The 72,089-nt window shown below is 44.6% G+C and overlaps 1 protein-coding gene and 1 long non-coding RNA gene across 2 annotated transcripts; both read left to right on the forward strand.

Moving 5' to 3' along the window:
* Positions 1-10,915: 10,915 nt before the first annotated feature.
* dyrk3 (dual specificity tyrosine phosphorylation regulated kinase 3) lies at positions 10,916-52,660 on the forward strand. Its single transcript, XM_065004725.1, has 6 exons — positions 10,916-12,008; positions 20,056-20,165; positions 37,374-37,778; positions 43,143-43,307; positions 50,139-50,528; positions 51,768-52,660. The coding sequence occupies exons 1-6, from the start codon at positions 11,966-11,968 to the stop codon at positions 52,479-52,481; spliced, it is 1,827 nt and encodes a 608-aa protein (XP_064860797.1). The 5' UTR covers positions 10,916-11,965; the 3' UTR covers positions 52,482-52,660.
* Positions 52,661-57,170: 4,510 nt separating this feature from the next.
* LOC115126593 (uncharacterized) lies at positions 57,171-58,868 on the forward strand. Its single transcript, XR_010464512.1, has 2 exons — positions 57,171-57,336; positions 57,388-58,868. It is a non-coding gene; the product is annotated as an uncharacterized LOC115126593 (long non-coding RNA).
* The last annotated feature ends 13,221 nt before the right edge of the window (positions 58,869-72,089 follow it).

A 72,089-nucleotide genomic window follows, 5' to 3' on the forward strand; every position in this document is an offset into this window, starting at 1 on the left:
ATTAAAATAGAGATAGTAGATCTAGCTGGTCTGTCATATTATAATAGAGATAGTAGATCTAGCTGGTCTGTCATAATATAATAGAGACAGTAGATCTAGCTGGTCTGTCATAATATAATAGAGACAGTAGATCTAGCTGGTCTGTCATATTATAATAGAGACAGTAGATCTAGCTGGTCTGTCATAATATAATAGAGACAGTAGATCTAGCTGGTCTGTCATAATATAATAGAGACAGTAGATCTAGCTGGTCTTTCATATTATAATAGAGACAGTAGATCTAGCTGCTCTGTCATAATATAATAGAGACAGTAGATCTACCTGGTCTGTCATATTATAATAGAGACAGTAGATCTAGCTGACCTGTCATAATATAGTAGAGACAGTAGATCTAGCTGGTCTTTCATATTATAATAGAAACAGTAGATCTAGCTGGTCTGTCATAATATGAGACAGTAGATCTAGCTGGTCTTTCATATTATAATAGAGACAGTAGATCTAGCTGGTCTGTCATTTCATAATATAGACAGTAGATCTAGCTGGTCTGTGATATTATAATAGAGCCAGTAGATCTAGCTGGTCTGTCATAATATAATAGAGACAGTAGATCTAGCTGGTCTGTCATGTAATAATAGAGACATAGAGACAGTAGATCTAGCTGGTCTGTCATAATATAATAGAGACAGTAGATCTAGCTGTTCTGTCATAATAATGAGACAGTAGATCTAGCTGGTCTGTCATATTATAATAGAGACAGTAGATCTAGCTGGTCTGTCATTTTATAATAGAGATAGTACATCTAGCTGTTATGTCATAATATGAGACAGTAGATCTAGCTGGTCTGTCATAATATAGTAGAGACAGTAGATCTAGCTGGTCTTTCATATTATAATAGAAACAGTAGATCTAGCTGGTCTGTCATAATATGAGACAGTAGATCTAGCTGGTCTTTCATATTAAAATAGAGACAGTAGATCTAGCTGGTCTGTCATTTTCTAATAGAGATAGTACATCTAGCTGGTCTGTCATAATATAATAGAGACAGTAGATCTACCTGGTCTGTCATAATATAATAGAGACAGTAGATCTAGCTGGTCTGTCATATTATAATAGTAGATCTGTGGTCTGTCATAATATAATAGAGACAGTAGATCTAGCTGGTCTGTCATAATATAATAGAGACAGTAGATCTAGCTGGTCTGTCATATTATAATAGAGACAGTAGATCTAGCTGCTCTGTCATAATATAATAGAGACAGTAGATCTAGCTGGTCTGTCATATTATAATAGAGACAGTAGATCTAGCTGACCTGTCATAATATAGTAGAGACAGTAGATCTAGCTGGTCTTTCATATTATAATAGAGACAGTAGATCTAGCTGGTCTGTCATAATATAATAGAGACAGTAGATCTAGCTGGTCTGTCATAATATAATAGAGACAGTAGATCTAGCTGGCCTGTCATTTCATAATAGAGACAGTAGATCTAGCTGGTCTGTCATATTATAATAGAGACAGTAGATCTAGCTGGTCTGTCATAATATAATAGAGACAGTTGATCTAGCTGGTCTGTCATAATAATAGAGACATAGAGACAGTAGATCTAGCTGGTCTGTCATAATATAATAGAGACAGTAGATCTAGCTGGTTCTGTCATAATATGAGACAGTAGATCTAGCTGGTCTTTCATATTATAATAGAGACAGTAGATCTAGCTGGTCTGTCATTTTATAATAGAGACAGTAGATCTAGCTGGTCTGTCATAATATAATAGAGACAGTAGATCTAGCTGGTCTGTCATAATATAATAGAGACAGTAGACTAGCTGGTCTTTCATCTAGATCTAGCTGGTCTGTCATAATATAATAGAGACAGTAGATCTAGCTGGTCTGTCATATTATAATAGAGACAGTAGATCTAGCTGGTCTGTCATTTTATAATAGAGACAGTAGATCTAGCTGGTCTGTCTAATATAATAGTATAAATATAATAGAGACAGTAGATCTAGCTGGTCTGTCATATTATAATAGAGACAGTAGATCTAGCTGGTCTGTCATATTATAATAGAGACAGTAGATCTAGCTGGTCTGTCATAATATAATAGAGACAGTAGATCTAGCTGGTCTGTCATATATAATAGAGACAGTAGATCTAGCTGGTCTGTCATAATATAATAGAGACAGTAGATCTAGCTGGTCTGTCATAATATAATAGAGACAGTAGATCTAGCTGGTCTGTCATAATATAATAGAGACAGTAGATCTAGCTGGTCTGTCATATTATAATAGAGACAGTAGATCTAGCTGGTCTGTCATAAAATAATAGAGACAGTAGATCTAGCTGGTCTGTCATAATATAATAGAGACAGTAGATCTAGCTGGTCTGTCATAATATAATAGAGACAGTAGATCTAGCTGGTCTGTCATATTATAATAGAGACAGTAGATCTAGCTGGTCTGTCATAAAATAATAGAGACAGTAGATCTAGCTGGTCTGTCATAATTTAATAGAGACAGTAGATCTAGCTGGTCTGTCATATTATAATAGAGACAGTAGATCTAGCTGGTCTGTCATATTATAATAGAGACAGTAGATCTAGCTGGTCTGTCATAATATAATAGAGACAGTAGATCTAGCTGGTCTGTCATAATATAATAGAGACAGTAGATCTAGCTGGTCTGTCAAATATAATAGAGACAGTAGATCTAGCTGGTCTGTCATAAAATAATAGAGACAGTAGATCTAGCTGGTCTGTCATAATATAATAGAGACAGTAGATCTAGCTGGTCTGTCATAATATAATAGAGACAGTAGATCTAGCTGGTCTGTCATAATATAATAGAGACAGTAGATCTAGCTGGTCTGTCATATTATAATAGAGACAGTAGATCTAGCTGGTCTGTCATAATATAATAGAGACAGTAGATCTAGCTGGTCTGTCATAATAATAGAGACAGTAGATCTAGCTGGTCTGTCATAATATAATAGAGACAGTAGATCTAGCTGGTCTGTCATAATATAATAGAGACAGTAGATCTAGCTGGTCTGTCATAATATAATAGAGACAGTAGATCTAGCTGGTCTGTCATAATATAATAGAGACAGTAGATCTAGCTGGTCTGTCATATTTTAATAGAGACAGTAGATCTAGCTGATCTGTCATAAAATAATAGAGACAGTAGATCTACCTGGTCTGTCATAATATAATAGAGACAGTAGATCTAGCTGGTCTGTCAAATTATAGAGACAGTAGATCTAGCTGGTCTGTCATAATATGATAGAGACAGTAGATCTAGCTGATCTGTCATAAAATAATAGAGACAGTAGATCTAGCTGGTCTTTCATATTATAATAGAAACAGTAGATCTAGCTGGTCTGTCATAATATAATAGAGACAGTAGATCTGGCTGGTCTGTCATAATCTAATAGAGACAGTAGATCTAGCTGGTCTGTCATAATATAATAGAGACAGTAGATCTGGCTGGTCTGTCATAATCTAATAGAGACAGTAGATCTGGCTGGTCTGTCATTTTATAATAGAGACAGTAGATCTGGCTGGTCTGTCATTTTATAATAGAGACAGTACATCTAGCTGGTCTGTCATAATATATTAGAGACAGTAGATCTACCTGGTCTGTCATAATATAATAGAGACAGTAGATCTAGCTGGTCTGTCATATTATAATAGAGACAGTAGATCTAGCTGGTCTGTCATAATATAATAGAGACAGTATATCTAGCTGGTCTGTCAAATTATAGAGACAGTAGATCTAGCTGGTCTGTCATAATATGATAGAGACAGTAGATCTAGCTGATCTGTCATAAAATAATAGAGACAGTAGATCTAGCTGGTCTTTCATATTATAATAGAAACAGTAGATCTAGCTGGTCTGTCATAATATGAGACAGTAGATCTAGCTGGTCTTTCATATTATAATAGAGACAGTAGATCTAGCTGGTCTGTCATAATATAATAGAGACAGTATATCTAGCTGTTCTGTCATAATATGAGACAGTAGATCTAGCTGGTCTTCCATATTATAATAGAGACAGTAGATCTACCTGGTCTGTCATAAAATAATAGAGACAGTAGATCTAGCTGGTCTGTCATAATATGATAGAGACAGTAGATCTAGCTGATCTGTCATAAAAGAGAGACAGTAGATCTAGCTGGTCTTTCATATTATAATAGAGACAGTAGATCTAGCTGGTCCGTCATATTATAATAGAGACAGTAGATCTGGCTGGTCTGTCATAATTTATTAGAGACAGTAGATCTACCTGGTCTATCATATTATAATAGAGACAGTAGATCTAGCTGGTCTGTCAAATTATAATAGAGACAGTAGATCTAGCTGGTCTGTCATAATATAATAGAGACAGTAGATCTGGCTGGTCTGTCATAATCTAATAGAGACAGTAGATCTAGCTGGTCTGTCAAAATATAATAGAGACAGTAGATCTGGCTGGTCTGTCATTTTATAATAGAGACAGTAGATCTTACTGGTCTGTCATAATATAATAGAGACAGTAGATCTAGCTGGTCTGTCATAATATGATAGAGACAGTAGAGCTAGCTGATCTGTCATAAAAGAGAGACAGTAGATCTAGCTGGTCTTTCATATTATAATAGAGACAGTAGATCTAGCTGGTCTGTCATATTATAATAGAGACAGTACATCTAGCTGGTCTGTCATAATTTATTAGAGAAAGTAGATCTACCTGGTCTATCATATTATAATAGAGACAGTAGATCTAGCTGGTCCGTCATATTATAATAGAGACAGTACATCTAGCTGGTCTGTCATAATTTATTAGAGACAGTAGATCTACCTGGTCTATCATATTATAATAGAGACAGTAGATCTAGCTGGTCTGTCAAATTATAATAGAGACAGTAGATCTAGCTGGTCTGTCATAATATAATAGAGACAGGTAGATCTGGCTGGTCTGTCATAATCTAATAGAGACAGTAGATCTAGCTGGTCTGTCAAAATATAATAGAGACAGTAGATCTGGCTGGTCTGTCATTTTATAATAGAGACAGTAGATCTTACTGGTCTGTCATAATATAATAGAGACAGTAGATCTAGCTGGTCTGTCATAATATGATAGAGACAGTAGAGCTAGCTGATCTGTCATAAAAGAGAGACAGTAGATCTAGCTGGTCTTTCATATTATAATAGAGACAGTAGATCTAGCTGGTCTGTCATAATATAATAGAGACAGTAGATCTGGCTGGTCTGTCATAATCTAATAGAGACAGTAGATCTAGCTGGTCTGTCATAATATAATAGAGACAGTAGATCTGGCTGGTCTGTCATAATCTAATAGAGACAGTAGATCTGGCTGGTCTGTCATTTTATAATAGAGACAGTAGATCTGGCTGGTCTGTCATTTTATAATAGAGACAGTAGATCTTGCTTGTCTGTCATATTTTAATAGAGACAGTAGATCTAGCTGATCTGTCATAAAATAATAGAGACAGTAGATCTAGCTGGTCTGTCATATTATAATAGAGACAGTAGATCTAGCTGGTCTGTCATAATTAAGAGAGACAGTAGATCTAGCTGGTCTGTCATAATATATAGAGACAGTAGATCTAGCTGATCTGTCATAAAAGAATAGAGACAGTAGATCTAGCTGGTCTGTCAAATTATAATAGAGACAGTAGATCTAGCTGGTCTGTCATAATATAATAGAGACAGTAGATCTGGCTGGTCTGTCATAATCTAATAGAGACAGTAGATCTAGCTGGTCTGTCATAATATAATAGAGACAGTAGATCTGGCTGGTCTGTCATAATCTAATAGAGACAGTAGATCTGGCTGGTCTGTCATTTTATAATAGAGACAGTAGATCTGGCTGGTCTGTCATTTTATAATAGAGACAGTACATCTAGCTGGTCTGTCATAATATATTAGAGACAGTAGATCTACCTGGTCTGTCATAATATAATAGAGACAGTAGATCTAGCTGGTCTGTCATATTATAATAGAGACAGTAGATCTAGCTGGTCTGTCATAATATAATAGAGACAGTAGATCTAGCTGGTCTGTCATAATATGAGACAGTAGATCTAGCTGGTCTGTCATAATATGATAGAGACAGTAGATCTAGCTGATCTGTCATAAAATAATAGAGACAGTAGATCTAGCTGGTCTTTCATATTATAATAGAAACAGTAGATCTAGCTGGTCTGTCATAATATGAGACAGTAGATCTAGCTGGTCTTTCATATTATAATAGAGACAGTAGATCTAGCTGGTCTGTCATAATATAATAGAGACAGTATATCTAGCTGTTCTGTCATAATATGAGACAGTAGATCTAGCTGGTCTTCCATATTATAATAGAGACAGTAGATCTACCTGGTCTGTCATAAAATAATAGAGACAGTAGATCTAGCTGGTCTGTCATAATATGATAGAGACAGTAGATCTAGCTGATCTGTCATAAAAGAGAGACAGTAGATCTAGCTGGTCTTTCATATTATAATAGAGACAGTAGATCTAGCTGGTCTGTCATAATTATAATAGAGACAGTAGATCTGGCTGGTCTGTCATAATTATTAGAGACAGTAGATCTAGCTGGTCTGTCATATTATAATAGAGACAGTAGATCTAGCTGGTCTGTCATAATTATAATAGAGACAGTAGATCTAGCTGGTCTGTCATAATATAATAGAGACAGTAGATCTAGCTGGTCTGTCATAATATAATAGAGACAGTAGATCTAGCTGGTCTGTCATAATATAATAGAGACAGTAGATCTGGCTGGTCTGTCATTTTATAATAGAGACAGTAGATCTTACTGGTCTGTCATAATATAATAGAGACAGTAGATCTAGCTGGTCTGTCATAATATGATAGAGACAGTAGATCTAGCTGATCTGTCATAATATAATAGAGACAGTAGATCTAGCTGGTCTGTCATATTATAATAGAGACAGTAGATCTAGCTGGTCTGTCATAATATAATAGAGACAGTAGATCTAGCTGGTCTGTCATAATTTATTAGAGACAGTAGATCTAGCTGGTCTGTCATATTATAATAGAGACAGTAGATCTAGCTGGTCTGTCATAATATAATAGAGACAGTAGATCTAGCTGGTCTGTCATAATATAATAGAGACAGTAGATCTGGCTGGTCTGTCATAATCTAATAGAGACAGTAGATCTAGCTGGTCTGTCATAATATAATAGAGACAGTAGATCTGGCTGGTCTGTCATTTTATAATAGAGACAGTAGATCTGGCTGGTCTGTCATTTTATAATAGAGACAGTACATCTAGCTGGTCTGTCATAATATATTAGAGACAGTAGATCTACCTGGTCTGTCATAATATAATAGAGACAGTAGATCTAGCTGGTCTGTCATATTATAATAGAGACAGTAGATCTAGCTGGTCTGTCATAATATAATAGAGACAGTATATCTAGCTGGTCTGTCAAATTATAGAGACAGTAGATCTAGCTGGTCTGTCATAATATAATAGAGACAGTAGATCTAGCTGGTCTTTCATATTATAATAGAAACAGTAGATCTAGCTGGTGTGTCATAATATGATAGAGACAGTAGATCTAGCTGATCTGTCATAAAATAATAGAGACAGTAGATCTAGCTGGTCTTTCATATTATAATAGAAACAGTAGATCTAGCTGGTCTGTCATAATATGAGACAGTAGATCTAGCTGGTCTTCCATATTATAATAGAGACAGTAGATCTACCTGGTCTGTCATAAAATAATAGAGACAGTAGATCTAGCTGGTCTGTCATAATATGATAGAGACAGTAGATCTAGCTGATCTGTCATAAAAGAGAGACAGTAGATCTAGCTGGTCTTTCATATTATAATAGAGACAGTAGATCTAGCTGGTCTGTCAAATTATAATAGAGACAGTAGATCTAGCTGGTCTGTCATAATATAATAGAGACAGTAGATCTGGCTGGTCTGTCATAATCTAATAGAGACAGTAGATCTAGCTGGTCTGTCAAAATATAATAGAGACAGTAGATCTGGCTGGTCTGTCATTTTATAATAGAGACAGTAGATCTTACTGGTCTGTCATAATATAATAGAGACAGTAGATCTGGCTGGTCTGTCATAATCTAATAGAGACAGTAGATCTAGCTGGTCTGTCAAAATATAATAGAGACAGTAGATCTGGCTGGTCTGTCATTTTATAATAGAGACAGTAGATCTTACTGGTCTGTCATAATATAATAGAGACAGTAGATCTAGCTGGTCTGTCATAATATGATAGAGACAGTAGAGCTAGCTGATCTGTCATAAAAGAGAGACAGTAGATCTAGCTGGTCTTTCATATTATAATAGAGACAGTAGATCTAGCTGGTCCGTCATATTATAATAGAGACAGTAGATCTAGCTGGTCTGTCAAATTATAATAGAGACAGTAGATCTAGCTGGTCTGTCATAATATAATAGAGACAGTAGATCTGGCTGGTCTGTCATAATCTAATAGAGACAGTAGATCTAGCTGGTCTGTCATAATATAATAGAGACAGTAGATCTGGCTGGTCTGTCATAATCTAATAGAGACAGTAGATCTGGCTGGTCTGTCATTTTATAATAGAGACAGTAGATCTGGCTGGTCTGTCATTTTATAATAGAGACAGTAGATCTTGCTTGTCTGTCATATTTTAATAGAGACAGTAGATCTAGCTGATCTGTCATAAAATAATAGAGACAGTAGATCTACCTGGTCTGTCATAATATAATAGAGACAGTAGATCTAGCTGGTCTGTCATAATATAATAGAGACAGTAGATCTAGCTGGTCTGTCATATTTTAATAGAGACAGTAGATCTAGCTGGTCTGTCATAATATAACAGAGACAGTAGATCTAGCTGGTCTGTCATATTTTAATAGAGACAGTAGATCTAGCTGGTCTGTCATATTTGAATAGAGACAGTAGATCTAGCTGATCTGTCATAATATAATAGAGACAGTAATATTCCAGACTTCTCAGTTGTCCTTGAACTCACTGTTGTCAAGTTTTTGCAGTTCCGAGTTAACAGTTGTTTTGGGCGCAGAATAAATCAGGGTTCATTGACAGCATGGCCAATGTTGAATGTTTGTCATTTTAAACTTGAAACCTTTTAATCCCAGATCTGGGACCACACAGCCACTCCACTGAATAGCATGCTAGTGATTGATTTGCAATGCTTGCATTTAGCCACTGTCACCGACTCCTTCCAAACCACTCATTGTTGAATTTGCGATTTCCAACTTGTTGTGTAATGTTTATGCCCAATGGCCGATGAGCACCGATACGTTTAATCTATAATTTCTCTTCCTTATTTCTCTTCGTATGACAAGGATTAAAAAGGATTAGCCAGTAGGTTGTCGACTTGATTCCTGATGATGACTACTAGCTAAGATTTTGAAAGTATGATGTTGACATAGGGGCGGCAGAGTAGCCTAGTGGTTAGAGCGTAGAGGTGGCAGGGTAGCCTAGTGGTTAGAGTGTAGAGGTGGCAGGGTAGCCTAGTGGTTAGAGCGTAGAGGTGGCAGAGTAGCCTAGTGGTTAGAGTGTAGAGGTGGCAGTTAGCCTAGTGGTTAGAGTGTAGAGGCGGCAGGGTAGCCTAGTGGTTAGAGTGTAGAGGTGGCAGAGTAGCCTAGTGGTTAGAGTGTAGAGGCGGCAGGTAGCCTAGTGGTTAGAGTGTAGAGGCGGCAGGTAGCCTAGTGGTTAGAGTGTAGAGGCGGCAGGGTAGCCTAGTGGTTAGAGTGTAGGGGCGGCAGGTAGCCTAGTGGTTAGAGTGTAGAGGCGGCAGGGTAGCCTAGTGGTTAGAGCGTAGAGGTGGCAGGGTAGCCTAGTGGTTAGAGTGTAGAGGCGGCAGGGTAGCCTAGTGGTTAGAGCGTTGGACTAGTACCCGGAAGGTTGCAAGTTCAAACCCCCAAGCTGACAAGTTACAAATCTGTCGTTCTGTCCCTGAACAGGCAGTTAACCCACTGTTCCTAGGCCGTCATTGAAAATAAGAATTTGTTCTTAACTGACTTGCCTAGTTAAATAAAGGTAAAAAAAAAAAATGTTGACATTGTCTGTCCAATCAAAGCTACTGTACATATAACGTGATTTGAAGTCATTGTATCTGTGGCCAATGACATTGAGCCTTCTTGGATGGGCACTTCTATCGTAACTCTATGGCAGCACCCAAGGGGCTAGAATTTTCTAGGTGTAACCTTAGATTTAGCTGTGATGTAGTGTCCCCATGAGTGACAGAACACTGAGCCAATCACGGCGCAAAGCTCTGTATTTTCTGCTGGCTTGCCTCATCATCACAGAAAACAAAAAAGAGACCGTGTTTGTATGCAGCTTTATTAACTCAATATTTATTTGTTTTTACATCGTTTGCAAACTGATGTGTGACACGTATTAATATTTTATTTATTTTTGCAAAAATGTGGGGTTCAAATCACCTGCCCTGAATAACGGATCGCCACTGGAAAGCACACATTCTGCATTGTTGTTCGAATAATTCGTCTTTGAAGAATAGTCAACTTGAAGGCAAAAAGGGCAGCACGATATAGAATTCGAGCCTGGTATTCCAACTAATTATGGACTATTAAATCAACAGTTCACCGCTGCGCCACAGAGTTTCGATGAAAATTACGGGGGGAAAACATTAATCTTACAAGCACTTATTGCTGACCAGCAGATGTCACTAATGTGTATTGTGAACCGCTAATGAAGCTGCGAGTAAAATGAACCGTTTTCCCGACACAATTTGATGAAACCTCGGAAGCCTTCAGAAAAACCTCCGTTTCCCCATCACTAAAGTGTACGTTATCCGTCTTCTTTCTTCATGTACCTAGGAACACGGATGGCCACCATATCAATGTAGACACCACCTGATAGTAACAACAATGGGACGATGGGGGGACCGTGTTACTTTGAGCCAAGATGGCGCCGCTGTAACCCCGCGTCACTCTAGCCTTCTACCACCACCTGTTTAATGACGCTACTCGAAACACACGGCGAAGACGCCCTTAGCAACAAACCAGACAAATCACATCAACAAAAAAATGTGGAGCTCCTGCTGCTGACAAGACTGGTTTAAAAAACATTAAGTCGTTTTAACGGTGTTAACGCACTGAAGGACATTATAATATTACCCGAATCAGACGCCAGCGTCTTTGAATTCAACGAGAACTGGGGCTTTTTTGTGTGTGCCCAGAGTTGAGGTAACGTTAGCTAGCTAACCGACGATTACCTCTCTCAAAGCGAAAACAGCTTCACAAGCATTCCGGAAGGAGGACGGGTCATGGGGCCGATCGAAGCAGAAGCTAACTAGTTACATCGCTAACTAATCAGTGACCGCATAGTACACTCGATATTTTGTGTTTCTTATGGGGAATGGTTCTCTGGAGTTGGATATATAGTAATCAACCGAGAGAGAGAAAGGCGAGGAGGGGTCAGACAGCTAAAGCTGTCATTTTGAGATTTCGAAACTATTTCGGACAGCGGGAGTCATTTAGCTTTTGCTCCTCTCGCGGACGTGTGTTTTTGTGTGTGGCTGTGCTAACAACGTTAGCTGACGGAAACGAGAAACGACGACTCCCATCGCTGGGACTTTTTCAGACTGCAGGGCTAACGAGTTGACAAAGCCATGGGTTTTAGGACGAGAGTAAGGTCACATTGTGTAGGTAGAGAGTCCTAGCTATAATATTAAGTTGAGCAAGTGAGGAAAGCTATATTAAACTAATTTATGTAGCTATATTTCATCCGATGAAGTTGGCTAGTAGGGGTTATTTTGGATCCCTTGAGCTAGCTAAACGAGCACGAATTGCAAGTTATACAAGCTGCCCTCGAAGTCTTTTTTATTATAACTAGCCGAAGTCTTGGCTAGTTTTTTAAAAAGTTTTTCAGATACGGTTGTTTTTACTAAAGATTTTTTAAACTCCACCTCGGATGCTGGCTTCAAAGTTAAACTGCAATCATGATGGTATTACAGAGAAAAGCAGAAGGCCCCATAACAGCAGGTAATGAACTGATTATAACTGGCTTCGTACTGTACTCTAATGTACTTAACTGCAACGTTACATGAATGTACTCAAAGCAAATTCTATTTGTCACATGCGCCGAATACAACTGGTGTAGATTTTTACCGTGAAATGTTTACTTACGAGCCCTTCCCAACGACACAGAGTTTAGAAATAATAAGAAAATAAGTTTGTAACACAAGGAATACAATGAAATACACACGAATGTGAGCTATATAAAGGGGGTACCAGAGGTAGGAGGTATTTCAGATACATATGTACATGAATGCAGGGTAAAGTGATTAGGCATCAGGATAGATGTGATTCTAGTATCAGCTATTGCACAAAGTGGCATTTCACCGGTCATCATTTGTTAGCTTGCCATTTTGTTTAACGCAAATGTAACATTTGTCCCTGAATTATTTTGTTTCCATGGTTCAGGACAGTTGATCATCTCAAATAGCTCGGGAGTCAAGGACTGTTGCTTACTTTTGGTCACGTAGTGTATTTTTAAGAATGTGGTCACCTGCTCATCGAACAGCCCCAGACCATTTTTCCTCCTCCACCAAACTTCACAATTGGCACTATTCATTGGGGCAGGTAGCGTTCTCCTGGCATCCGCCAAACCCAGATTGCTTGATTCATCACTCCAGAGAAGGCGTTTCCACTGCTCCAGTCCAATGGCGGCGATCTTACACCGCTCCAGCCGACACTTGGCATTGCGCATGGTGATCTTAGGCTTGTGTGTGGCTGCTCGGCCATGGAAACCCATTTCATGATGCTCCCGATAAAGTTATTGTGCTGATGTTGCTTCCCGAGGCAATTTGGAACTCGGTAGTAAGTGTTGCAACCGAGGGTAAAATATTTTTCCGCACTTCAGCACTCGGCAAAGTGGTCGGTCAGAAAATAAATATGAAACAAGGTTTTGAAGTGTCTGTCCTAAATCTAGGAGATGCTAATACAACAGGAAGGTAATTCAGACTCCTTGCCTTTTTTCATATTTTGTTAAGTTACAGCCTTATTCTAAAATTGATTAAATCTACACACAATACCCAATAATGACAAAGCAAAAACAGGTTTTTGGTGATGTTTGCCAATGTATTAAATCAACTGAAATATGACATTTACATAACTACTCAGTACTTTTTTGAAGCGCCTTTGGCAGCGATTACAGCCTTCTTGGGTATGACGCTACAACCTTGGCACACCTGTATTTGGGGAGTTTCTCCTGTTCTTCTCTGCAGGTTCTGTCAAGTTGGGTGGGGGTGTGTCACTGCACAGCTATTTTCTGGTCTTTCCAGAGATGTTCGATTGGGTTTAAGTCCGGGCTCTGGCTGGGCCCCTCAAGGACATTCAGGACTTGACCCGAAGCCACACCTGCGTTGTCTTGGCTGTGTGCTTAGGGTCGTTGTCCTGTTGGAAGGTGAACCTTCGCCCCAGTCTGAGGTCCTGAGCGCCCTGGCGCAGGTTTTCATCAAGAATCTCTCTGTACTTTGCGCAGTTCATCTTTCCCTCAATCCCGACTAGTCTCCCAGTCCCTGCCGCTGAAGAACATCCCCACAGCATGATGCTACCACCGCCATGCTTCACAGTAGGGGCGCTTGACATTCAGGCCAAAGAGTTCAATCTTGGTTTCATCAGACCAGAGACCATCTTGTTGCTCATGGTCTGAGAGTCTTTAGGTGCCTTTTGACAAACTCCCAGTGGGCTGACATGTGCCTTTTACTGAGGAGTGGCTTCCATCTGGCCACTCTACCATAAACGCCTGATTGGTGGAGTTCTGCAGAGATGGTTGTCCTTCAGGAATGTTCTCCCATCCCCACAGAGGAACTCTGGAGAGTGACCATCGAGTTCTTGGTCACCTTCCTGACCAAGGCCCTTCTCTCCCAATTGCTCAGTTTGGTCGGGCGGCCACCTCTAGGAAGAGTCTTGGTGGTTCCAAACTTCTTCCATTTAAGAATGATGGAGGCCACTGTGTTCTTGGGGACCTTCAATGCTGAAGACATTTTTTTGGTACCTTTCCCCAGATCTGTGCCGCAACACAATTCAGTCTAGGAGCACTACAGCTAATTCCTTCGACCTCATGGCTTGGTTTTTGCTCTGACATGCACTGTCAACTGTGGGACCTTATATAGACAGGTGTGTGCCTTTCCAAATCATGTCCAATCAATTGAATTGACCGCAGGTGGACTCCAATCAAGTTGTGGAAACATCTCAAGGATGATCAATGGAAACAGGATGCACCTGAGCTCAATTTCGAGTCTCATAGGAAAGGGTCTGAATACTTATGTAAATAAGGTATTTCTGTTTTTAATCTTTGCAAACATTTCTAAAAACCTGTTTTTATTTTGTCATTATGGGGTATTGTGGATAGGTTTATTTAAAAAAAAATATATATATATTTTAGGATAAGGCTGTAACGTAACAAAATGTGGGAAAAAGTCAAGGGGTCTGAATAGTTATTAAATTTTTTCCAGTTTCCCCTTTTCCCATTTTGTATCACAAAGTGTAATGTCTCTTTACTATAGTTCGGTTGGAGGCGGTAATGCAACATAATTATATGCCAAACGCCTTTAAACTCCACCGAAGAGGAATTGCATTAGAATTCTACGTCAGGCAGAAATGAGTGTTTTGTGTCAGGAAAGTTTCCTCTCGTGACCTCTACAAGACAGCATGCTGAGTAAAATGATACTTCACTGGTTGTCTGTGCCTGTTGGTCTTTTTGCAGGTAAGAATGTGAGACTAGATATCGACAGGAAAGTATAATTGCATGAACTTTTCAAAGCGCTGGCAGTGCGTTCAGATTTGTCACACGAAGCATTTACACAAGTTGAAAATAGATGCGTGTTTGCAGAGCACATGTTTACATGGTTCCGGTGGTAGAAATATGAACTCAAATACCAGCGCTTCCTACCTGCAAAAAGACCAACCGCACGAAACAACCGATACATAAAAAAATATATATATTTTCTGGAACATTCTGGCTTTATAGCTTGTGAGTGGAAGTTTTTCCAAGCACATTGTATGGCATTAATCTTAGACTGCGAACCAGAGGTATCGCAGTCTGATTGTCAGGCAGATCAGGGCTCTCTGGTGACACAGACATGAAGGCGGCACAGTACATGTTTTGTTGTTGTTGGATGTATTAAAGCCGCAGTACGCAGTTGGGTGATTTCATTTTTCTCTAGAAGGCACTGGTGCTACCACATTTAATATTCTTAAGTTGCACAGCAAAATATTTAGGAGTGTATGCCCTCAGAAGGGTAGCGCTGTAGAGCCCTGTAGACTGTGATGTCATAATAGCGCTGATCAGTTCCACCCAGTGGAGGTAAACAAGCTGTTTTCTGACTTGCAACTTTGTGTCCATTGATCAGACAAACACTAGACTCTCCTGCATGTCTGTAAGTACTCCAGAGCCAGTCAACACTGGAACAAGTGCTGAACTCATGTTTCTTTGCAGGTCTTTGTATCATATATCATCGTATTAAAGTATTTAGCTTACCAGGCAAATCGATAGTCTTATCAAATAAATAGATACATCTCAGTAGTTTTGTATGAACAACAGACAGACCGGCAGTCTAGCTAGTTCTAGTTGAGTCAGCTACAGTCTAGCCAGCAGTCTGTGTCTACGCTGTTGCACCATTGTTATTAGTCTGGTTTCTGACACGTTTCTGGGGTGTTCCCTTCGCTCTACTCTCTGTGGTGTTTGTCCCTCCTGGACCACCATCTCCGCACACAGACCCAGGCGGTGTGTTTGCTAAATAGCTACATTTTTCCATAACAACCGTGCCATTCACATGAAATTGACGCCAACCCTTTTGGTTTGAGTTTTGTTGTGGGGAGGTTTCAGTAGTAATGTTTGGGGCCAGAGTGAATGTGAATATGGGGGTAAAGTGCTGAACCCACAGTCTTAACTCCCCTTTCATGCAGGCCATGTGTATTGTACCCCCACCCCCACACAGAGCCCGTCGGTTGACTGCAACGCAGCTCTAACTAACCCTACATCTCTCTATGGGTTATTACTAGTTAACATGGCTCTCTTAGGGCTAACTCTAACTAAACGGATAGCAATACACTGATGTCTGTTTCACTAACTTAGTGACATAGTTCTCTGTGGGGCTAACTTAGTGACACAGTTCTCTGTGGGGCTAACTTAGTGACACAGTTCTCTGTGGGGCTAACTTAGTGACACAGTTCTCTGTGGGGCTAACGCTAACTTAGTGACACAGTTCTCTGTGGGGCTAACTTAGTGACACAGTTCTCTATGGGGCTAACGCTAACTTAGTGACACAGTTCTCTATGGGGCTAATGCTAACTTAGTGACACAGTTCTCTATGGGGCTAATGCTAACTTAGTGACACAGTTCTCTGTGGGGCTAACTTAGTGACACAGTTCTCTGTGGGGCTAACTTAGTGACACAGTTCTCTGTGGGGCTAACGCTAACTTAGTGACACAGTTCTCTATGGGGCTAATGCTAACTTAGTGACACAGTTCTCTGTGGGGCTAACTTAGTGACACAGTTCTCTGTGGGGCTAACTTAGTGACACAGTTCTCTGTGGGGCTAACTTAGTGACACAGTTCTCTGTGGGGCTAACTTAGTGACACAGTTCTCTGTGGGGCTAACGCTAACTTAGTGACACAGTTCTCTGTGGGGCTAACTTAGTGACACAGTTCTCTGTGGGGCTAACGCTAACTTAGTGACACAGTTCTCTGTGGGGCTAACTTAGTGACACAGTTCTCTATGGGGCTAACGCTAACTTAGTGACACAGTTCTCTGTGGGGCTAACTTAGTGACACAGTTATCTGTGGGGCTAACGCTAACTCCCCTACACAATTATCTGTGGGGCTAACGCTAACTTAGTGACACAATTCTCTATGGGGCTAACGCTAACTTAGTGACACAGTTATCTGTGGGGCTAACGCTAACTTAGTGACACAGTTATCTGTGGGGCTAACGCTAACTTAGTGACACAGTTATCTGTGGGGCTAACGCTAACTTAGTGACATAGTTCTCTATGGGGCTAACACTAACTTAGTGACACAGTTCTCTATGGGGCTAACGCTAACTTAGTGACACAGTTCTCTATGGGGCTAACTTAGTGACACAGTTCTATGGGGCTAACTTAGTGACACAGTTCTCTATGGGGCTAGGGATAACTTAGTGACACAGTTCTCTATGGGGCTAGGGATAACTTAGTGACACAGTTCTCTATGGGGCTAACTTAGTGACACAGTTCTCTATGGGGCTAACATAGTGACACAGTTCTCTATGGTGCTAACGCTAACTTAGTGACACAGTTCTCTATGGGGCTAACTTGGTGACACAGTTCTCTATGGGGCTAACACTGGCTAACGCTAACTAAACTGTTAAAACCAAAGTCAGTTTTATTTTTCTTGGTTTGGGATTTTATCTTTATACTCTCAATATTACAATTATTCCTAGAGAAACAATGAAATTGAATGTTCTGAGTTCATGTCAAGGCTTAAATCACATCAGAAGACCATTTTATTTATTTTTTACTTTAAAGGAGAGAAACTAACATTTAGTTTTGAGTGTAATTCCCTGTAATTGCGCATCTAGGAGGAGAGGAATGTGTGGGTCTAGAGATGTTTCTGCTGGTCTTTTAAGACCTACTGCTGCAGCAAATGTCATGGCAAGAGTTTGCAAAACAATGACCACCCAATTAAAACAAATAATCATTCTATACTTCTGTCAGGTGAGACTACTTCACTTTTAATTAAGAAGGTTTTCTGGGGAAAATGATTAGCATCGCTAACTGGCTACATACGGAGTAAAAGACGAAACACGTGCCACAGACAGATGGGTAATATTGCTGGAAATTAATTGGAAGATATTGTTACCTTTTTTGACTTTTTCTTTTTAAAGCCAATAGTGGCTAACCAGGGGTGGGATCATGTGGTTTTGTTTGGATAATAGCCGGGATCTTTGAGACGGCTTTTGATGTAAAAATGCATGTACTTTCAAAATTGATTGGCGAGCTACTTATAGGTGGACGGCGGACTACTGGTAGTTGGACAACCCCTGGTCTATGGGTTAATGCTAGCAGGTGAATTCCACGGCTCCCTATTACCTAATGCAAACTAGCCCCGTAGCTCTCTATGGGCTAATGCTAGCACTACAGCTCCCTATTGGCAAATGATAACTAACCCCACAGCTCTCTATGGGTTAACGCTGTTACTAGCATGAACCGGCCAACCCCATTCACAGCCCAGACTGGCTTAGCCAGGTGCTTAAGGTTGCCAGAGAGCCAGTGTTGCTGAAAGTGGTAGGCCTATTATTGGCCTATTAATGGGGCTAGCAGATGCTACTGTGACGGCAGTAGGCCTATTATTGGCCTATTATTGGCCTATTAATGGGGCTAGCAGATGCTACTGTGACGGCAGCATATTTCCTCTTGTCTGTCTGTGTCTCCACCATTTTGTTCTGTGCATCCACATTGAAACGATGGAACACAGACACAGGTGTAATCAGAAATAGAGTCATTCATACGGAAAGGGATCTGATAACCGGAATGGGTCTGATTTATGATATGCCACAGTGTGCGTGACTATGTGTGTCACCTTAGACCTGCACACAGAGGAGGTGTTATTGGAGGGGGAACTACAGGCCTGAAATGTTGTTATTATAAGTAGCGCCACGGAAATCAAATTAACATCATGCAAATACCGCCATCTGTTTAAACTACAGATCTTTTCTTTTTTTTTTTGCATGGGTTGTTTCTCAATCCACCACATCCGTCAGCCCTTCCATATCTATGGTGAAAGATGGCAGAGGTAGAGCGGTGTTTGGCAGACTGAGACGTTCTGAAAACGTCTGTAGTCTCCGACTGGTTTGGCCTACAAACTACCACTACTCTGTAGAAAGATGAGACTCTCAGGAACACGATGGTGTTTTCAGTTTTGTCTCGACGACCCCCAAAATCATCACAGGACTCTGCTGAAGTCGGTACAGGCTCTTCTGCCAACTTCTGTCGGTAGCGTCCAAACAGTTTGTTCTACACACTAATGTGACAGCTCTGTGGAAAGGTGAGACTCCCACAGACACTTACATGTCGGTGGTTTTGCTCTAGGTACCAGTTCCCGATCTACCAGGGCACCAGGGCCTTCTGCCAGGGCACCAGGGCCTTCTGTCAGGGCTGCAAGGCCATTAACTAATTTGGCTAAGTAAATTGTTTTTAAAAATGACAAATAGTAGGTATTCTGTGAAGAAAAACAAAAGTGTATGTAAATGTCCATAAGTAATGAGCATTTATGTCGATGTGTAGGTGATAGCCTATTGGCTACAGTCTGTCATGGGAGGAGCCTGAATATGTAGCCAAACTTAATGAGACTGATTCCATGTGTTATTTTATAGTTTTGATGTCTTCACTATTATTCTACAATGTAAAATCATAATAAAGAAATCAGTAGGTGTGGCCAAACTTTCAGTAGGTGTGGCCAAACTTTCAGTAGGTGTGGCCAAACTTTCAGTAGGTGTGGCCAAACTTTCAGTAGGTGTGGCCAAACTTTTGACTGGTTCTGTATATTGTATACATGTGGTTAGCATGTTCAATTAATACGTTATACTTTCTAATAATGTAATGGAGTTTTTTTTTCTTTTTTTCCGTTAAGATGCAAAAAAGTTTTATGTTAACAAATGAAGTTGATGTAATATTGACTGAAATACTTTACTTTAAAAGCATTGTAAATGATCTAGACTCATGTTGGCATATTAACACACAAAAAAACAAAACATGTGTTTTAATTTTGGGATGGTTCAAGTTAAGTTTGGGACAGTTGAAATTGCGGTACCGGGAAGGTGAGGATGTGGCCCTGCCCGTGGAACGCTTTCGACATCTTGTCGAGTCCATCCCTCAACGATTTGAGGCTTTTCTGGGGGCATAAGGTGTACTCTGTGTATGTCTGTTAGGGTGATGTTTCAATATGAGAGCTCCTGTTAGACCAATTTATTTATTACAAATGTGTCTGATTATATTGTCCATGTCAATGAAGTGTGACCTCTGACCTGTGTTGTTGTGTCCACCAGCGCGTCATGGCGACGGCCTCTATAACTCCTACATGAGAACTGACCACCTACTGAAGGAAGAAGCAGACACACACAGTCCCGCTGGCCTGCCCCCGATACCCAAACACACTGTGAGTACACACACACGTACACACACACACCACCCGCAGGCCTGCCCCCAATACACCACACACACACACACACACGCACAGACGCCACCCTGCAGGCCTGCCCCCCAATACACCAAATCACTGTGTATATACACACACACACACACACACAGTAGGGTTGGGAAGGATACCGGATATTTGGAAATGGCCATGGGATGGTTTTTCAATACTGTTGAAATGTACTAATTGAATTTTTTTTGGAATAAATGTTTATATTTGGAGCTACTCTGTAAGTAAATACCTGCAGTCAACCTGTGCAATACGCTACTCTTTAAGTAAATACCTGCAGTCAACCTGTGCAATACGCTACTCTTTAAGTAAATACCTGCAGTCAACCTGTGCAATACGCTACTCTTTAAGTAAATACCTGCAGTCAACCTGTGCAATACGCTACTCTTTAAGTAAATACCTGCAGTCAACCTGTGCAATACGCTACTCTTTAAGTAAATACCTGCAGTCAACCTGTGCAATACGCTACTCTTTAAGTAAATACCTGCAGTCAACCTGTGCAATAAATACGCAACCTACTCTTTAAGTAAATACCTGCAGTCAACCTGTGCAATACGCTACTCTTTAAGTAAATACCTGCAGTCAACCTGTGCAATACGCTACTCTTTAAGTAAATACCTGCAGTCAACCTGTGCAATACGCTACTCTTTAAGTAAATACCTGCAGTCAACCTGTGCAATACGCTACTCTTTAAGTAAATACCTGCAGTCAACCTGTGCAATACGCTACTCTTTAAGTAAATACCTGCAGTCAACCTGTGCAATACGCTACTCTTTAAGTAAATACCTGCAGTCAACCTGTGCAATACGCTACTCTTTAAGTAAATACCTGCAGTCAACCTGTGCAATACGCTACTCTTTAAGTAAATACCTGCAGTCAACCTGTGCAATAAATACCTGCAGTCAACTCTGTAAGTAAATACCTGCAGTCAACCTGTGCAATACGCTACTCTGTAAGTAAATACCTGCAGTCAACCTGTGCAATACGCTACTCTGTAAGTAAATACCTGCAGTCAACCTGTGCAATACGCTACTCTTTAAGTAAATACCTGCAGTCAACCTGTGCAATACGCTACTCTTTAAGTAAATACCTGCAGTCAACCTGTGCAATACGCTACTCTTTAAGTAAATACCTGCAGTCAACCTGTGCAATACGCTACTCTTTAAGTAAATACCTGCAGTCAACCTGTGCAATACGCTACTCTTTAAGTAAATACCTGCAGTCAACCTGTGCAATACGCTACTCTTTAAGTAAATACCTGCAGTCAACCTGTGCAATACGCTACTCTTTAAGTAAATACCTGCAGTCAACCTGTGCAATACGCTACTCTGTAAGTAAATACCTGCAGTCAACCTGTGCAATACGCTACTCTGTAAGTAAATACCTGCAGTCAACCTGTGCAATACGCTACTCTTTAAGTAAATACCTGCAGTCAACCTGTGCAATACGCTACTCTTTAAGTAAATACCTGCAGTCAACCTGTAAATACCTGCAGTCAACGCTACTCTTTAAGTAAATACCTGCAGTCAACCTGTGCAATACGCTACTCTTTAAGTAAATACCTGCAGTCAACCTGTGCAATACGCTACTCTTTAAGTAAATACCTGCAGTCAACCTGTGCAATACGCTACTCTTTAAGTAAATACCTGCAGTCAACCTGTGCAATACGCTACTCTTTAAGTAAATACCTGCAGTCAACCTGTGCAATACGCTACTCTTTAAGTAAATACCTGCAGTCAACCTGTGCAATACGCTACTCTTTAAGTAAATACCTGCAGTCAACCTGTGCAATACGCTACTCTTTAAGTAAATACCTGCAGTCAACCTGTGCAATACGCTACTCTTTAAGTAAATACCTGCAGTCAACCTGTGCAATACGCTACTCTTTAAGTAAATACCTGCAGTCAACCTGTGCAATACGCTACTCTTTAAGTAAATACCTGCAGTCAACCTGTGCAATACGCTACTCTTTAAGTAAATACCTGCAGTCAACCTGTGCAATACGCTACTCTTTAAGTAAATACCTGCAGTCAACCTGTGCAATACGCTACTCTTTAAGTAAATACCTGCAGTCAACCTGTGCAATACGTAAATACTCTTTAAGTAAATACCTGCAGTCAACCTGTGCAATACGCTACTCTTTAAGTAAATACCTGCAGTCAACCTGTGCAATACGCTACTCTTTAAGTAAATACCTGCAGTCAACCTGTGCAATACGCTACTCTTTAAGTAAATACCTGCAGTCAACCTGTGCAATACGCTACTCTTTAAGTAAATACCTGCAGTCAACCTGTGCAATACGCTACTCTTTAAGTAAATACCTGCAGTCAACCTGTGCAATACGCTACTCTTTAAGTAAATACCTGCAGTCAACCTGTGCAATACGCTACTCTTTAAGTAAATACCTGCAGTCAACCTGTGCAATACGCTACTCTTTAAGTAAATACCTGCAGTCAACCTGTGCAATACGCTACTCTTTAAGTAAATACCTGCAGTCAACCTGTGCAATACGCTACTCTTTAAGTAAATACCTGCAGTCAACCTGTGCAATACGGTAGGATATAAAGCAGATCGAGTTCTTCATTTCACCTGTCACGTTCTTTTCTTTAAAATGACGAATGAATGAACGACATCAGCTGTATTCAGTCTGTTCCACACCTTTTAATCAACTGGTCCAGCTGTATTCAGTCTGTTCCACACCTTTTTAATCAACTGGTCCAGCTGTATTCAGTCTGTTCCACACCTTTTAATCATCTGGTCCAGCTGTATTCAGTCTGTTCCACACCTTTTAATCAACTGGTCCAGCTGTATTCAGTCTGTTCCACACCTTTTAATCAACTGGTCCAGCTGTATTCAGTCTGTTCCACACCCTTTAATCAACTGGTCCAGCTGTATTCAGTCTGTTCCACACCTTTTAATCAACTGGTCCAGCTGTATTCAGTCTGTTCCACACCTTTTAATCATCTGGTCCAGCTGTATTCAGTCTGTTCCACACCTTTTAATCAACTGGTCCAGCTGTATTCAGTCTGTTCCACACCCTTTAATCAACTGGTCCAGCTGTATTCAGTCTGTTCCACACCTTTTAATCAACTGGTCCAGCTGTATTCAGTCTGTTCCACACCTTTTAATCAACTGGTCCAGCTGTATTCAGTCTGTTCCACACCTTTTAATCAACTGGTCCAGCTGTATTCAGTCTGTTCCACACCCTTTTAATCAACTGGTCCAGCTGTATTCAGTCTGTTCCACACCTTTTAATCAACTGGTCCAGCTGTATTCAGTCTGTTCCACACCTTTTAATCAGCTGGTCCAGCTGTATTCAGTCTGTTCCACACCTTTTAATCAACTGGTCCAGCTGTATTCAGTCTGTTCCACACCCTTTAATCAACTGGTCCAGCTGTATTCAGTCTGTTCCACACCCTATAATCAACTGGTCCAGCTGTATTCAGTCTGTTCCACACCCTTTAATCAACTGGTCCAGCTGTATTCAGTCTGTTCCACACCCTATAATCAACTGGTCCAGCTGTATTCAGTCTGTTCCACACCTTTTAATCAACTGGTCCAGCTGTATTCAGTCTGTTCCACACCTTTTAATCAACTGGTCCAGCTTTATTCAGTCTGTTCCACACCTTTTAATCAACTGGTCCAGCTGTATTCAGTCTGTTCCACACCTTTTAATCAACTGGTCCAGCTGTATTCAGTCTGTTCCACACCTTTTAATCAGCTGGTCCAGCTGTATTCAGTCTGTTCCACACCTTTTAATCAACTGGTCCAGCTGTATTCAGTCTGTTCCACACCTTTTAATCAACTGGTCCAGCTGTATTCAGTCTGTTCCACACCTTTTAATCAACTGGTCCAGCTGTATTCAGTCTGTTCCACACCTTTTAATCAACTGGCCCAGCTGTATTCAGTCTGTTCCACACCTTTTAATCATCTGGTCCAGCTGTATTCAGTCTGTTCCACACCTTTTAATCAGCTGGTCCAGCTGTATTCAGTCTGTTCCACACCTTTTAATCAACTGGTCCAGCTGTATTCAGTCTGTTCCACACCTTTTAATCAACTGGTCCAGCTGTATTCAGTCTGTTCCACACCTTTTAATCAACTGGTCCAGCTGTATTCAGTCTGTTCCACACCCTTTAATCAACTGGTCCAGCTTTATTCAGTCTGTTCCACACCTTTTCATCAACTGGTCCAGCTGTATTCAGTCTGTTCCACACCCTTTAATCAACTGGTCCAGCTTTATTCAGTCTGTTCCACACCTTTTAATCAACTGGTCTAGCTGTATTCAGTCTGTTCCACACCTTTTAATCAACTGGTCCAGCTGTATTCAGTCTGTTCCACACCTTTTAATCAACTGGTCCAGCTGTATTCAGTCTGTTCCACACCTTTTAATCAACTGGTCCAGCTGTATTCAGTCTGTTCCACACCTTTTAATCAACTGGTCCAGCTGTATTCAGTCTGTTCCACACCTTTTAATCAACTGGTCCAGCTGTATTCAGTCTGTTCCACACCTTTTTAATCAACTGGTCTAGCTGTATTCAGTCTGTTCCACACCTTTTAATCAACTGGTCCAGCTGTATTCAGTCTGTTCCACACCCTTTAATCAACTGGTCCAGCTGTATTCAGTCTGTTCCACACCTTTTAATCAACTGGTCCAGCTGTATTCAGTCTGTTCCACACCTTTTAATCAGCTGGTCCAGCTGTATTCAGTCTGTTCCACACCTTTTAATCAACTGGTCCAGCTGTATTCAGTCTGTTCCACACCCTTTAATCAACTGGTCCAGCTGTATTCAGTCTGTTCCACACCCTATAATCAACTGGTCCAGCTGTATTCAGTCTGTTCCACACCCTTTAATCAACTGGTCCAGCTGTATTCAGTCTGTTCCACACCCTATAATCAACTGGTCCAGCTGTATTCAGTCTGTTCCACACCTTTTAATCAACTGGTCCAGCTGTATTCAGTCTGTTCCACACCTTTTAATCAACTGGTCCAGCTTTATTCAGTCTGTTCCACACCTTTTAATCAACTGGTCCAGCTGTATTCAGTCTGTTCCACACCTTTTAATCAACTGGTCCAGCTGTATTCAGTCTGTTCCACACCTTTTAATCAGCTGGTCCAGCTGTATTCAGTCTGTTCCACACCTTTTAATCAACTGGTCCAGCTGTATTCAGTCTGTTCCACACCTTTAATCAACTGGTCCAGCTGTATTCAGTCTGTTCCACACCTTTTAATCAACTGGTCCAGCTGTATTCAGTCTGTTCCACACCTTTTAATCAACTGGCCCAGCTGTATTCAGTCTGTTCCACACCTTTTAATCATCTGGTCCAGCTGTATTCAGTCTGTTCCACACCTTTTAATCAGCTGGTCCAGCTGTATTCAGTCTGTTCCACACCTTTTAATCAACTGGTCCAGCTGTATTCAGTCTGTTCCACACCTTTTAATCAACTGGTCCAGCTGTATTCAGTCTGTTCCACACCTTTTAATCAACTGGTCCAGCTGTATTCAGTCTGTTCCACACCCTTTAATCAACTGGTCCAGCTTTATTCAGTCTGTTCCACACCTTTTAATCAACTGGTCCAGCTGTATTCAGTCTGTTCCACACCCTTTAATCAACTGGTCCAGCTTTATTCAGTCTGTTCCACACCTTTGAATCAACTGGTCCAGCTGTATTCAGTCTGTTCCACACCTTTTAATCAACTGGTCCAGCTGTATTCAGTCTGTTCCACACCCTTTAATCAACTGGTCCAGCTGTATTCAGTCTGTTCCACACCTTTTAATCATCTGGTCCAGCTGTATTCAGTCTGTTCCACACCTTTTAATCAACTGGTCCAGCTGTATTCAGTCTGTTCCACACCTTTTAATCATCTGGTCCAGCTGTATTCAGTCTGTTCCACACCTTTTAATCAACTGGTCCAGCTGTATTCAGTCTGTTCCACACCTTTTAATCATCTGGTCCAGCTGTATTCAGTCTGTATTCTAGATTTAATTTTGGATTGGAGATACTTAATGTGAGTCTGGAAGGAAAGTTTACAGTCTAACCAGACACTTAGGTATTTGTAGTTGTCCACATATTCTAAGTCAGAACCGTGCAGAGTAGTGATGCTAGATGGACGAGTGGGTGTGGGCAGCGATCGGTTAAAGAGCATGCATTTAGTTTTGCTTGCATTTAAGAGCAGTTGGAGGCCACGGAAGGAGTGTTGTATGGCATTGAAGCTCATCTAGGGGTTTGTCAACACAGTGTCCAAAGATGGGCCAGAAGTATATAGAATGGTGTCGTCTGCGTAGATGTGGGTCAGAGAATCACCAGCAGCAAGAGCAACATCTTTGATGTATACAGAGAAAAGAGTCTGCTCGAGAATTGAACCCTGTGGCACCCCCATAGAGACTGCCAGAGGTCCGGACAACAGGCCCTCTGATTTGACACACTGAACTCTGTCTGATAAGTAGTTGGTAAACCAGGCGAGGCAGTCATTTGAGAAACCAAGACTGTTGAGTCTGTCGATAAGAATGTGGTGATTGACAGAGTCGAAAGCCTTGGCCAGGTTGATAATTACGTCACTCTGACCTTGAGCGTGGCTGAGGTGCACTTATGACCAGCTCACAAACCAGATTACATAGCGGTGAAGGTACAGTGTGATTCAAATAGTTGGTGATCTGTTTGTTAACATGACTTTCAAAGACTTTAGAAAGGCAGGGTAGGATAGATATGGGTCTGTAGCAGTTTGGGTCTAGAGTGTCTCCCTCTTTTGAAGAGGGGGATGACCGTGGCAGCTTGCCAATCTTTAGGGATTTCAGACGATACGAAAGAGAGGTTGAACAGGCTAGTAATAGGGGTTGCAACAATTGCGGCGGATAATTTTAGAACGAGAGTGTCTAGATTGTCTAGCCTGGCTGATTTGTACGGGTCCAGATTTTGTACCTCTTTCAGAACATCTGCTGGAGAAATGGATGAGGCTTGGGCAAGTTGCTGTGCAGAGATGTTGACCGGGGTAGGGGGTTGCCAAGTGGAAAGCATGGCCAGCTGTAAAAATTTTTAAAAAATGCTTCTTGAAATTCATGATTATCATAGATTTATCGGTGGTGACAGTGTTTCCTAGCCTCAGAGCAGTGAGCAGCTGGGAGGAGGTGCTCTTATTCTCCATGGACTTCACAGTGTTTCCTAGCCTCAGTGCAGTGGGCAGCTGGGAGGTGGTGCTCTTATTCTCCATGGACTTTACAGTGTTTCCTATCCTCAGTGCAGTGGGCAGCTGGGAGGTGGTGCTCTTATTCTCAATGGACTTTACAGTGTTTCCTATCCTCAGTGCAGTGGGCAGCTGGGAGGAGGTGCTCTTATTCTCCATGGACTTCACAGTGTTTCCTAGCCTCAGTGCAGTGGGCAGCTGGGAGGTGGTGCTCTTATTCTCCATGGACTTTACAGTGTTTCCTATCCTCAGTGCAGTGGGCAGCTGGGAGGTGGTGCTCTTATTCTCCATGGACTTTACAGTGTTTCCTATCCTCAGTGCAGTGGGCAGCTGGGAGGAGGTGCTCTTTATTCTCCATGGACTTTACAGTGTTTCCTATCCTCAGTGCAGTGGGCAGCTGGGAGGTGGTGCTCTTATTCTCCATGGACTTTACAGTGTTTCCTATCCTCAGTGCAGTGGGCAGCTGGGAGGTGGTGCTCTTATTCTCCATGGACTTTACAGTGTTTCCTATCCTCAGTGCAGTGGGCAGCTGGGAGGTGGTGCTCTTATTCTCCATGGACTTTACAGTGTTTCCTATCCTCAGTGCAGTGGGCAGCTGGGAGGTGGTGCTCTTATTCTCCATGGACTTTACAGTGTTTCCTATCCTCAGTGCAGTGGGCAGCTGGGAGGTGGTGCTCTTATTCTCCATGGACTTTAGTGTCCCCGAACTTTTTGGAGTTTGTTCTAATGTTTTCTGTTAGGAAAGCAAAGGCTATCTTTTTCAAACTGTCTGTGTATATTGGTTCCTAACTTCTCTGAAAAGATGCATATTGCGTGGGCTATTCGATGCTGATGCAATATGCCACAGGATGTTTTTGTCCTGGTCAAGGGCAGTCAGTACTGGAGTGAACAAAGGGCTATATCTGTTCTTAGTTCTACATTTTTTTAAATGGGCATGATTATTTAAGATGGTGAAGAAACCACTTTTAAAGAATAACCAGGCATCCTCTACTGATGGAATGAGGTCAATATCCTTCAAGAATACCCGGGCCAGGTTGATTAGAATGGCCTGCTCGCTGAAGTGTTTTAGGGAGCGTTTGACAGTGATGAGGGTTAGTCGTTTGCCCGCGGACCCATTACGCATGCAGGCAATGAGGCAGTGAACGCTGAGATCCTGGTTGTGTTTAGAGGGCAGGTTGGTCAGGATGATTTCTATGAGGATTTAGGGTAGTACCTGATGGTTTCCTTTTTCATTTGTGTGAGATTGACAGCATCTATCTTAGATTGTGGGACGGCTGGGTGTTCAGCATGTCCCAGTTTAGGTCACCTAACAGTACAAACTGAAGATAGATGGGGGGCAATTAATTCACATATGGTGTCCAGGGCACAGCTGGGGGCCGAGGGGGGTCTATAACAAGCGGCAACAGTGAGAGACTTATTTCTGGAGAGATGGATTTTTAAAAGTAGAAGCTTAAATTGTTTGGGCACAGACCTGGATAGTATGACAGAACTCTGCAGGCTATCTCTGCAGTAGATTGCAACTCCACCCCCTTTGGCAGTTCTATCTTGGCGGAAAATGTTGTAGTTTGCAATGGAAATTTCAGAATTTTTGGTGGCCTTCCTAAGCCAGGATTCAGACACGGCTAGGACATCAGGGTTGGCAGAGTGAGCTAAAACAGTGAATAAAACAAACGTAGGCTTTTGCAGTTACAGAAGTCAACAAATGATAGCGTCTGGGGAATAGGAGTGGAACTGGGGGCTACAGGGCCTGGGTTAACCTCTACATCACCAGAGGAGGAGTAGTATGAGGGTACGGCTAAAGGCTATAAGAACTGGTCGTCTAGTGCGTTGGGGACAGATAGTAAAAGGAGCAGATTTCTGGGCGTGGTAGAATAGATTCAAGGCATAATGTACAGACAGGGATATGGTAGGATGAGAGTACAGTGGAGGTAAACCTTGGCGTTGAGAGACGTTGAGAGAGGTTTCATCTCTGGAGGTACAAGTTAAGCCAGGTGAGGTCTCTGCATGTGTGTGGGGTGGGACAAAAGAGCTGTCTAAGGCATTTTGACTCTACAGTGAAATAAAACAGTAAAAACTAGCCAAGACAGCAGTAGACTAGACATATTGAGAGACATAAAGCAATCACAGGTGTTGATCAGGAGAGCTAAGACAACAACGGGTAAATGGTGATGAATATGCAGAGCGGGTCAGTTCGGTACATACAGGACCTGAGTTCGAGGCTGGGGCCGACAGGTAAATGGTGATGAATGGGCAGAGCGGGTCAGTTAGGTACATACAGGACCTGAGTTAGAGGCTGGGGCCGACAGGGTCAGTTAGGTACATACAGGACCTGAGTTGGAGGCTGGGGCCGACAGGGTCAGTTAGGTACATACAGGACCTGAGTTAGAGGCTGGGGCCGACAGGGTCAGTTAGGTACATACAGGACCTGAGTTCGAAGCTGGGGCCGACAGGTAAATGGTGATGAATGGGCAGAGCGGGTCAGTTAGGTACATACAGGACCTGAGTTCGAAGCTGGGGCCGACAGGGTCAGTTAGGTACATACAGGACCTGAGTTGGAGGCTGGGGCCGACAGGGTCAGTTAGGTACATACAGGACCTGAGTTAGAGGCTGGGGCCGACAGGGTCAGTTAGGTACATACAGGACCTGAGTTCGAAGCTGGGGCCGACAGGTAAATGGTGATGAATGGGCAGAGCGGGTCAGTTAGGTACATACAGGACCTGAGTTCGAAGCTGGGGCCGACAGGTAAATAAAATGAGGTAGCGTGTTATTGAAACAGTCCAGGGGGCATCAGCTGTGTAGCCGAGTGATCATAGGGTCAAAAGAGCAGCAATAGGTGAGTCAGGGTGCTGTTCGGTAGTCATTACTACACTAGGTGAGTCAGGGTGCCGTTCTGTAGTCACTACTACGCTAGGTGAGTCAGGGTGCTGTTCGGTTGTCACTACTACACTAGGTGAGTCGGGGTGCTGTTCGGTTGTCACTACTACACTAGGTGAGTCGGGGTGCTGTTCGGTTGTCACTACTACACTAGGTGAGTCAGGGTGCTGTTCGGTAGTCACTACTACGCTAGGCGAGCAAGGGGACACAGCGTTCAGAAAAGCTAGTGGGCCGTGGCTAGTAGATGGTTCTGTGGCGACATCGTAACAGAATAGCCTGTTGAGACCACATCGGGTAATCACGTTGGCAGTCCAGTCGGCGGTGCTCCATGTTGACAATGAAGGTTCCAGGCAAATTGGCAAAGGAGGTATTGTAGCCCTAGAATTAGCTGGTATATGGGCCGAGCTCGAGGCTAGCTGGTGCTTGCTTCGGGACAGAGGCGTTAGCAAACAGTATCCACTCTTTTGCAGCTAGCTAGCTGCGATGATCCAGAGTAAAGATCCGGTGTAATGATCCAGAGCGTGCAGGAATCTGGTGATGTGGTAGAGAGAAGCAGTACGATATGCTCTGGGTTGATATCACGCTGTGCAGACTGGCAGGTGTTGTCCGAGCTAAGGCTGGCTGATGACTGGGGGGAAAATAGGCGAGGACCGCTAGCCGTGGCTAACAAGACTAGTAGCTCGTTAGCTGGCTAGCTCCTTATGGAATTTCCAGTTATAAGGAATAAAAATTGCAGATCCGTACCACATTGGGTGAGGACGGGTTGCAGGAAAGTATATTTAGTTCGTAGATGGAAAGTGAGATTAAGATACGAATAAGTCCGGCTCTTTACACGGGATAAGATACAGACAGATACACACGTCCTACTGCTGCGCCATCTTAGATATTTTAATGTATTTTTTTTCACCTAAGCCCCTTTATGATCTAGGAAAAACCCTGACATACACACGGTCCACTCTGGCCTGCCTCATGTACCCAAACACACTGTTGGTACGCACACACTCACTGTCCTGTCCTGAAACACTGTTACGGAAACGTTTTGTTGCGATACAGGATGGCTAATTCTCAGGGCCTTGTTACAAAACGATACAAATACATGTTCCTTCCTCTCTCCCTCTTCATCTCTCTCCCCCTTCCTTGCTCTCCTTATCCTCTCTCCTTATCCTCTCTCTCTCCTTATCCTCTCTCCCCTTCATCTCCCTCTCCCTCCTTATCCTGTCTCTCCTCCGTCTCTCTCTCCTTATCCTCTCTCCTCCGCCTCTCTCTCTCCTTATCCTCTCTCCTCCGCCTCTCTCTCTCCTTATCCTCTCTCTCCTTATCCTCTCTCTCCTTATCCTCTCTCCCCTTCCTCTCCCTCCTTATCCCCTCTCCTTCGTCTCTCTCTCTCCTTATCCCCTCTCCTCCGTCCCTCTCTCCTTATCCCCTCTCCTCCGTCCCTCTCTCTCCTTATCCTCTCTCCTCTCGCTCTCCTTATCCTCTCTTCTCCGTCTCTCTCCTTATCCTCTCTCCTCCGCCTCTCTCTCTCCTTATCCTCTCTCCTCCGCCTCTCTCTCTCTCCTTATCCTCTCTCTCCTTATCCTCTCTCCCCTTCCTCTCCCTCCTTATCCCCTCTCCTTTGTCCCTCTCACTCCTTATCCCCTCTCCTCCGTCCCTCTCACTCCTTATCCCCTCTCCTCCGTCCCTCTCACTCCTTATCCCCTCTCCTCCGTCCCTCTCACTCCTTATCCCCTCTCCTCCGTCCCTCTCACTCCTTATCCCCTCTCCTCTGTCTCTCTCCTTATCCTCTCTTCTCCGTCCCTCTCCTCCGTCCCTCTCACTCCTTATCCCCTCTCCTCTGTCTCTCTCCTTATCCCCTCTCCTCCGTCTCTCACTCCTTATCCCCTCTCCTCCGTCCCTCTCACTCCTTATCCCCTCTTCTCCGTCTCTCACTCCTTATCCCCTCTCCTCCGTCCTTCTCACTCCTTATCCCCTCTCCTCCGTCCCTCTCACTCCTTATTCCCTCTCCTCCGTCCCTCTCACTCCTTATCCCCTCTCCTCCGTCCCTCTCACTCCTTATCCCCTCTCCTCCGTCCCTCTCACTCCTTATCCCCTCTCCTCCGTCTCTCACTCCTTATCCCCTCTCCTCCGTCCCTCTCACTCCTTATCCCCTCTCCTCCGTCCCTCTCACTCCTTATCCCCTCTCCTCCGCCCCTCTCACTCCTTATCCCCTCTCCTCCGCCCCTCTCACTCCTTATCCCCTCTCCTCTGTCTCTCTCCTTATCCTCTCTTCTCCGTCCCTCTCCTCCGTCTCTCTCTCCTTATCCTCTCTCTCCCTCCTTATCCCCTATCGCTCCTTATCCCCTATCGCTCCTTATCCCCTATCGCTCCTTATCCCCTATCGCTCCTTATCCCCTATCGCTCCTTATCCCCTATCGCTCCTTATCCCCCTCCTTATCCCTCCCCTATCCCCTCTCCCTCCTCTATCCTCCTCCCCTCTCCCTCCTTATCCCCTCTACCTCCTTATCTCCTCTACCTCCTTATCCCCTCTACCTCCTTATCCTCTCTCCCTCCTTATCCTCACTCCCTCCTTATCCCCTCTCCCTCCTTATCCCCTCTCCCTTCTTATCCCCCCTCTCCCTCCTTATCCTCTCCCCTCACTCGTCTCTCTCTCTCCCTTGAACCGTAAGGAGGGATGTGAAGGAGGGGTGTCGAGGAGGGATGTGTTAGTGTTGGAACCAGGCCCAGTAGGTCCTTTTGAACGGTGCTTTCTGATTGGCTTACTGCCAGAGGGGCTGTTTACATCCAGACCCATTAAGGAGGGCACACACCACAAGCAGGCAGGAAACAAGGTCTGATAGATAGGTCAGATTTTCAAGCCTAGTAAATCTTTACAAACACATTCACCATTACCCCTCACCTCTCTTCTCTCCCGACAAGTTATAATCCACGAGCACAGAGAATAGGGTCCTGCTGTCCTAGTCTTCTGCTATAACATGTTATACTCTCCTCATACACTCTCAGTCTGTGTGTCTGTGTCCGTCCGTCTGTGTCTGTGTTCGTTCAGACAGCTGATGTAGGAGGAAGCTCTGCTCCCACTGGAATGCCTGCTGCTGCACACCCACAGCTATTCAGGGCTCACGCCTGCCACACACACACACACACACACACACGCGCTTGCCACACACACACACACACACACACAAGCCTGCCACACACACACACACACACAAGCCTGCCACACACACACTCACGCCTGCCACACACATGCACGCCTGCTACACACACACACACACACACGCCTGCCACACACACACACACACACTCTCACTTCTCAGCTGGGGGGAAGGATTGCATAGTTCAGGAGTGTTTCCATCTCATAACAAATGTTCCCTCTAAGCTGCGCCTCTCCCCCTGTTCCTCTAAGCTGCGCCTCTCCCCCTGTTCCTCTAAGCTGTGCCCCTCCCCCCTGTTCCTCTAAGCTGTGCCCCTCCCCCTGTTCCTCTAAGCTGTGCCCCTCCCCCTGTTCCTCTAAGCTGTGCCCCTCCCCTGTTTCTCTAAGCTGCGCCCCTCCCCTGTTTCTCTAAGCTGCGCCCCTCCCCTGTTTCTCTAAGCTGTGCCCCTCCCCTGTTCCTCTAAGCTGCGCCCCTCCCCTGTCCCTCTAAGCTGCGCCCCTCCCCTGTCCCTCTAAGCTGCGCCCCTCCCCTGTTCCTCTAAGCTGCGCCCCTCCCCCTGTTCCTCTAAGCTGCGCCCCTCCCCTGTTCCTCTAAGCCGCCTCCTCCCCCTGTTCCTCTAAGCTGTGCCCCTCCCCCTGTTCCTCTAAACTGCCCCTCCCCCTGTCCCTCTAACCTCTGTCTGTACCTTTGCAAAGATAAAGAAATTGCAGGAGTTTTTTTTTTTTAAACGCAAATTAAACCATTTTATTGTCTACCGCCATATCTTACAAATGTTCTAAAAATCTGTCCTGCAGAGTGTGCTGACCTTTGGTCTGATATGCGTGTTCGGAAACATGCGAGAACAAGTTAAGACGGCAGGAAAGAAAATTGGTATAGAACAAGAACCAGCCGCCAACCTGTACACAGAACTCATCCTCCTAAAACTTGAAAGCGTTTTACAGGACAGTACTCATCCCCATTCACTCAAAACTCATCCTCGTAAAACTTGAAAGCATTTTACAGGACAGTACTCATCCCCCTTCACTCAGAACTCATCCTCGTAAAACTTGAAAGCGTTTTACAGGACAGTACTCATCCCCCTTCACTCAAAACTCATCCTCGTAGAACTTGAAAGCGTTTTACAGGACAGTACTCATCCTTCTTCACTCAGAACTCATCCTCGTAGAACTTGAAAGCGTTTTACAGGACAGTACTCATCCCCCTTCACTCAAAACTCATCCTCGTAGAACTTGAAAGCGTTTTACAGGACAGTACTCATCCCCCTTCACTCAAAACTCATCCTCGTAGAACTTGAAAGCGTTTTACAGGACAGTACTCATCCCCCTTCACTCAAAACTCATCCTCGTAAAACTTGAAAGCGTTTTACAGGACAGTACTCATCCCCCTTCACTCAAAACTCATCCTCGTAGAACTTGAAAGCGTTTTACAGGACAGTACTCATCCCCCTTCACTCAAAACTCATCCTCGTAGAACTTGAAAGCGTTTTACAGGACAGTACTCATCCCCCTTCACTCAAAACTCATCCTCGTAGAACTTAAAAGCGTTTTACAGGACAGTACTCATCCCCCTTCACTCAAAACTCATTCTCGTAAAACTTGAAAGCGTTTTACAGGACAGTACTCATCCCCCTTCACTCAAAACTCATCCTCGTAAAACTTGAAAGCGTTTTACAGGACAGTACTCATCACTGAGAACTGATTGACAGCAGCAGCCAGACAAGGGGAAAGAGACTTGTTCAATAGAAGATTAAACCAGATAGACATGGGGACTAGTTTATTCCAACAGCCCATCAGGCTGTATAATAGATAGTCTGTTGGTCCCTCCAGTATACTGCACATTCACTTTCAATGTGTAGCTGTAGCGCTTTGAGTGAATGTTTTTGTGTGTTATTTCTGTGTGTTATGTAACGTCTTTTTTCTTTAAGCACATGAATGAATGTCCCCCTGGTGGGATAATACAGTTGATCTGAATGTTGCGGAAGTGGAAGAATGAGGATTTGACGGTCTTATCTTATGTGGTGGTCAAATGAGAGTCCAGGGTTACACCAAGGTTGTGTGCGTGGAGGGAGGGAGAAACAGTGGAGGTGTTGTCAATGGTGAGGTTCTCAGGTGGATTTGGTGCCTATGAGGAGTTCTGTTTTTATCTCTGTTGAGCTTTCATTTATTTCACCTTTATTTAACCAGGTAGGCCAGTTGAGAACAAGTTCTCATTCTCAGCTTGAGGAAGTTCTGTTTTATCCCTGTTGAGCTTGAGGAAGTTTGAACCAGACTCGGGAGTTAGATCTCTTGGTAGACTTCTGGGACAGATTGAAATGTAACTAGGTTTTTATAGTCCGTGCATGTGTCTTGTCTAACTGTCTCTACCCTCCCAGTCTGATAACAGCTGACACATGGAGAGTTTGTGTTTGTCCTCGTTGATCTGCAGAAGCAGCAGCTACTCTTCCTGGGGTCCACAAGAAACACAAAACATGACAAGTAAACAAAACAGTGATAGGCAAGACAGACCAATTTTAAAATACAAGAATATATTAACAATACAACAGAATAATGTTAGTGTGTTTGTGTCCCCTCACGGTCCGTTCCATGAGATGTTATTTAATCTGTTTGTAAAGGTCATTTATCTGTTTGCTTGCGTAATTGGAGATGGGAGTTCCATGCGATCATGGCTCTGTGTAATACTGTGCATTGGCTTAATGTACTTTGAGACTGTGAATAGACCCCTGGTGGCATGTCTTGTGGGGTATATATGGGTGTCTGAAGAGACCCCTGGTGGCATGTCTTGTGAGGTATGTATGGGTGTCTGAAGAGACCCCTGGTGGCATGTCTTGTGAGGTATGTATGGGTGTCTGAAGAGACCCCTGGTGGCATGTCTTGTGGGGTATGTATGGGTGTCTGAAGAGACCCCTGGTGGCATGTCTTGTGGGGTATGTATGGGTGTCTGAAGAGACCCCTGGTGGCATGTCTTGTGGGGTATATATGGGTGTCTGAAGAGACCCCTGGTGGCATGTCTTGTGAGGTATGTATGGGTGTCTGAAGAGACCCCTGGTGGCATGTCTTGTGGGGTATGTATGGGTGTCTGAAGAGACCCCAGGTGGCATGTCTTGTGGGGTATGTATGGGTGTCTGAAGAGACCCCTGGTGGCATGTCTTGTGGGGTATGTATGGGTGTCTGAAGAGACCCCTGGTGGCATGTCTTGTGGGGTATGTATGGGTGTCTGAAGAGACCCCTGGTGGCATGTCTTGTGGGGTATGTATGGGTGTCTGAAGAGACCCCTGGTGGCATGTCTTGTGGGGTATGTATGGGTGTCTGAAGAGACCCCTGGTGGCATGTCTTGTGGGGTATGTATGGGTGTCTGAGCTGTGTGTTATTTGATTAACAGGAAGAAAAATGTACATTACAAATAAAACAAAAATAACCACAAGCCTCAATACCACCGTTACAACCAATAAACCACTACAACTTTTGAGCCAGCTACAGCTCTGTTTTGAGCCAGCTACAGCTCTGTTTTGAGCCAGCTACCGCTCTGTTTTGAGCCAGCTACCGCTCTGTTTTGAGCCAGCTACAGCTCTGTTTTGAGCCAGCTACAGCTCTGTTTTGAGCCAGCTACAGCTCTGTTTTGAGCCAGCTACAGCTCTGTTTTGAGCCAGCTACAGCTCTGTTTTGAGCCCCAGCTACAGCTCTGTTTTGAGCCCCAGCTACAGCTCTGTTTTGAGCCAGCTACAGCTCTGTTTTGAGCCAGCTACAGCTCTGTTTTGAGCCAGCTACAGCTCTGTTTTGAGCCAGCTACAGCTCTGTTTTGAGCCAGCTATAGCTCTGATGAGTCTTTCTTTGCTGCACTTGACCCTATTACCGGACAACATTGTCTGGCAGGAATTAGTTCCTGTTCCACTGGTTCTCCCCCTTCCCCCCTCTCTCTTTCACTTTCTCTCTAACTCTCTCTCTTCTCCCTACCCCAGGTGAATAAGCCAGGTGTGATGCGGGACCAGATCGGTGTTAGTGGGGGTCAGCTGAAGGTCAAGTACCCGTACGAAGAATCCACCTACAACCGCAAGGTCAATGCTATTACCACGACAACACACAACGGCAACAGCACCACCGGACAGACCACCGGTAAACCCTCCCCGGTGACTGGGCTGTCTAAAGAGCGCACCGCCGGACAGACCACCGGTAAACCCGCCCTGGTGTCTGGACTGTCTAAAGAACGCAGCTCAGACAGTACGGGCTCCAGTAAAGGGTCGTCAGAGAGTACCGGACCCTGGGGAGGCAAACTGGTGGGACCCCTGACTCCTGAACAGGCCCTCAGACAGTACCGCTCTCAACTCACTATCCTGGAACAGACTGAGATACACTCCTACCCAGAGGTACACACTCACACACACACACACACACACACACACACACACAGACACACATTCACACCAGAGCTCTACAGTGTGACCATTGTACTCTGAAAGTATTCAGACCCCTTCCCTTTTCCCACATTTTGTTACATTACAGGCTTATTCTAAACTGGATTAAATAAAATCTATATACAATACCCGTTAATGACAAAGCGAAAACAGGTTTTTAAAATTTTTTGCAAATTTATAAAATGTAAAATGTATTTAAATGAGTATTCAGAGCCTTTGCTATGAGACTCGAAGTTGAGCTTGGGCATTCTTAAATGGAAGACGTTTGGAACCATCAAGACTCTTCCTAGAGCTGGCCGCCTGGCAAAACTGAGAAATAGGCAGAAAAGGGACTCGGTCAGGAAGGTGACCAAGAACTTGATGGTCACTCTGATAGAGTTCCAGAGTTCCTCTGTAGAGATGGGAGAACCTTCCAGAAGGACAACCATTTCTGGAGCACTCCACCAATCAGGCATTTATGGTAGAGTGGCCAGGTGGAAGCCACTCCTCAGTAAAAGGCACATGACAGCCCATTGAGTTTGCAAAAAGGCACCCTCGAAGCAGCGTTACCCATGCAGAGCAAGGGGAACAACCACTCCAAGTCTCAGAGCGAGTGACGTTTGAAACGCTATTAGCGCGCACCCCGCTAACTAGCTAGCCATTTCACATCGGTTACACCAGCCTCATCTCAGGAGTTGATAGGCTTGAAGTCATAAACAGAAGAGCTGCTGGCAAAACTCACAAAAGTGCTGTTTGAATGAATGCTTACGAGCCTGCTGCTGCTGCCCAGTCAGATACTTAGATACTTGTATGCTTATATGCTCAGTCAGATTATATGCAACGCAGGCCACGCTAGATAAACTAGTAATATTATCAACCATGTGTAGTTAACTAGTGCTTATGATTGTTTTTTATAAGATAAGTTTAATGCTAGCTAGCAACTTACCTTGGCTTACTGCATTCGCATAACAGGCAGTCTCCTCGTGGAGTGCAACGAGAGGCAGGTGGTTATAGCGTTGGACTAGTTAACTGTAAGGTTGCAATATTGGATCCTCCGAGCTGACAAGGTGAAAATCTGTCGTTCTGCCCCTGAACAAGGCAGTTAACCCACTGGTCCTAGGCCGTATTTGAAAATGACAATGTGTTCTTAACTGACTTGCCTAAGATTTCCCTTCACTGGAACTAAGGGGCCTAGCCCAAACCATGAAAAATGCCTCCTCCACCAAACTTTACAGTTCAAAACAATTTTGGGGGGGGGGGTCACATACACGTTTAGTAGATGTTATTACGGGTGTAGTGAAATACTTTGATTTCTAGCTCCAACAGTTCAGTAATATCTAGCCATTTCACAACAATACACACATCTAAAGTAAAGGAATTAAGAATATAATATTTGGATGAGCGACGTCAGTGTGGCATAAACTAAGATACTGTAGAATAGAATACAGTATATACATATGAGATGAGTAATGCATAGACTAAGATACTGTAGAATAGTATAGAATACAGTATATACATATGAGATGAGTAATACATAGACTAAGATACAGTAGAATAGTATACAGTATATACATATGAGATGAGTAATGCATAGACTAAGATACTGTAGAATAGTATACAGTATATACATATGAGATGAGTAATGCATAGACTAAGATACTGTAGAATAGTATAGAATACAGTATATATATATGAGATGAGTAATGCATAGACTAAGATACTGTAGAATAGTATAGAATACAGTATATATATATGAGATGAGTAATACATAGACTAAGATACTGTAGAATAGAATACAGTATATACATATGAGATGAGTAATGCATAGACTAAGATACTGTAGAATAGAATACAGTATATACATATGAGATGAGTAATGCATAGACTAAGATACTGTAGAATAGAATACAGTATATACATATGAGATGAGTAATGCATAGACTAAGATACTGTAGAATAGAATACAGTATATACATATGAGATGAGTAATGCATAGACTAAGATACTGTAGAATAGTATACAGTATATACATATGAGATGAGTAATGCATAGACTAAGATACTGTAGAATAGTATAGAATACAGTATATACATATGAGATGAGTAATGCATAGACTAAGATACTGTAGAATAGTATAGAATACAGTATATACATATGAGATGAGTAATGCATAGACTAAGATACTGTAGAATAGAATACAGTATATACATATGAGATGAGTAATGCATAGACTAAGATACTGTAGAATAGAATACAGTATATATATATGAGATGAGTAATGCATAAACTAAGATACTGTAGAATAGAATACAGTATATACATATGAGATGAGTAATGCATAGACTAAGATACTGTAGAATAGTATAGAATACAGTATATATATATGAGATGAGTAATACATAGACTAAGATACTGTAGAATAGAATACAGTATATACATATGAGATGAGTAATGCATAAACTAAGATACTGTAGAATAGTATAGAATACAGTATATACATATGAGATGAGTAATGCATAGACTAAGATACTGTAGAATAGTATACAGTATATACATATGAGATGAGTAATGCATAAACTAAGATACTGTAGAATAGAATACAGTATATACATATGAGATGAGTAATGTATAGACTAAGATACTGTAGAATAGTATACAGTATATACATATGAGATGAGTAATGCATAAACTAAGATACAGTAGAATAGTATAGAATACAGTATATACATATGAGATGAGTAATGCATAAACTAAGATACAGTAGAATAGTATAGAATACAGTATATACATATGAGATGAGTAATACATAGACTAAGATACTGTAGAATAGTATAGTATAGAATACAGTATATACATATGAGATGAGTAATGCATAAACTAAGATACTGTAGAATAGTATAGAATACAGTATATACATATGAGATGAGTAATGCATAGACTAAGATACAGTAGAATAGAATACAGTATATACATATGAGATGAGTAATACATAGACTAAGATACAGTAGAATAGAATACAGTATATACATATGAGATGAGTAATGCATAGACTAAGATACAGTAGAATAGAATACAGTATATACATATGAGATGAGTAATGCATAGACTAAGATACAGTAGAATAGAATACAGTATATACATATGAGATGAGTAATGCATAGACTAAGATACAGTAGAATAGAATACAGTATATATGAGATGTGTAATGCATAAACTAAGATACAGTAGAATAGTATAGAATACAGTATATACATATGAGATGTGTAATGCATAGACTAAGATACAGTAGAATAGAATACAGTATATACATATGAGATGAGTAATGCATAGACTAAGATACTGTAGAATAGTATACAGTATATACATATGAGATGAGTAATGCATAGACTAAGATACAGTAGAATAGAATACAGTATATACATATGAGATGAGTAATGCATAGACTAAGATACAGTAGAATAGAATACAGTATATACATATGAGATGAGTAATACATAGACTAAGATACTGTAGAATAGTATACAGTATATACATATGAGATGAGTAATGCATAGACTAAGATACTGTAGAATAGAATACAGTATATACAAATGAGATGAGTAATGCATAGACTAAGATACTGTAGAATAGTATACAGTATATACATATGAGATGAGTAATGCATAGACTAAGATACAGTAGAATAGAATACAGTATATACATATGAGATGAGTAATACATAGACTAAGATACTGTAGAATAGTATAGAATACAGTATATATATATATGAGATGAGTAATGCATAGACTAAGATACAGTAGAATAGTATAGAATACAGTATATACATATGAGATGAGTAATACATAGACTAAGATACTGTAGAATAGTATAGAATACAGTATATATATATGAGATGAGTAATACATAGACTAAGATACTGTAGAATAGAATACAGTATATACATATGAGATGAGTAATGCATAAACTAAGATACTGTAGAATAGAATACAGTATATACATATGAGATGAGTAATGCATAGACTAAGATACTGTAGAATAGTATAGAATACAGTATATATATATGAGATGAGTAATACATAGACTAAGATACTGTAGAATAGAATACAGTATATACATATGAGATGAGTAATGCATAGACTAAGATACTGTAGAATAGGATAGAATACAGTATATACATATGAGATGAGCAATGCATAGACTAAGATACAGTAGGATAGAATACAGTATATACATATGAGATGAGTAATGCATAGACTAAGATACAGTAGAATAGAATACAGTATATACATATGAGATGAGTAATGCAAGTTATGTAAACATTATTAAATTGACGAGTGTTACATTATTAAAGTGGCCAGTGATTTCAAGTCTATTTATATTGGGCAGCAGCCACTCAATGTTAGTGGTGGCTATTTTACAGTCTGAAGGCCTTGAGATAGAAGCTCTTTTTCCATCTCTCGATCCCAGCTTTGATGCACCTGTACTGACCTCGCCTTCTGGATGATAGCGGGGTGAACAGGCAGTGGTTCGGGTGGTTGATGTCCTTGATGATCTTTTTAGCCTTCCTGTGACATCGGGTGGTGTCGGTGTCCTGGAGGGCAGGTAGTTTGCCCCCGGTGATGCATTGTGCAGACCGCACCACCCTCTGGAGAGCCTTACGATTGTGGGCAGAGAAGTTGCCGTACCAGACGGTGATACAGCCCGACAGGATGCTCTCGATTGTGCATCTGTAAACGTTTTAGGTGCCAAGCCAAATTTCTTCAGCCTCCTGAGACAAGCACACGTGCACACACACACACACACACACACACACACACACACTGAGACATAGACAAACACACACACACACTGAGACACACACACACACACACACACACACACACACACACTGAGACACAGACAAACACACACACACACTGAGACACACACACACACACACACACACACACACACTGAGACACACACACACACACACTGAGACACACACACACACACACACTGAGACACACACACACACACACACACACACACACTGAGACACACACACACTGAGACACACACACACACACACACACACACACACTGAGACACACACACACTGAGACACACACACACACTGAGACACACACACACACACACTGAGACACACACACACACACACACACACTGAGACACACACACACACACACACACACACACACTGAGACACACACACACACACACACTGAGACACACACACACACTGAGACACACACACACACACACACACAAACATGTATTTTGTTACATTAAAACAATTCTGTGATTAATTTGTTGATAATATTATGGTTCCAACAGGTGTATTTCCTGGGTCCCAACGCTAAGAAGCGTCCTGCAGTCGCTGGGGGCAACAACAATGGGGGTTTTGATGACGAGCAGGGCGGGTACATCCATGTACCCCACGATCACCTGGCCTTCAGATACGAGTTCCTCAAAGTCATCGGCAAGGGCAGCTTCGGACAGGTAACGCTTTAACCTCTGACCCCTGGACCCAGTTAATTTCCCCCTCATCTTTTCTCTTCATGTTTCCTTAACTTAATTAGTTGCACAAAACTTTTTAAGGCATATTTCCCCCTTAAATTAAGTGAAACGTTTTTATATTTTTGATTATTTAACCTTTATTTAACTAGGGAAGTCAGTTAAGATCAAATTGTTATTTACAATGACGGCCTACCAAGAGGCAAAAGGCCCATGAGGTCCCTTAACGGCTTCATTCAGTATGGATATCAATGTAAACTGCATTTGTGGAGGTGAATGTTGCTTTCATCTGCTCTGGTTACAAAAGGAAAATATCAACCAGCTAGCTACTTAGCTATTCAATGAAAAGTGCACAATCAATGCTGGGTAGTTAGCTATAGCTACTTTGTGAGCTAGCTGGCTAGTTAGCTATAGCTACTTTGTGAGCTAGCTGGCTAGTTAGCTATAGCTACTCTGTGAGCTAGGTGGCTAGTTAGCTATAGCTACTCTGTGAGCTAGCTGGCTAGTTAGCAATAGCTACCCTGTGAGCTAGCTGGCTAGTTAGCAATAGCTACCCTGTGAGCTAGCTGGCTAGTTAGCAATAGCTACTCTGTGAGCTAGGTGGCTAGTTAGCTATAGCTACTCTGTGAGCTAGCTGGCTAGTTAGCTATAGCTACCCTGTGAGCTAGCTGGCTAGTTATCTATAGCTACTCTGTGAGCTAGCTGGCTAGAGTTAGCTGGCTAGTTAGCTACTCTGTGAGCTAGCTGGCTAGTTAGCTACTCTGTGAGCTAGCTTCATGTACTAGAAAGGAATAAAAACAAGTTGAGGAAAAGCAACTACAAGAAAAGTGTTTTATCTTCTGAATCAATTTGTTTCTCCTGTCTTGAATATAGAAGTTATGTTTTGCGATCTTCCAAAATAAAGGCAATCTCTTTGGGGAGACTTTGTCAATGAACCAGGTCGTCTCCATGGTAACCAGAGACTCTTTCTGCAGTACTTGCCTTCATCAAACTACCGTAAAACCCTTAAATTGTGCCCTTACCTAGGGAAATGTTAGTAACACCCTTAAACAATTAAACAAGGGGAAATGATTCCTTAAAGCACAGGTGTCAAACTCATTCCACGGAGGGCCTAGTGTCTGTTGGTTTTTGTTTTTCCTTTCAATTAAGACCTAGACAACCAGGTGAGGAGAGTTCCTTACTGAGACCTAGACAACCAGGTGAGGTGAGTTCCTTACTGAGACCTAGACAACCAGGTGAGGGAGTTCCTTACTGAGACCTAGACAACCAGGTGAGGGGAGTTCCTTACTGAGACCTAGACAACCAGGTGAGGGGAGTTCCTTACTGAGACCTAGACAACCAGGTGAGGGGAGTTCCTTACTGAGACCTGGACAACCAGGTGAGGGGAGTTCCTTACTGAGACCTAGACAACCAGGTGAGGGGAGTTCCTTACTGAGACCTGGACAACCAGGTGAGGGAGTTCCTTACTGAGACCTGGACAACCAGGTGAGGGAGTTCCTTACTGAGACCTGGACAACCAGGTGAGGGGAGTTCCTTACTGAGACCTGGACAACCAGGTGAGGGGAGTTCCTTACTGAGACCTAGACAACCAGGTGAGGGGAGTTCCTTACTGAGACCTAGACAACCAGGTGAGGTGAGTTCCTTACTGAGACCTAGACAACCAGGTGAGGTGAGTTCCTTACTGAGACCTAGACAACCAGGTGAGGTGAGTTCCTTACTGAGACCTAGACAACCAGGTGAGGGGAGTTCCTTACTGAGACCTAGACAACCAGGTGAGGGGAGTTCTTTACTGAGACCTGGACAACCAGGTGAGGGGAGTTCCTTACTGAGACCTAGACAACCAGGTGAGGGGAGTTCCTTACTGAGACCTAGACAACCAGGTGAGGGAGTTCCTTACTGAGACCTAGACAACCAGGTGAGGTGAGTTCCTTACTGAGACCTAGACAACCAGGTGAGGTGAGTTCCTTACTGAGACCTAGACAACCAGGTGAGGTGAGTTCCTTACTGAGACCTAGACAACCAGGTGAGGGGAGTTCCTTACTGAGACCTAGACAACCAGGTGAGGGGAGTTCCTTACTGAGACCTAGACAACCAGGTGAGGGGAGTTCCTTACTGAGACCTAGACAACCAGGTGAGGGGAGTTCCTTACTGAGACCTGGACAACCAGGTGAGGGGAGTTCCTTACTGAGACCTAGACAACCAGGTGAGGGGAGTTCCTTACTGAGACCTGGACAACCAGGTGAGGGGAGTTCCTTACTGAGACCTGGACAACCAGGTGAGGGGAGTTCCTTACTGAGACCTGGACAACCAGGTGAGGGGAGTTCCTTACTGAGACCTGGACAACCAGGTGAGGGGAGTTCCTTACTGAGACCTAGACAACCAGGTGAGGGAGTTCCTTACTGAGACCTAGACAACCAGGTGAGGTGAGTTCCTTACTGAGACCTAGACAACCAGGTGAGGTGAGTTCCTTACTGAGACCTAGACAACCAGGTGAGGTGAGTTCCTTACTGAGACCTAGACAACCAGGTGAGGGGAGTTCCTTACTGAGACCTAGACAACCAGGTGAGGGGAGTTCTTTACTGAGACCTGGACAACCAGGTGAGGGGAGTTCCTTACTGAGACCTAGACAACCAGGTGAGGGGAGTTCCTTACTGAGACCTAGACAACCAGGTGAGGGGAGTTCCTTACTGAGACCTAGACAACCAGGTGAGGTGAGTTCCTTACTGAGACCTAGACAACCAGGTGAGGTGAGTTCCTTACTGAGACCTAGACAACCAGGTGAGGTGAGTTCCTTACTGAGACCTAGACAACCAGGTGAGGGGAGTTCCTTACTGAGACCTAGACAACCAGGTGAGGGGAGTTCCTTACTGAGACCTAGACAACCAGGTGAGGGGAGTTCCTTACTGAGACCTAGACAACCAGGTGAGGGGAGTTCCTTACTGAGACAACCAGGTGAGGGGAGTTCCTTACTGAGACCTAGACAACCAGGTGAGGGGAGTTCCTTACTGAGACCTAGACAACCAGGTGAGGGGAGTTCCTTACTGAGACCTAGACAACCAGGTGAGGGGAGATCCTTACTGAGACCTAGACAACCAGGTGAGGTGAGTTCCTTACTGAGACGTAGACAACCAGGTGAGGGGAGTTCCTTACTGAGACCTAGACAACCAGGTGAGGGGAGTTCCTTACTGAGACCTAGACAACCAGGTGAGGGGAGTTCCTTACTGAGACCTAGACAACCAGGTGAGGGGAGTTCCTTACTGAGACCTAGACAACCAGGTGAGGGGAGTTCCTTACTGAGACCTAGACAACCAGGTGAGGGGAGTTCCTTACTGAGACCTCGACAACCAGGTGAGGGGAGTTCCTTACTGAGACCTAGACAACCAGGTGAGGGGAGTTCCTTACTGAGACCTAGACAACCAGGTGAGGTGAGTTCCTTACTGAGACCTCGACAACCAGGTGAGGTGAGTTCCTTACTGAGACCTCGACAACCAGGTGAGGTGAGTTCCTTACTGAGACCTGGACAACCAGGTGAGGGGAGTTCCTTACTGAGACCTGGACAACCAGGTGAGGGGAGTTCCTTACTGAGACCTGGACAACCAGGTGAGGGGAGTTCCTTACTGAGACCTAGACAACCAGGTGAGGGGAGTTCCTTACTGAGACCTAGACAACCAGGTGAGGGGAGTTCCTTACTGAGACCTAGACAACCAGGTGAGGGGAGTTCCTTACTGAGACCTAGACAACCAGGTGAGGGAGTTCCTTACTGAGACCTAGACAACCAGGTGAGGGGAGTTCCTTACTGAGACAACCAGGTGAGGGAGTTCCTTACTGAGACCTAGACAACCAGGTGAGGGGAGTTCCTTACTGAGACAACCAGGTGAGGGGAGTTCCTTACTGAGACAACCAGGTGAGGGGAGTTCCTTACTGAGACAACCAGGTGAGGGGAGTTCCTTACTGAGACAACCAGGTGAGGGGAGTTCCTTACTAAGACCTAGACAACCAGGTGAGGGGAGTTCCTTACTGAGACCTCGACAACCAGGTGAGGGGAGTTCCTTACTGAGACCTCGACAACCAGGTGAGGGGAGTTCCTTACTGAGACCTAGACAACCAGGTGAGGGGAGTTCCTTACTGAGACCTAGACAACCAGGTGAGGGGAGTTCCTTACTGAGACCTAGACAACCAGGTGAGGGGAGTTCCTTACTGAGACCTAGACAACCAGGTGAGGTGAGTTCCTTACTGAGACCTAGACAACCAGGTGAGGGGAGTTCCTTACTGAGACCTAGACAACCAGGTGAGGGGAGTTCCTTACTGAGACAACCAGGTGAGGGGAGATCCTTACTGAGACCTAGACAACCAGGTGAGGGGAGTTCCTTACTGAGACCTCGACAACCAGGTGAGGGGAGTTCCTTACTGAGACCTAGACAACCAGGTGAGGGGAGTTCCTTACTGAGACCTAGACAACCAGGTGAGGGGAGTTCCTTACTGAGACCTAGACAACCAGGTGAGGGGAGTTCCTTACTGAGACAACCAGGTGAGGGGAGTTCCTTACTGAGACCTAGACAACCAGGTGAGGGGAGTTCCTTACTGAGACCTAGACAACCAGGTGAGGGGAGTTCCTTACTGAGACCTAGACAACCAGGTGAGGGGAGTTCCTTACTGAGACCTCGACAACCAGGTGAGGGGAGTTCCTTACTGAGACCTCGACAACCAGGTGAGGGGAGTTCCTTACTGAGACCTAGACAACCAGGTGAGGGGAGTTCCTTACTGAGACCTAGACAACCAGGTGAGGTGAGTTCCTTACTGAGACCTCGACAACCAGGTGAGGTGAGTTCCTTACTGAGACCTCGACAACCAGGTGAGGTGAGTTCCTTACTGAGACCTGGACAACCAGGTGAGGGGAGTTCCTTACTGAGACCTGGACAACCAGGTGAGGGGAGTTCCTTACTGAGACCTGGACAACCAGGTGAGGGGAGTTCCTTACTGAGACCTAGACAACCAGGTGAGGGGAGTTCCTTACTGAGACCTAGACAACCAGGTGAGGGGAGTTCCTTACTGAGACCTAGACAACCAGGTGAGGCGAGTTCCTTACTGAGACAACCAGGTGAGGGGAGTTCCTTACTGAGACAACCAGGTGAGGGGAGTTCCTTACTGAGACAACCAGGTGAGGGGAGTTCCTTACTAAGACCTAGACAACCAGGTGAGGGGAGTTCCTTACTGAGACAACCAGGTGAGGGGAGTTCCTTACTGAGACAACCAGGTGAGGGGAGTTCCTTACTGAGACAACCAGGTGAGGGGAGTTCCTTACTAAGACCTAGACAACCAGGTGAGGGGAGTTCCTTACTGAGACCTCGACAACCAGGTGAGGGGAGTTCCTTACTGAGACCTAGACAACCAGGTGAGGGGAGTTCCTTACTGAGACCTAGACAACCAGGTGAGGGGAGTTCCTTACTGAGACCTAGACAACCAGGTGAGGGGAGTTCCTTACTGAGACCTCGACAACCAGGTGAGGGGAGTTCCTTACTGAGACCTCGACAACCAGGTGAGGGGAGTTCCTTACTGAGACCTAGACAACCAGGTGAGGGGAGTTCCTTACTGAGACCTCGACAACCAGGTGAGGGGAGTTCCTTACTGAGACCTAGACAACCAGGTGAGGGGAGTTCCTTACTGAGACCTGGACAACCAGGTGAGGGAGTTCCTTACTGAGACCTAGACAACCAGGTGAGGGAGTTCCTTACTGAGACCTAGACAACCAGGTGAGGGGAGTTCCTTACTGAGACCTCGACAACCAGGTGAGGGGAGTTCCTTACTGAGACCTAGACAACCAGGTGAGGGGAGTTCCTTACTGAGACCTAGACAACCAGGTGAGGTGAGTTCCTTACTGAGACCTCGACAACCAGGTGAGGTGAGTTCCTTACTGAGACCTCGACAACCAGGTGAGGTGAGTTCCTTACTGAGACCTGGACAACCAGGTGAGGGGAGTTCCTTACTGAGACCTGGACAACCAGGTGAGGGGAGTTCCTTACTGAGACCTGGACAACCAGGTGAGGGGAGTTCCTTACTGAGACCTAGACAACCAGGTGAGGGGAGTTCCTTACTGAGACCTAGACAACCAGGTGAGGGGAGTTCCTTACTGAGACCTAGACAACCAGGTGAGGGGAGTTCCTTACTGAGACAACCAGGTGAGGGGAGTTCCTTACTGAGACCTAGACAACCAGGTGAGGGGAGTTCCTTACTGAGACAACCAGGTGAGGGGAGTTCCTTACTGAGACAACCAGGTGAGGGGAGTTCCTTACTGAGACAACCAGGTGAGGGGAGTTCCTTACTGAGACAACCAGGTGAGGGGAGTTCCTTACTAAGACCTAGACAACCAGGTGAGGGGAGTTCCTTACTGAGACCTCGACAACCAGGTGAGGGGAGTTCCTTACTGAGACCTAGACAACCAGGTGAGGGGAGTTCCTTACTGAGACCTAGACAACCAGGTGAGGGGAGTTCCTTACTGAGACCTAGACAACCAGGTGAGGGGAGTTCCTTACTGAGACCTCGACAACCAGGTGAGGGGAGTTCCTTACTGAGACCTCGACAACCAGGTGAGGGGAGTTCCTTACTAATCAGTGATCTCCTTGGTATCAAACTACAAGTGAAACACTTAAGAGGTTTTATGCAACCTGACCCTTAACCATTGAACCCTAACCCTAGTCCTCTCAAGGTGCTACAACAGCCTATTGTTTGGTTTTTGATTGATTACCTGATAGATGTATTGATGGGATAACTGACGTATTGACAAATATATATATATATATATATTGATCTGATGACCAGGTGGCGAAGGTGTACGACCACAAGCTGCAGCAGCACCTGGCTCTGAAGATGGTCCGTAACGAGAAGCGTTTCCACCGCCAAGCCCAGGAGGAGATACGTATCCTCGAGCATCTCCGTAAGCAGGACCGCTCCGGAACCATGAACGCCGTCCACATGCTAGAACACTTCACCTTCAGAAACCACATCTGCATGACCTTTGAACTGCTCAGCATGAACCTGTATGAGCTGATCAAGAGGAATAAGTTCCAGGGCTTCAGTCTGCCGCTGGTCAGGAAGTTCGCCCACAGCATCCTGCAGTGTCTGGAGGCGTTGAACCGACACCGGATCATTCACTGTGACCTGAAGCCGGAGAACATACTGCTGAAACAGCAGGGACGGAGTGGAATCAAGGTGAGGATGGAACGACTATACACACACACTACACACACACTATACACACTACACTACACACACACTATACACACTACACTACACACACACTATACACACTACACTACACACTACACACACACAATATACTGCTGAAACAGCAGGGACGGAGTGGAATCAAGGTGAGGATGGAACTACACACACACTACACACACTACACTACACACACTACACTACACACACTACACACAGAGAATATACTGCTGAAACAGCAGGGACGGAGTGGAATCAAGGTGAGGATGGAACGACTACACACACACACTACACACTACACACACACTATACACACTACACTATACTGCTGAAACAGCACGGACTATACACACTACACACTACACACACACTACACACTACAGAGATATACTGCTGAAACAGCAGGGACGGAGTGGAATCAAGGTGAGGATGGAACGACTACACACACACACTACACACTACACACACACTATACACACTACACTATACACACACTATACACACACTATACACACACTACACACACACTACACACACATTTATATTTAAGTCATTTAGCAGACGCTCTTATCCAGAGCGACTTACAACACACTATACACACTACACTACACACACACTATACACACTACACTACACACACTACACACAGAGAATATACTGCTGAAACAGCAGGGACGGAGTGGAATCAAGGTGAGGATGGAACGACTACACACACTACACTACACTACACACACACTACACACTACACACACACTATACACACTACACTACACACACACACTACACACTATACACACACTACACACACACTATACACACACACACTACACACACACTATACACACTACACTACACACAGACACACACACACTACACACACTACACACACACACTACACTACACACAGACACACACACACTACACACACTATACACTACACACACACACAGAGAATATACTGCTGAAACAGCAGGGACGGAGTGGAATCAAGGTGAGGATGGAACGACTATACACACTACACACACTACACACACACTATACACACACACTACACACACACACTACACACACACACACACTATACACACACACACACACACACACACACACACACACACACACACACTCTACACACACACACACACACACACACTACACACTATACACACACTACACACTTGCTCCTTGCCTTGCTATTTCTGTGTCTGACTCGGTCTCTCTGTCCAGGTGATAGACTTTGGTTCGTCATGTTTCCATCACCAGCGTGTCTACACGTACATCCAGTCCCGCTTCTACCGTGCCCCTGAGGTCATCCTGGGGTCACGCTACGGTCTCCCCATTGACATGTGGTCATTTGGCTGTATCCTGGCTGAGCTGCTGACAGGGTATCCCATGTTCCCAGGCGAGGACGAGGGGGACCAGCTGGCCTGTGTCATGGAGCTACTGGGCATGCCCCCTACCAAGCTGCTGGAGCAAGCCAAGAGGGCTAAGAACTTCATCTCCTCCAAGGGCCACCCGCGCTACTGCGGGGCGAACACCTTACCCAGTGGGGCCACGGTGTTCACGGGCTCCCGCTCGCGCAGGGGGAAGCTCCGGGGTCCCCCTGCCAGTAAAGAGTGGAGCGCGGCCCTGAAGGGATGTGGAGATATCACCTTTACAGACTTTATTAAGAGGTGTCTAGACTGGGACCCTTCCAGCAGACTGACCCCTAGTCAGGCCCTCAGACACCCCTGGCTCTACCGACGCCTGCCTAAGCCCCTGGCCCCCGCCGCTGGGGAGAAGAAAGGAGCGACAGAACACCACTCTACCTCCTTCCCATCCATCCTGCCGGCTAAAGGAGGGAGCGGCACAGCGGCAAATCACAAACAGAGAGCCAACATGATGGGAGACTCAGCAGGGTCCATACCCCTCCGCACCGTGCTGCCCAAACTGGTCTCATAGACAGATGGAGAGAGGGACAGAACCAGAAGGTTTTTAAATTAGTTGGGTGGTTGTTCTTTTCTCTTTTGGTTTTCTGTGTTTTTAATTATTTTGGAACGTGTGGACACTCCAGGTGTTGATTTAGAATTGTATCTGATGAACGGCCGTTGGACAGACTATATATAAAGGTGTATACAGCAGATTAACTGACTCAGTGATTACTACATACACACCTTAGAGCAGCTCTGGCCCTGTTGCTCTCCTACCTCATCATTCATTACAGGTCTAGACCAGTCCCTGATGAGGGGAATCACCCACCTGGTGTCCCAGGTCTAGACCCTGATGAGGGGAATCACCCACCTGGTGTCCCAGGTCTAGACCCTGATGAGGGGAATCACCCACCTGGTGTCCCAGGTCTAGACCCTGATGAGGGGAATCACCCACCTGGTGTCCCAGGTCTAGACCCTGATGAGGGGAATCACCCACCTGGTGTCCCAGGTCTAAATCAGTCCCTGATTAGAGGGGAATCACCCACCTGGTGTCCCAGGTCTAAATCAGTCCCTGATTAGAGGGGAATCACCCACCTGGTGTCCCAGGTCTAGACCAGTCCCTGATTAGAGGGGAATCACCCACCTGGTGTCCCAGGTCTAAACCAGTCCCTGATTAGAGGGGAATCACCCACCTGGTGTCCCAGGTCTCGACCCTGATGAAGGGAATCGCCCACCTGGTGTCCCAGGTCTAAACCTGTCCCTGATGAGGGGAATCACCCACCTGGTGTCCCAGGTCTAGACCTGTCCCTGATGAGGGGAATCACCCACCTGGTGTCCCAGGTCTAGACCCTGATGAGGGGAATCACCCACCTGGTGTCCCAGGTCTAGACCCTGATGAGGGGAATCACCCACCTGGTGTCCCAGGTCTAGACCCTGATGAGGGGAATCACCCACCTGGTGTCCCAGGTCTAAATCAGTCCCTGATTAGAGGGGAATCACCCACCTGGTGTCCCAGGTCTAAATCAGTCCCTGATTAGAGGGGAATCACCCACCTGGTGTCCCAGGTCTAGACCAGTCCCTGATTAGAGGGGAATCACCCACCTGGTGTCCCAGGTCTAAACCAGTCCCTGATTAGAGGGTAATCACCCACCTGGTGTCCCAGGTCTAAACCAGTCCCTGATTAGAGGGGAATCACCCACCTGGTGTCCCAGGTCTAAACCAGTCCCTGATTAGAGGGGAATCACCCACCTGGTGTCCCAGGTCTAAATTAGGCCCTGATTAGAGGGGAATCACCCACCTGGTGTCCCAGGTCTAGACCCTGATGAGAGGAGAATCACCCACCTGGTGTCCCAGGTCTAAACCAGTCCCTGATTAGAGGGGAATCACCCACCTGGTGTCCCAGGTCTAGACCCTGATTAGAGGGGAATCTCCCACCTGGTGTCCCAGGTCTAGACCCTGATGAGAGGAGAACAGTGGCGCTGGCTTGGAGCTCCAGGGTCCTAGAGGTCATAGCTGTTCTACATGTTATTCTATGGGTTTAGTCAGCCAGGATCAGCTGTTTTCATCTCCCAGTGTGTTTTGCTGTACAGCAGGTTTCTCAAACTCGGTCCCGGGGCCCCTCTTGGGTACGCATTGGTTGTGGTCCTAGCACGACACAGCTGACTCAAATAATCAAAGCTTGACGATGAGTTGGTTATTTGAATCGGCTATGTTGTGCTAGGACAACAACTAAAACATGTGTACACACACACACACACACACGGTGTAGTGTATATATATATATATATAAGGGCTAAAGGAGATCTGTTGGATCATGTAGCAACAACCAGCTTATAAAAATCATTGAATCATGTTGATGAGACAGGAACCTCTCTGCACCTACATGTTGATGAGACAGGTCCTTCTGAAGAGACAGGAACCTCTCTGCACCTACATGTTGATGAGACAGGTCCTTCTGAAGAGACAGGAACCTCTCTGCACCTACATGTTGATGAGACAGGTCCTTCTGAAGAGACAGGAACCTCTCTGCACCTACATGTTGATGAGACAGGAACCTCTCTGCACCTACATGTTGATGAGACAGGTCCTTCTGAGGAGACAGGAACCTCTCTGCTCCTACATGTTGATGAGACAGGTCCTTCTGAAGAGACAGGAACCTCTCTGCTCCTACATGTTGATGAGACAGGTCCTTCTGAAGAGACCTTCTGACCTACATGTTGAGAGACAGGAACCTCTCTGCACCTACATGTTGATGAGACAGGTCCTTCTGAGGAGACAGGAACCTGCTCTCTGCTCCTACATGTTGATGAGACAGGTCCTTCTGAGGAGACAGGAACCTCTCTGCTCCTACATGTTGATGAGACAGGTCCTTCTGAGAGACAGGCTCCTAACATGTTCAGGTCCTTCTGAGGAGACAGGAACCTCTCTGCATGTTGATGAGACAGGTCCTTCTGAGAGACAGGAACCTCTCTGCTCCTACATGTTGAGACAGGTCCTTCTGAGAGACAGGAACCTCTCTGCAGGTCCTACATGGAGACAGGAACCTCTCTGCACCTACATGTTGATGAGACAGGTCCTTCTGAAGAGACAGGAACCTCTCTGCACCTACATGTTGATGAGACAGGTCCTTCTGAAGAGACAGGAACCTCTCTGCTTACATGTTGATGAGACAGGAACAGGAACTCTCTGCTCCTACATGTTGATGAGACAGGTCCTTCTGAAGAGACAGGAACCTCTCTGCTCCTACATGTTGATGAGACAGGAACCTCCTGCTCTGAATGATGAGACAGGAACCTCTCTGCACCTACATGTTGATGAGACAGGAACCTCTGCTTTACATGTTGATGAGACAGGAACTCCTGCACCTACATGTTGATGAGACAGGAACCTCTCTGCACCTACATGTTGATGAGACAGGAACCTCTGCACCTACATGTTGAAGAGACAGGAACCTCTCTGCACCTACATGTTGATGAGACAGGAACCTCCTTCATGAATGAGACAGGAACCTCTCTGCTCCTACATGTTGATGAGACAGGTCCTTCTGAAGAGACAGGAACCTCTCTGAAGACAGGAACTCTCTGCTGAGACAGGTCCTACATGTTGATGAGACAGGAACCTCTCTGCACCTACATGTTGATGAGACAGGAACCTCTCTGCACCTACATGTTGATGAGACAGGAACCTTCTGCTCCTACATGTTGTTGAGACAGGAACCTCTCTGCTCCTACATGTTGAAGAGACAGGAACCTCTCTGCACCTACATGTTGATGAGACAGGAAGAGACAGGAACCTCTCTGCTCCTACATGTTGATGAGACAGGTCCTTCTGAGGAGACAGGAACCTCTCTGCTCCTACATGTTGATGAGACAGGTCCTTCTGAGGAGACAGGAACCTCTCTGCTCCTACATGTTGATGAGACAGGTCCTTCTGAGGAGACAGGAACCTCTCTGCTCCTACATGTTGATGAGACAGGTCCTTCTGAAGAGAGAACACCTACATGTTGAAGACAGGAACCTCTCTGCACCTACATGTTGATGAGACAGGTCCTTCTGAAGAGACAGGAACCTCTCTGCTCCTACATGTTGATGAGACAGGTCCTTCTGAAGAGACAGGAACCTCTCTGCTCCTACATGTTGATGAGACAGGTCCTTCTGAAGAGACAGGAACCTCTCTGCTCCTACATGTTGATGAGACAGGTCCTTCTGAAGAGACAGGAACCTCTCTGCTCCTACATGTTGATGAGACAGGAACCTCTCTGCACCTACATGTTGATGAGACAGGAACCTCTCTGCACCTACATGTTGATGAGACTGGTCCTTCTGAAGAGACAGGAACCTCTCTGCTCCTACATGTTGATGAGACAGGAACCTCTCTGCACCTACATGTTGATGAGACAGGAACCTCTCTGCACCTACATGTTGTTGAGACAGGAACCTCTCTGCACCTACATGTTGAAGAGACAGGAACCTCTCTGCACCTACATGTTGATGAGACAGGAACCTCTCTGCTCCTACATGTTGATGAGACAGGAACCTCTCTGCTCCTACATGTTGATGAGACAGGTCCTTCTGAAGAGACAGGAACCTCTCTGCTCCTACATGTTGATGAGACAGGTCCTTCTGAAGAGACAGGAACCTCTCTGCTCCTACATGTTGATGAGACAGGAACCTCTCTGCACCTACATGTTGATGAGACAGGAACCTCTCTGCACCTACATGTTGTTGAGACAGGAACCTCTCTGCTCCTACATGTTGTTGAGACAGGAACCTCTCTGCACCTACATGTTGAAGAGACAGGAACCTCTCTGCACCTACATGTTGATGAGACAGGAACCTCTCTGCTCCTACATGTTGATGAGACAGGAACCTCTCTGCACCTACATGTTGTTGAGACAGGTCCTTCTGAAGAGACAGGAACCTCTCTGCACCTACATGTTGTTGAGACAGGTCCTTCTGAAGAGACAGGAACCTCTCTGCTCCTACATGTTGATGAGACAGGTCCTTCTGAGGAGACAGGAACCTCTCTGCTCCTACATGTTGAAGAGACAGGAACCTCTCTGCTCCTACATGTTGATGAGACAGGAACCTCTCTGCTCCTACATATTGATGAGACAGGTCCTTCTGAGGAGACAGGAACCTCTCTGCACCTACATGTTGATGAGACAGGTCCTTCTGAAGAGACAGGAACCTCTCTGCTCCTACATGTTGATGAGACAGGTCCTTCTGAAGAGACAGGAACCTCTCTGCACCTACATGTTGATGAGACAGGAACCTCTCTGCACCTACATGTTGATGAGACAGGAACCTCTCTGCTCCTACATGTTGATGAGACAGGTCCTTCTGAAGAGACAGGAACCTCTCTGCACCTACATGTTGATGAGACAGGTCCTTCTGAAGAGACAGGAACCTCTCTGCACCTACATGTTGTTGAGACAGGTCCTTCTGAAGAGACAGGAACCTCTCTGCTCCTACATGTTGATGAGACAGGTCCTTCTGAAGAGACAGGAACCTCTCTGCACCTACATGTTGTTGAGACAGGTCCTTCTGAAGAGACAGGAACCTCTCTGCTCCTACACTGCTGCACAGAAACATATCTTTCATCACAGACCACCTCGTTAGATCACTGAGCTGAGCCAGAGACTGGGCTATCTCTCTGCTAAATCACAATGTTTATTAAATCAGGGTTGTTTATTTCTCGTTATCGCTCCCTGTTGGTATGTGGTGGGGGGAGGAGAGGGAGAGTGCGGCTCTTTAACACTAATGTGGGTAATATCTCTGTCGTTTACAGTAGCCTGGGGAGGGAGGGATGGATGTTACACTGAAAGGCGAGAGGAAAGAAGTAGCACATGCCACACCTCCCTGTCACTCAGTGGTCGCTATGGAGCCTGCCGTGGTTGCCATGGTGTTGTCGGGGAGGGGCAGTAGGAGAGGTTAAAGGAGACAGAAGAGTGACATCATACTCTCTGTCAGCTGCGGGGGGCTTTATCATTGACGTGAAGCGTCCAGAACGTTGCAGATAGAAATAGATTAACTACAGCTGGAACGACTCCCTGTTCTACATAACAGACCTGACTGTGTTTGTTCTACACAATACATTTCTACATCCTGAGATGGTGGAGGCTGATTTAAAAGACGTTCTCGCTCTCAAGGGGCTTTATTGGCACGGGAAACATGTTTACAAGTGGGAAATATTCAACAAAAGTGAGAAGGCAAAAACATCAACAACAAAACGATTTTAGAATTTAACAGTAAACATTTGCACTCAAAAACGTTTTTTACAAAAAAAATATCAACATTTCAAATAGTCTGTGTTTTGATTTTTTTCTTTTCAAATTCTTTATGTTTCTGTGTGAAATATGTATCTGTAATGTGGTTATACATTTAGCATGAGGTCAGGAAGTGCAGCTCAGTCTCTCACTCTCAGGGCTCTGGCAGACCAAGATCACGGACACAGCTGATACTCCTAGACACACACATTGTGTTAATGGTGCTGTCACTACACACACACACACACACACACACACACACACACACACACACACACACACACACACACACACACACAGACGACATGTATGCATCAGGTGCATGTTGTATGGACCAGGCCACAGAGGTTATAGTTCAGGGTTCAACCTCCTTCACTCAACGACAGGGTTTGTTTTTATTTTGACTTATTCCTTCCTTTTTTTCTTTATTTTTTTTTTTTATAGAAATGATTTTTTTTTTTATAGCTTTTTTTTTTGTTACTCAAGACGAGAGGGTTTTTAAAAGCATAAATGAAGGTTGACGATGTGTTTATAGCGGTAACGGTGGTGATGTGCGTTGTAGGCTGTTTGATGGAATCACATGAAACTGTTTCAACACTGAGATGAAGACCTACTGTTAAGCGTTGAGCTGTAATAAAATATTAACCGAAACGGTCATGTTCCTCACATTTCTGTCCTGTTGTGTCGGTGTTACACTGCTACACACCACATTCCCTCTCCCCAGCAGTGTGGGGTGTGGTATGGTATGGGTGGGTTGGGTGGGTGGGCAACTGACCCTCACAGACCCTCCTTATAACGCAGCTGCTCTGCCCATGTAGGCACGTACTCAGCTGTGTGCACCATGAGATCCTGCTGAGTCTCTATATGGTCAGCAGGATAAAACTTATTACAGAGTTCAGAGCACGGACATGTCTTAACTGCCGAGCCCCTTGTAGGGTGTTAGTCTTAACTGCCGAGCCCCTTGTAGGACGTTAGTCTTAACTGCCGAGCCCCTTGTAGAACATTAGTCTTAACTGCCGAGCCCCTTGTAGGACGTTAGTCTTAACTACCGAGCCCCTTGTAGAACGTTAGTCTTAACTACCGAGCCCCTTGTAGAACGTTAGTCTTAACTACCGAGCCCCTTGTAGGGTGTTAGTCTTAACTGCCGAGCCCCTTGTAGAACGTTAGTCTTAACTACCAAGCCCCTTGTAGGACGTTAGTCTTAACTACCGAGCCCCTTGTAGGACGTTAGTCTTAACTACCGAGCCCCTTGTAGAACGTTAGTCTTAACTGCCGAGCCCCTTGTAGAACGTTAGTCTTAACTACCGAGCCCCTTGTAGGACGTTAGTCTTAACTGCCGAGCCCCTTGTAGGACGTTAGTCTTAACTGCCGAGCCCCTTGTAGGACGTTAGTCTTAACTACCGAGCCCCTTGTAGGACGTTAGTCTTAACTGCCGAGCCCCTTGGAGAACGTTAGTCTTAACTGCCGAGCCCCTTGTAGGACGTTAGTCATAACTGCCGAGCCCCTTGTAGGACGTTAGTCTTAACTGCCGAGCCCCTTGGAGAACGTTAGTCTTAACTGCCAAGCCCCTTGTAGGACGTTAGTCTTAACTACCGAGCCCCTTGTAGGACGTTAGTCTTAATTAACTACCGAGCCCCTTGTAGGACGTTAGTCTTAACTGCCGAGCCCCTTGTAGGACGTTAGTCTTAACTACCGAGCCCCTTGTAGGACGTTAGTCTTAACTACCGAGCCCCTTGTAGGACGTTAGTCTTAACTACCGAGCCCCTTGTAGGACGTTAGTTAGTCTTAACTACCGAGCCCCTTGTAGAACGTTAGTCTTAACTACCGAGCCCCTTGTAGAACGTTAGTCTTAATGAACTACCGAGCCCCTTGTAGAACGTTAGTCTTAACTACCGAGCCCCTTGTAGAACGTTAGTCTTAACTGCCGAGCCCCTTGTAGAACGTTAGTCTTCACTGCCGAGCCCCTTGTAGAACGTTAGTCTTAATGAACTACCGAGCCCCTTGTAGAACGTTAGTTAGTCTTAACTACCGAGCCCCTTGTAGGACGTTAGTTAGTCTTAACTACCGAGCGCTTTGTAGAACATTAGTTAGTCTTAACTACCTAGCCCCTTGTAGAACGTTAGTTGGTCTTCACTACCAAGCGCCTTGTAGATGTTCAGAGGTAGGGCTGTTATGATGACTGTATTACTGCAACACCAGCGGTCACGAGTCATGAAGGCAGTCAAATTCCACGTGACTATTCAGTCACAGTAATTATGCTTCTCCAAGCTCTGATGCTGCTTATGGTCATTAGTAGCCTACCAAACTTGTTAACTGCCTGGTACTCAGCACTCTATTGTCCCTCTAATCACTCTGACATCAATGCAAATGTATCGAAAATCTAATCAAACACTTCATGAGAGCCCATGTTGCACAACATTTCTATAGGTTATGCAATTGTGTGAGAAAACAGAGTGATGGCCTCTAATAAAAAGAGGAGTATCCCATCAGCTTTCTATAGGCTAGGCCTACTAAATTTCTCAACCTTCTTAATATGAAGCACATTGCTTCTCTTTACAACAGGAGTATAGCCTAACTGGCTGGCATGAAAAGCGTCCTCCAGTCGATATTTAAGTGCATAGATGGCATGTATTTTCCCCCTGTTTCGATACAGCTGTATGATAATGGTTTATTCCAACACGCATATTATTTAGTATATGTAAAGACAAGATTGAATCAAGAATAGTCTGATGGGTGACGATATTAGCTTGTGAACAATATTCCCTCGATCACGATCCACTGGTCCGTCTCCAAATCAAATGTATTTATATAGCCCTTCGTACATCAGCTCATATCTCAAAGTGCTGTACAGAAACCCAGCCTAAAACCCCAAACAGCAAGCAATGCAGGTGTAGAAGCACGGTGGCTAGGAAAAACTCCCTAGAAAAGGCCAAAACCTAGGAAGAAACCTAGAGAGGAACCAGGCTATGTGGGGTGGCCAGTCCTCTTCTGGCTGTGCCGGGTGGAGATTATAACAGAACATGGCCAAGATGTTCAAATGTTCATAAATGACCAGCATGGTCGAATAATAATAAGGCAGAACAGTTGAAACTGGAGCAGCAGCACAGTCAGGTGGAAGTTGAAACTGGAGTAGCAGCACGGTCAGGTGGACTGGGGACAGCAAGGAGTCATCATGTCAGGTAGTCCTGGGGCATGGTCCTAGGGCTCAGGTCAGTTGAAACTGGAGCAGCAGCACGGCCAGGTGGACTGGGGACAGCAAGGAGTCATCATGTCAGGTAGTCCTGGGGCATGGTCCTAGGGCTCAGGTCCTCCGAGAGAGAGAAAGAAGGAGAGAATTAGAGAACGCACACTTAGATTCACACAGGACACCGAATAGGACAGGAGAAGTACTCCAGATATAACAAACTGACCCTAGCCACCCGACACATAAACTACTGCAGCATAAATACTGGAGGCTGAGACAGGAGGGGTCAGGAGACACTGTGGCCCCCTCCGAGGACACCCCCGGACAGGGCCAAACAGGAAGGATATAACCCCACCCACTTTGCCAAAGCACAGCCCCACACCACTAGAGGGACATCTTCAACCACCAACTTACCATCCTGAGACAAGGCTGAGTATAGCCCACAAAGATCTCCGCCATGGCACAACCCAAGGGGGGGCGCCAACCCAGACAGGATGACCACAACAGTGGATCAACCCACTCAGGTGACGCACCCCTTCCAGGGACGGCATGAGAGAGCCCCAGTAAGCCAGTGAATCAGCCCCTGTAATAGGGTTAGAGGCAGAGAATCCCAGTGGAAAGAGGGGAACCGGCCAGGCAGAGACAGCAAGGGCGGTTCGTTGCTCCAGAGCCTTTCCGTTCACCTTCCCACTCCTGGGCCAGACTACACTCAATCATATGACCCACTGAAGAGATGAGTCTTCAGTAAAGACTTAAAGGTTGAGACCGAGTTTGCGTCTCTGACATGGGTAGGCAGACCGTTCCATAAAAATTGAGCTCTATAGGAGAAAGCCCTGCCTCCAGCTGTTTGCTTAGAAATTCTAGGGACAATTAGGAGGCCTCGTCTTGTGACCGTAGCGTACGTGTAGGTATGTACGGCAGGACCAAATCAGAGAGATAGGTAGGAGCAAGCCCATGTAATGCTTTGTAGGTTAGCAGTAAAACCTTGAAATCAGCCCTTGCTTTGACAGGAAGCCAGTGTAGAGAGGCTAGCACTGGAGTAATATGAACAAATTTTTTGGTTCTAGTCAGGATTCTAGCAGCCGTATTCAGCACTAACTGAAGTTTATTTAGTGCTTTATCCGGGTACCCGGAAAGTAGAGCATTGCAGTAGTCTAACCTAGAAGTGACAAAAGCATGGATTAATTTTTCTGCATCATTTTTGGACAGAAAGTTTCTGATTTTTGCAATGTTACGTAGATGGAAAAAAGCTGTCCTTGAAATGGTCTTGATATGTTCTTCAAAAGAGAGATCAGGGTCCAGAGTAACGCCGAGGTCCTTCACAGTTTTATTTGAGACGACTGTACAACCATTAAGATTAATTGTCAGATTCAACAGAAGATCTCTTTGTTTCTTGGGACCTAGAACAAGCATCTCTGTTTTGTCCGAGTTTAAAAGTAGAAAGTTTGCAGCCATCCACTTCCTTATGTCTGAAACACATGCTTCTAGCAAGGGCAATTTTGGGGCTTCACCATGTTTCATTGAAATGTACAGCTGTGTGTCATCCGCATAGCAGTGAAAGTTAACATTATGTTTTCGAATAACATCCCCAAGAGGTAAAATATATAGTGAAAACAATAGTGGTCCTAAAACGGAACCTTGAGGAACACCGACATTTACAGTTGGTTTGTCAGAGGACAAACCATTCACAGAGACAAACTGATATCTTTCCGACAGATAAGATCTAAACCAGGCCAGAACTTGTCCGTGTAGACCAACTCCATAGAGATGTCTCAGTACCCTGACTAAGAGCCAGTCTCAGTTGCTCCATTCATATCATGATATCAGTTGTAGACAGATCAACTGTATATTTACATGAGTCACCCTGACTGAGTGAAACTCTGATACACACACATGATAACACCCATGCGCACCTGCGCAAACACCTGTGCACACACACACACACACACACACAGTTGAGTGATGTGACGAAACTGGTTGATCCTCTCTCCTGCTTACCCGCCCTCTCTTTCTTTCTCTCGCTGTCTCTCTCCCTCTCTCTCCCTCATCTCTCTCCCTCATCTCTGTCTCTCTCCCTCATCTCTCTCCTCTGTCGCTCTCTCTCTCCCTCTCTCTCTCTCTTTTCCCTCCCCTCTCTCTCTGTCGCTCGATCTCTCTCACTCCTCTTTCGCTGTCTCTCTCTCCCCCTCTCCCTCTCTCCTCTCTTGCTCACTCTCCTCTATCTCTCACTCTCTCTCTCTCTCTCTCCCCTCATTCTCCTTTGTCTCTCTCCTTTCTCTCTCTCTCTCCCTCTCTCCTCTCTTGCTCACTCTCCTCTATCTCTCTCTCTCCTCCCCTCACTCCTCTGTCTCACTCTCCTTTCTGTCTCTCCTCTCTTGCTCACTCTCTCTCTCTCTCTCTCTCTCTCTCTCTCTCTCTCTCTCTCTCTCTCTCTCTCCTCTCTTGCTCACTCTCCTCTCCTCTCTCTCTCTCACTCCCCTCACTCTCTCTGTCTCTCTCCCTCTCTTTCTCTCTCTCTCCTCTCCTCCCTCTCTCTCTCTCTGTGTGAGGGTGACAGCCTGCAGTCAACAATTAAGTTATGTTGTGGTCAGTATATTAACCCTCACTGATCTGTAGTTATGTTGTGGTCAGTATATTAACCCTCGTTGATCTGGAGTTATGTTGTGGTCAGTATATCAACCCTCGTTGATCTGTAGTTATGTTGTGTGAATGTTACCTCTGGCCAGGATAGCCACTCCCACTGCTCTCCCCCTCTCCTCTTATTTCCCCTCCACCTTTCCTCCCCTCTCTCTTCCCATCTTCTCTCCTCCCCTCTCCTTCCCTCTCCTCCCCTCTTCTTCCCTCTCCTCCCCTCTTCTTCCCTCTTCCCTCTCCTCTCCTCTCTCTTCTCTCCTCTCATTCCTTCTCCTCCTCCGCCCCTATCCTCCGCTCTCTCGCCTTTCCTCTGCTCTCTCTTCTCTCCTCTGCTCTCTCCCCCCTGCTCTCTCCCCTCTCCTCTGCTCTCTCCCCTCTCCTCTCCTCTCTCCTCTCCTCTCCCCCTCGCCTCTGCTCTCTCCCCTCTCCTCTGCTCTCTCCCCTCTCCTCTGCTCTCTCCCCTCTCCTCTGCTCTCTCCCCTCTCTGCTCTCTCCCCTCCCCTCTGCTCTCTCCCCTCCCCTCTTCTTACTTCTCCTCAACTCTCTCTCCTCTACTCTCATCCCATCTCCTTCCCTCTCCTCTCTCCTTCCTAGCAGCAGCTGTGGGTGTGTGTTTTCGCCCTGAGTGGTCACCCAGAAAGACTCTGAGAGTCTGAAGGAGCTCTAGGATCCGTCTGCTGCTGACAGCAGCCAGGAACACACACACACACACACACACACACACACACACACACACACACACACACACACACACACACACACACACACACACACACACACACACACACACACACACAGACAGAGTTATGACCTAATATTGATATTCAAGATCATTTACTGATGAATTGATCTGATTGATGTGCTGAATTTGTTTATCCAGATTAAGAGGGGCACCATTAATTAAGGGTTGGATATAGAGGAACCCTTTATCATTATTCATCGCTATATTCAGTCTATGTCCTCTTTCTGAATAGGTTCTGGAAAGGCTCAAACCCAGTCTCCCACAAGTCACTTCAATAACACAAAAACACTTAATTCAAGGTTTTATTTACATGACTAAATAAGTTGGAAAATGTGGTAATTAAAATAGACGATATCAAGACAGGCTACAATGAGATTGCAACCCAGTTATTGAGATGCAACCCAGTTATTGAGATGCAACCCAGTTATTGAGATGCAACCCAGTTATTGAGATGCAACCCACAACCCAGATCAATAGATGCAACAGTTATTGAGATACAGATCAATAGGCACATTATATATACAGGACTTCTGAGAACAATATGATCTTATTCATTGAAGGAGAAAATATGAGAGGCTTTCACAACTGTGGAAACTACAGAGAGGTCTCCAACCAGGAATAGACAATGGTATTGATCATTGATTTGTACATTGGACCTGCTGTCTTACAATTCCAATTCCACCACTTTACACTCACAAGTGAAGAATGCAAAAAAGGGTAACTCTCTCAACAGATATGATGAGGTCAGCAGGTTGAAGGAGCTCACAGCCGAATGAGCTACACCCTCTCTCTCTGTCTCTCTCTCTCTATCTCTCTCTCTCAACAGATATGATGAGGCCAGCAGGTTGAAGGAGCTCACAGCCGAATGAGCTACACCCTCTCTCTGTCTCTCTCTCTCTCTCTCTCTCTCTCTCAACAGAAATGATGAGGCCAGCAGGTTGAAGTAGCTCACAGCCGAATGAGCTACACCCTCTCTGTCTCTCTCTCTCTCTCTCTCAACAGATATGATGAGGCCAGCAGGTTGAAGTAGCTCACAGCCGAATGAGCTACACCCTCTCTCGCTCTCGCTCTCTCACTCTGTCTTTCAGCCCTCTGTGAGAAGCTCTATAGCTGTAGGAATGCTCAACCGGTGTCGCTCATTCAGCCGACAGAAACTTTCAACCGGTTTTCCCCATTAAGCAGCGAGTCGGAGTCTGAGGCAGACCCTTCTCTGGTCTCTCCTCCACCCATCACGGGGTCTGAGACGCCGAAGCTTCCCACCATTAGCTCTGACAAATTGCAAACCCTAGTCATTGGCGACTCCATTACCCGCAGTATTAGACTTAAAGCGAATCATCCAGCGATCATACACTGTTTACCAGGGGCGGGGCTACCGACGTTAAGGCTAATCTGTTTACCAGGGGCAGGGCTACCGACGTTAAGGCTAATCTGTTTACCAGGGGCAGGGCTACCGACGTTAAGGCTAATCTGTTTACCAGGGGGCAGGGCTACCGACGTTAAGGCTAATCTGTTTACCAGGGGGCAGGGCTACCGACGTTAAGGCTAATCTGTTTACCAGGGGGCAGGGCTACCGACGTTAAGGATAATCTGTTTACCAGGGGGCAGGGCTACCGACGTTAAGGCTAATCTGTTTACCAGGAGGCAGGGCTACCGACGTTAAGGCTAATCTGTTTACCAGGGGGCAGGGCTACCGACGTTAAGGCTAATCTGTTTACCAGGGGCAGGGCTACCGACGTTAAGGCTAATCTGTTTACCAGGGGGCAGGGCTACCGACGTTAAGGCTAATCTGTTTACCAGGGGGCAGGGCTACCGACGTTAAGGCTAATCTGTTTACCTGGGGGCAGGGCTACCGACGTTAAGGCTAATCTGTTTACCTGGGGGCAGGGCTACCGACGTTAAGGCTAATCTGAAGATGGTGCTGGCTAAAGCTAAAACTGGCGAGTGTAGAGAGTATAGAGATATTGTTATCCATGTCGGCACCAACGATGTTAGGTTGAAACAGTCAGAGGTCACTAAGTGTAACATAGCTTCTGCGTGCATATCAGCTAGAAAGATGTGTCGGCATCGAGTAATTGTCTCTGGCCCCCTCCCAGTTAGAAGTGATGAGCTCTACAGCAGAGTCTCACAACTCAATCGCTGGTTGAAAACTGTGTTCTTCCCCTCCCAAAAGATAGAATTTGTAGATAATTGACCCTCTTTCTGGGACTCACCCACAAACAGGACCAAGCCTGGCCTGCTGAGGAGTGACGGACTCCATCCTAGCTGGAGGGGTGCTCTCATCTTATCTACCAACATAGACAGGGCTCTAACTCTCCTAGCTCCACAATGAGACAGGGTGCAGGTCAGGCAGCAGGCTGTTAGCCAGCCTGCCAGCTTAATGAAGTCTGCCACTAGCACAGTCAGTGTAGCCAGCTCAGCTATCCCCATTGAGACCGTGTCTGTGCCTCGACCTAGGTTGGGCAAAACTAAACATGGCGGTGTTCGCTTTGGCAATCTCACTAGAATAAAGACCTCCTCCATTCCTGTCATTATTGAAAGAGATTGTGTTATCTCACCTCTCAAAATAGGGCTACTTAATGTTAGATCCCTCACTTCCAAGGCAGTTATAGTCAATGAACTAATCACTGATCATAACAATCACATTGGTCCAGCCGGCTTCCGGGTTCAGCGAAGCTTAATGGAAAATGCAAAATAGCTCATGGGGATCCATAGTAATAAAATAGAGCCTGCTGGGAGTTTGCCAGAAGGCACCTAAAGACTCTCAGACCATGAGAAACAACCTTCTCTGGTCTGATGAAACCAAGATTGAACTCTTTGGCCTGAATGCCAAATGTCATATCTGAAGGAAACCTGGCACCATCTCTACGGTGAAGCATGGTGGTGGCAGCATCATGCTGTTGGGGATGTTTTTCAGCGGCAGGGACTGGGAGACTAGTCAGGATCGAGGGAAAGATTAACGGAGCAAAGTACAAAGAGATCTTTGATGAAAACCTGCTCCAGAGCACTCAGGACCTCAAACTGGGGTGAAGGTTCACCTTCCAACACAGTCAAGATAACTCAGGAGTGGCTTTGGGACAAGTCTCTGAACTGAAGGTTCTTGAGTGGCCCAGCCAGAGCCCGGACTTGAACCCGATCAAACATTTCTGGAGAGACCAGGAAATGGCTGTGCAGCAACGCTCCCCATCCAACCTGACAGAGCTTGAGAGGATCTGCAGAGAAGAACGGGAGAAACTCCCCAAATACAGGTGTGCCAAGCTTGTAGCGTCATACCCAAGAAGACTCGAGGCTGTAATCACAGCCAAAGGTGCTTCAAAAAAGTACAGAGTAAAGGGTCTGAATACTTGTGTAAATGTGATATTTCTGTTTTTATTCGTACAATATTTGCAAAAATGATTTTTTTTGTTTTTAAACAACTGTTTTTGCTTTTCATTATGTGGTATTGTGTGTAGAATGACGAGGAAAAACAACAATTTCATCCATTTTTAGAATAACGTAACAAAATGTGTAAAAAGTAAATGGGTCTGAATACTTTCCGTGTTATAAAATACGCATTATATAAAAATTATCACAGTTTGAAATATCACAGTTTGAAATATCACAGTTTGAAATATCACAGTTTGAAATATCACAGTTTGAAATATCACAGTTTGAAATATCACAGTTTGAAATATCACAGTTTGAAATATCACAGTTTGAAATATCACAGTTTGAAATATCACAGTTTGAAATATCACAGTTTGAAATATCACAGTTTGAAATATCACAGTTTGAAATATCACAGTATGCTTGAAGTTGTACCAACATGATATGAGTCCTTCAGTTTGTTCAAAATGTCACTGGCGCAATTGGCGATAACTTTTCCCTCTCATCATAACCTTAACCCCCCATTTGTCTTTGAATCCACATCTAAGGTGCCCGACCCCTGTAACACATGTAAATACGAAAGACGATCTGTTGATCTACAGAAAGTGTCTGTTCTTTGTCTCTTTGACCTCCTTCAGGGGACACTTAAGAGTTGTGGAAAGTGAGAAGTTGTTGAGATAGGGGTGTCTTGTACTGCCCTCCTTCAGGGGACACTTAGAGAAAGTGAGAAGTTGTTGAGATAGGGGTGTCTTTGTACTGCCCTTCACCCCATTAATGCGTAAACATGGAACATTTGCTCCTTCCTCATTCATAGCACGAGGAAGGTGTTGTAAATTACAGAACAATTACAGTACTCTGGCCTGGAATAACAAGCTAATAATTACTTCACACTGACAGAAGTTAAGCCATACTAAAGCTAATCTTAAGAAAAATATAGTTTAAAAAATAGTTTAGTATAAATTAGCCCATTAAACAAACAAAAAAACAAAAGTTAGGCAGGTCTGATGTTCAGGTCTGATGTTCAGGTCTGATGTTCAGGTCTGATGTTCAGGTCTGATGTTCAGGTCTGATGTTCAGGTCTGATGTTCAGGTCTGATGTTCAAGTCTGATGTTCAGGTCTGATGTTCAAGTCTGATGTTCAGGTCTGATGTTCAAGTCTGATGTTCAAGTCTGATGCCAGAAAGTGTAGAAAATGATTGCTATGACCCATATTTTATTTTTGCTAAAATAATAGTGTTTAGTTCCAGTAGTTAGCTACACCGCTACATGGTAACACAGTAGTGTGTAGTTCCAGTAGTTAGCTACACCGCTACATGGTAACACAGTAGTGTGTAGTTCCAGTAGTTAGCTACATGGTAAAACAGTAGTGTGTAGTTCCAGTAGCTAGCTACACCGCTACATGGTAACACAGTAGTGTGTAGTTCCAGTAGTTAGCTACACTGCTACATGGTAACACAGTAGTGTTTAGTTCCAGTAGTTAGCTACACCGCTAAAACATGGTAACACAGTAGTGTTTAGTTCCAGTAGTTAGCTACACCGCTACATGGTAAAACAGTAGTGTTTAGTTCCAGTAGTTAGCTACACCGCTACATGGTAACACAGTAGTGTGTAGTTCCAGTAGTTAGCTACACGGCTACATGGTAAGACAGTAGTGTGTAGTTCCAGTAGTTAGCTACATGGTAATACAGTAGTGTTTAGTTCCAGTAGTTAGCTACACCGCTACATGGTAACACAGTAGTGTGTAGTGCCAGTAGTTAGCTACACTGCTACATGGTAACACAGTAGTGTGTAGTTCCAGTAGTTAGCTACACCGCTACATGGTAAAACAGTAGTGTGTAGTTCCAGTAGTTAGCTGCATGGTAAAACAGTAGTGTGTAGTGCCAGTAGTTAACTACACCGCTACATGGTAACACAGTAGTGTGTAGTTCCAGTAGTTAACTACACCGCTACATGGTAAAACAGTAGTGTGTAGTTCCAGTAGTTAGCTACACCGCTACATGGTAAAACAGTAGTGTGTAGTTCCAGTAGTTAGCTACACTCTACATGGTAAAACAGTAGTGTGTAGTTCCAGTAGTTAGCTACACCGCTACATGGTAAAACAGTAGTGTGTAGTTCCAGTAGTTAGCTACATCGCTACATGGTAAAACAGTAGTGTGTAGCTCCAGTAGTTAGTTAGCTACACCGCTACATGGTAACACAGTAGTGTGTAGTTCCAGTAGTTAGCTACATGGTAAAACAGTAGTGTTTAGTTCCAGTAGTTAGTTAGCTACACCGCTACATGGTAACACAGTAGTGTGTAGTGCCAGTAGTTAGCTACACTGCTACATGGTAACACAGTAGTGTGTAGTTCCAGTAGTTAGCTACACCGCTACATGGTAAAACAGTAGTGTGTAGTTCCAGTAGTTAGCTGCATGGTAAAACAGTAGTGTGTAGTGCCAGTAGTTAACTACACCGCTACATGGTAACACAGTAGTGTGTAGTTCCAGTAGTTAACTACACCGCTACATGGTAAAACAGTAGTGTGTAGTTCCAGTAGTTAGCTACACCGCTACATGGTAAAACAGTAGTGTGTAGTTCCAGTAGTTAGCTACACCTCTACATGGTAAAACAGTAGTGTGTAGTTCCAGTAGTTAGCTACACCGCTACATGGTAAAACAGTAGTGTGTAGTTCCAGTAGTTAGCTACATCGCTACATGGTAAAACAGTAGTGTGTAGCTCCAGTAGTTAGTTAGCTACACCGCTACATGGTAACACAGTAGTGTGTAGTTCCAGTAGTTAGCTACATGGTAAAACAGTAGTGTTTAGTTCCAGTAGTTAGCTACACCGCTACATGGTAAAACAGTAGTGTGTAGTTCCAGTAGTTAGCTACACCGCTACATGGTAAAACAGTAGTGTGTAGTTCCAGTAGTTAGCTACACCGCTACATGGTAAAACAGTAGTGTGTAGTTCCAGTAGTTAGCTACATGGTAAAACAGTAGTGTGTAGCTACTGTAGTAAAAACTACTGTAGCGGTGTAGCTAACTACTGGCACTACACACTACTGGACCTGAAGAGAGATTATTCCTGTTAACAGGAGACTGGAGAGAGTTTAGTCCTGTTAACAGGAGACTGGACCTGAAGAGAGATTAGTCCTGTTAACAGGAGACTGGACCTGAAGAGAGATTAGTCTTGTTAACAGGAGACTGGACCTGGTAAAACAGTGAGAGAGATTAGTCCTGTTAACAGGAGACTGGACCTGAAGAGAGATTAGTCCTGTTAACAGGAGACTGGGTAGACCTGAAGAGAGATTAGTCCTGTTAACAGGAGACTGGAGAGAGATTAGTCCTGTTAACAGGAGACTGGAGAGAGATTAGTCCTGTTAACAGGAGACTGGACCTGAAGAGAGATTAGTCCTGTTAACAGGAGACCTGAAGAGAGATTAGTCCTGTTAACAGGAGACTGGAGAGTGATTAGTCCTGTTAACAGGAGACTGGACCTGAAGAGAGATTAGTCCTGTTAACAGGAGACTGGACCTGGAGAGAGATTAGTCCTGTTAATAGGAGACTGGACCTGAAGAGAGATTAGTCCTGTTAACAGGAGACCTGAAGAGAGATTAGTCCTGTTAACAGGAGACTGGACCTGAAGAGAGATTAGTCCTGTTAACAGGAGACCTGAAGAGAGATTAGTCCTGTTAACAGGAGACTGGACCTGGAGAGAGATTAGTCCTGTTAACAGGAGCCTGGAGAGAGATTAGTCCTGTTAACAGGAGACTGGACCTGGAGAGAGATTAGTCCTGTTAACAGGAGACTGGACCTGAAGAGAGATTAGTCCTGTTAACAGGAGACTGGACCTGAAGAGAGATTAGTCCTGTTAACAGGAGACTGGACCTGAAGAGAGTTTAGTCCTGTTAACAGGAGACTGGACCTGGAGAGAGATTAGTCCTGTTAACAGGAGCCTGGAGAGAGATTAG

Source organism: Oncorhynchus nerka, linkage group LG2 (genome assembly GCF_034236695.1).
Source record: "Oncorhynchus nerka isolate Pitt River linkage group LG2, Oner_Uvic_2.0, whole genome shotgun sequence".
Classification (NCBI taxonomy): Eukaryota; Metazoa; Chordata; class Actinopteri; order Salmoniformes; family Salmonidae; genus Oncorhynchus; species Oncorhynchus nerka.

Coding starts and splice junctions, on each gene's coding strand:
- dyrk3 (XM_065004725.1), top strand. CDS start 11,966: ATGATGGTATTACAGAGAAAAGCAGAAGGCCCCATAACAGCAG. Junction 37,779..43,142: donor AGATACACTCCTACCCAGAG/GTACACACTCAC, acceptor TGGTTCCAACAG/GTGTATTTCCTGGGTCCCAA. Junction 50,529..51,767: donor AGGGACGGAGTGGAATCAAG/GTGAGGATGGAA, acceptor CTCTCTGTCCAG/GTGATAGACTTTGGTTCGTC.